Below are 72,089 nucleotides of genomic sequence, written 5' to 3' on the forward strand. Positions count from 1 at the left end.
TTTAAAATTGTATTCTGTACAGGCGTTGTAAAAAGGAAAACTGGACTTTAAAACAACTATTGCAATGTGCAAAAATAGCTTTAAAAAAGTCAGGTTTTGGTTAATTTCGCGAAACTTAACGGCTTATGTGCGAACTTAATGGTGCAAAGACTGTAAATAATTGTGAAGATAAATGAAAAGAGTGTTCAAAGGAAGCATTTTAACCGTATTATAACAAAAATTTTGAACCTTATTATTTTCATAAAAATTTTGGAAAATTGACATTTTTTCCTATTTTTGGAGAAGTTCAAGCCTTGGTAGGACCCTCAAGGAGTTCTTCAAACTTGATAATATTTTACATGTGTATTGTTCTTACACATGCACAGCTTTTGGTGGGTATTCTAAATTAAGATTCGAAATTTCATTTTTTTCGATCCACCCTATTGTACAGGTCCCATTTTTCATCGCCCGTCACTAATCGATCCAAAAACGACTCGTTTTTGAGCCGCCCGAGTAAAGATACGGCAGCAAAAATTCGCTGGACTTTGTTGCTCTCGGTCAACAAATGAGGCACCCATCTATCGAGCTTTAAATCAAATCCGATTTTTTTTAAACGCCGAAAAGCGGTTGATCGGTCAACGTTAAATGCTGTAGCAACTTCCTCTGTTGAAATTCGCGGAGTACTCTGAACTAAAGACCGCAAAACGTCGTTATCAATGTCGGAAGGAAGACCTGAGCGTGGCTCGTCTTCCAGCTCAAAATCTCCGCAACGAAATGTTGCAAACCATTTTTCCACGGGGCCGTGGTAGCCTGATCGGTAAGGCATTGGACTCGGGGCCGGAGGGCCTCGGGTTCGATCCTTGCTGGTCGAAGACCCACCGTCGTCATTAAAGGGGACTGGGCGACGCTAAATATGCTCGTGGTCTCAATGTCCTCCAAGTGAAACGATACCTCTGGGGGTGCTAGTACCAGGTAGCTATTAGCTCTTGGACTAGTTCTAAATTCTCATTAACTGCTCGATCCGGTGATGGTGCTGCCATCTATCGGTATATAAAAACAATGGAGGCAAGGCACTTAGTATGCAGTCCTCGACATAAATGCAGTTGAAGTCAGTTGTGACTCTTGAATAGAATAGAATTTTTCCACAGTTCGTTTAGCTGGTGCTTGATCTTGATAAACGTCTTGAATGTTTTTTACGGCTGCTGCAACGTTTATTCCCTTCCGAAACTCGTAAAGCATAACATACCGTAAATGCACTTTATCAACACTCATTTTAAAAGTAATCTTTCTCGAAGCAGTTTGTATCTGCACAAATTATTTTGGTTGGAATGAAAGCTGCACACGTCACCTTTCCAATGATCTGTCTTACGTAGAAAGTGGTATTAATGACAACACGTTACGCCCGTTCTAACGCCATCTATTGCAACTCCGCACGAACTTTTGCACTGACCCAATACTTTTCCGGCATAATTTTAATCTAAATAACGATAAGTGGACCTTCCGATTTTCCGATTACCGAATATTTATCATCCTGTGGAGACGTTGGACTCGTTAACAGCACAATGCGCATTAAGGTAGCTTTGAACAGCAGTGCTTTTATTACACTGTAAAAACAATTCAGAAACGTTCCTGGAAAATAATAGGCAGCTGATGTGCCCAATTTCTTCCAGTGACATATCTTGAAAAAATGAGGAACGCTTTCCGCTAAAAACCAGTAACCTTTCTGAAATTAACCTTGAAACTTTATGAAGAAATATGTGATCTGCCCTGTTAAAGCCAGTCATGTCTCTATAACCTTCTAGAAAATTTAAGTAGGTTTAGTGTATTTGATTAGAACCTTCCTAATTTACCAAGAAGGCTCCATAAAAATCAGAGCGCCCACGGCCAAAGCTATGCAAGAAGGAACCAAGCATATCTCTTGCCTGCAATTCCTGCCTTGCAAGGACTTCAGCTATCCATTGACATTTTCGCTCGCATTGGGAGCTTAGTCAATCTGGACAGGCCGTAAGCAACCTTACGCCGATACACTTAATAAACATGCTCATTCATTCTTTAAACTGGTTGCTAAAAATATTTTCCACAACAATGAAAAGTCTGCACGCGTGCAACTTGTAGCGATTCAGGAAACTTTTTTGTGATGATACTTGTTTTTACGGGGAAATAGGCGAAAACGTGTGAAATCCCGAGACGTTCCACGGAAATAACCAGTAACGTTTCGGAATTTTTTTACAGTGTACATAAATTAGTAGCAAAAATAGTAAGCGTAAGGAAAGAAAGAATCTCCGTCTAGCATGTAAAAAGAAATGATTTAAGTTTCAAATTCAGAGAGCGCAAGTTTAGTGATCTATGAAAATTTAGATTGACGTGTTACAAAATAATTTTATAAGAAATCAACTGCATTGAAGTAAATAAAAATTCTGACTTTACAAGATGCGTTATTTCAAATTTCGCTTTGCATTTGCTTTCTTCCATTGTAAATTATCTCTCTGGCGTACACTGCTAAAAAGGAAGTCCAATGTTTCACCAAGAAATAGGTTGAATATAGTAATATTTAGCTGTGACCATCATATTGATTACAGGATTTAACTATGTAATAGTATTTTATAAACTGGTTGTTTTTAGCATTAGGGTAAGGTGGGTTACAAAAAACACAAAACAAACTAGAAAGTAGCTTCGAAAATTAGTGTTTTAATTAGCTTATTTTTGGCATGGATACAGACTTTAACAATCTCTGATTAAAATAAAAACCAGCTCTGTACTATGTAAGGTCCTATGGGTAAGGATTACAACACACAATGTTAAAACAAAAAATAACAAACAAAATTACGATTAGTAAAAAGTAAACATTGTTAATAAACATTAAATTTCTGTAAAATATTTTTTTGGGAACGTATCAAACACTGCCTGACTTTTAGTCTTTCTTGCTGTTACATTTACAAGAGCACTAGTTATATCTCCCACTTTTCGATTTTGTCACTATTATTCTTTTTAGTTGCCTTACATATCTATTGGATTGAGAGATTTTTTGGTTGGTTAAATATGGTAAAACGATTTCTCCTCTCGTTAGAGAGTCATTTGCAGACCTCGAAAAGTGCCATTCTAGCGTAAGTAATAGTTTTCTAATGTTTCCAAGTAACTAGCGTCTTTCTGGTTTCTTTTAATAAAAGCTGGGTCTAAAAGAAGGAAAAGACTAATTAATGTTTCTTCCATCAGTCTTCTACATAGATTTCTTGCTGAATTTGTATGCAGTCGCGGCATTATTAAACCATTTAATAAAGTTTGGGAAACATATATATATTTTTTTAAATCTTCACTAATAATGTTTTTGATCCCTATTGTGTGACGTTTGTACATTTGTCACTGCCGTATATTTTTCTTTTTCATTTTAAGTAACTTAGTATTGTTTCACTGTTTTTTTTTTTTTTCTTGCAGGCAATGCCAAGACATGGCCAATTGTTAATATTTGCAGACACAAACAAATGAGCGAATATCGAATCATGTGAGGGCTCGTGACTACCATGACTACCTCCTTTGAGCTACGCCCTTTTGAACCTGGTAAGGAGTAGGTCCACATTTCTACCTGTATTGATAATCTTGCTTTCACTTTTACAGGGAATTTTTTTTTATTGCGGTCTCAAAGTACCTACAATAAGCCATCTTTTTGGTTAATGACAGAGGGCTCTGAATGTGACAAAGCATTTAAATTTGGGATCTCCTTCCATTACTTTCATAGCCCAATCTCTAAATCTCTAACGAAAAATAATTGTTTTGACGACTGAGTAGTTTTCATTTTTTTTTTTTTTTTGGAGATGGCGCTAAAAAACTAGCTATTTCTCTCCTAGTCAGTTATAATTTTAGTTACGTTAATTTGATTCGGTTACAATTTTTTTTATTAACCCGGGAGAACTCGCATCGGGCCTCTCAAGCCCGGTCATTACAAAACTACGCTGCCAAAAATCACCCCTTCAACGAAAATTAATAAGGTTCACAGTAGCTGCGTTCAAGGTGACCTACATACTGACCACATGCTTTTCAAGAATGTACATTCCCCCTTTTCCCCAGAAAATTCCGGTTTGGGCCACAGAGGCCCGGAGCGAGTGCTCACGCTTTTCATTTCAAATTGTGAATGTAAAGGAAGAGTTTGGGAAATGAATTGCTATTTAAGCTACAAAAATGAAATGAAGAGGTTGCAGACCTTGTTATTTGATGTTTCAACTGATGAGAACTCCCTTAATGAACATGATGAAGAAGAAGTTGACACAGAATAGTATAGCGATCATCAGTCATGCTTAGAAGAAGTTCTAGATTCATGTATCATAAAACTTTCTGAAACCCTACTTTTTAAAACATTTTAGAGGCTGTTTATCTATTTATTATTCAGTGTTGAGAACACAATTTTTTTTTTTCTATTTTGCAATCTCAATTTACACTGTAAAAAAATTCCGAAACGTTACTGGTTATCTCCGTGCAACGTTTCGGGATTTCAGAGGTTTTCACCTATTTCCCCGCAAAATCAAGTATCTTAGCAAAAAAGTTTCCTGAGTTGCTAAAAGATGCACGAATGCAGACATTTCACTGGTGTGAAAGATATTTTGTGCTACCAGTTTAAAGAATGACTGAGCATGTTTATAAGGTGTATCGGCTTCAATTTGATCAGGGCCCGTGCAGATTGACTGAACTCCCAATGGAAGCAAATAAGTCACTGGATAGCTGCAGCCCTGCGAGGCAGGAATTGCAGGCAAGAAATATGGTTGATTTTTGCTTGCAATTATTCGCGCAGCTTTGGCCATGGTTGCGGTAATGCTTCTGGAGCTTTCTTGGTAAACCAGGAAGGCTCTAGTCAAATACATTAAACCTATTTATTTTTTGCAGAAGGTTCAGGACCGGCTTTAACAGGGGATATTTCCCAGCATTTCAGGAAGATTACTCACTTGTATCGGAAAACGTTCCTGGTTTTTGTAAGAAATGTTACTGGTTGAAATTGGGCACATCAGCTGCCAATTATTTTCCAGGAACGTTTCTGAATCGTTTTTACAGTGTACTGAAATAACCACTCCAGGCCTACGGAGCAACCCCGCGAGGATTCGTGTGACAAAAAGTACCGCGAGTTCTCCCGGATTAATTTATTTTTTATTTATTTCTATTTATTTATTTATTTTTGTACCTTAAATATTCAAACCTAAACTAATAGCATGAAGCGGTATGCATTTACCATTATTTATTAGCTTTCATTTCGTTTTTATTTTTAATTTTGTAAGCTGCAATCCATTAAAATATATTTTTAGGAAATTTGATTATTAAATTTTTTTACGAGAAGGAAGCATCTTATAAATTGATGGAACTTAAAACAACTGAATAACACCTTTATCTTTATTACTAGCATTTTAACTCAGCGTTATTTCAAGCTCAGTGTCTTCCATGCATCGTCTTTTTAAAAGTATTTGCTACCTAATAAGTTTCAAAACGGGATCTACTGTTTATTCGATGAAAAATCATACAAACGTACATCTTTCTTACATTTCCTAGAAAGTGTGGGCAGTTAAGAAAAAGCCTAACACCTTAAAAGTTTAAAATTGTATGAATTCTTCTTCCGTTTATTTGGAACATGTACATTTGCGGATTCTTCCTTTGTTTTTAGATCTTCCTCAGGTTTAAAAATTATTTGAATTTTGACGTCTTGAATTCAAATTATGTTTTTCGCAATCATGAGTGATGGGGTGTGTATGTAGACGAGTGTGTTTGTGTCAGGCATGAGTGTGTGGGTATGTGTGTGTATGTATGCGTGTGTTGTGTGTGTAGGTGTGTGTATGTATGCGTGTGTTTTTGTCTGTGTGCAGGCATGAGTGTGTGTGTATTTGTGTGCGTGTGTGTATGTATGTGTGATTGTGTGTGTGTAGGATATGGAAGCAACCTGGAGACATTTTTCGCTAGAGCAGCAGCATTGGGAGGGGCCGGTCGACGGTGGTGCTGCAAAGGGAGGCGAAGGGGGGGGGGGAATAAAATCATAGCACATAAAAACAGTCAAATGAGAACAATAAGCAATGTGATTGCTCAAAAAAAGATCTTTGCGCTTAAAACATACTGTAGGGCACTCTTTTTAAGGTTATATAATGGTTTTTATGCCTATTTTAGTGAATGTATTTACTATTTATTATTTCGCAGTAATTACGAAAAATTCTAATTTTTTACATATTCAAAAACGAGCGTTTAAAATATGGCTTTTTTCCAGAGGTTATTGACCTCCAGAGGTTTAAGATAAAACTTAAAAATCATGTATCTTATTTTTGCTTACAAATATCCATCCTATTACTGCTAAAATGTAACAGCACTATGTTCCTTTTTCAAAAAGAAAAAAGAAAAAAGAATTTTGATTATCCTAAAACTACTGAATAAGCAGTAAGTTACTCTTTGCAAATTATCTGTTCATTGATAGACAAAGATAAACTCCTATCAATGTGCTAACAGATTCAATAGCTCCCTGGAGCCTAATGATAAAACATATTTAAACTATTTGAAGCCTGATAATGTGAGATAAGCATTAAAGATCTATTTATTTAATATATTTGTTTAGTTTTTATAATCATTATTTTCTTTTTTGAATGTTGGATGGTAAACGATCACGTTCTCCTTGAGCATTAAGTTTGTTTTTTGTCTTCGTTGTCTAAAACTTTTGGGGAAAGAAAATGAATTTTGTAAACTCTTGAATCAGTTTTGATTTTTATTATCTAGTGAGGAGAATGGAATAATTACTAAGTATAAAAATTAAGAAAAACGTGACTTTTTGTTATTAAATTTAATCGAAAAAAGGTTTTAGTATGACGATGCTGTACTAAAAGAAGGAAATATATATAAATGTTTTTATATGACTTTTGTCATAAAACAATTTATTTATTTTTGATGATTGACAAGATTTTGACTTAAACTGAAGAATTTATGAAACATGAATTGTAATTAACTGTATTTTACCAAAACGAAAATTACACTCATTGCTATTAAAATGTATAAACAAAAATAATTGTCAAAATGAAATAAATAAAGAAAATAAACACAAATAGATTTTTAAGAAACTGATTATAAAATCAAAGGAAAATGTTGTTTTGTTTCAATTAAATTAAAAAAAAAAAATCACTAAGTTCAACATCAAGCAATTAGTAGTTTCAACTAAATGAAATTTAACTTCAAGCGATACGATTAAACATTTCATGTCATAACACCCTCACTGGAAGTAAAAAATGCTTTCTTGAATGGCTTTGAAAGTCCGACTTAACCTCCAATTAAAACTTAACTTAAACCTATGAATTATGACAGACAAACGCATGGGATGCTAAGGGAATTTCTTCTAGCAATCAGATATAGAGCATATACTTTCTTAGTCGTGTTTCTTACACTTCTGTGCTCAATTGATCAACTACTGATGGTTTACCTTACTGTAAATTGTAAATATATAATTTTATAACAAAGACATTCATATTTTACCAAACTGTTTTTGGTCCTCAAAGGATTAAAAGTGTTCTTTAACTATCAGCCATTAGAGTCCCGCAATATCATACTGCGAGCAATCTTATATCAATGTTTACAAAGTGGTGCCCCCCCCCCCCCGTGATTCTTTACACAGGATGACCTCAGACTTTCCTGGTCGAACGCCATCCATTGTCTGGCGGCTGGCCATGTCACCGAGGCTTTTGCAATGCAAGTATAAAAGTATATTAGTGCATAATATTTGTACATTACAGTTGGCCTGAACAAGGTATCTTAAAAAAATATTAAAAAATTAATTCATGAAAACTTGATTATAAAACATTTTATGGGTGGGGGGGGGGGTATGGTGATATTCTATTGCTCGGGACCCCACCAAAAAAAATTTCTATATTCCCACCTTTTAACAATTAATAAAATGTCAAAATAAAATGCGTACTTTCATCAGAAAATTTGGATGCCGTGCTGGGAATTTGTACTTCCTTTGCTTAGCCTAAGTTTATTGCTCCATTGTCAAGAAAGTCTGAAGTTTTAATATAGCTTGTTTACTCCATTGTTGCACCCAACAGTTGTTTGGTATCTTGTTACACTGCTGCGGGAAAGATCGGCAGGATGCCATTGCTTCACAAGTGAGGGGGGGGGGACTTCTAACAAAACAACACACAGTTACTTTTTTTTATTTACATACACGGCAACACAAGAAGGATTTAAAATAAAAAAAGAAGGAACTTAGAAAATCTCTCTTTCTCTTTCTTTTTCTAAGCTTATTGCTCCTATTGAGGAAGCTTTTAAATTTAGTGCCTTATCATCCAATCAAAAAGATTGCGTTAGGCATCTTATTGCTTCTAATGTGGACTTTAATTCTAGAATTTCCAATCCTGTCTTTAATAATACTGTTAGTCGTACTGTGAAGAATTTAATTTCTAATTCAGATATTGTTGTTACCAAAGCTGACAAGGGTGGTCAAGTTGTTGTTCTTGATAAATCATCTTATGTTGACAAAACTAATGATTTGATTTCTTGTGGTCCATACTTAGAGATTTCTAAAGATCCTAGTGAAAATGAGTTAAAGGCTATTTCTTCTGCTGTCAAGTCTGTTCAGTCTATTCCATAAAATGTTAAACGCTCTGTTATTCCTTCTATAGCTAATTGCGCTAGATTTTATGCTTTACCTAAGGTACATAAAGCTGGCATTCCTTTTAGGCCGATTGTTTCCAATATTGGTACGGCTTCTTATAAACTTGCAAAATATTTAGTCTCTGTGTTTTCTCCTCTAATGAGTCATAATGTATTCAATGTAAAAAACTCTACCGATTTTGTCAAAAAAATTCAGAATTGCGTTCCAAATAATTCTTTTATGGCTTCTTTTGATGTGAACTCATTATTTACGAACGTCCCGGTCGAGGGCTCATTGTTATGCCTTCAGAGTAGACTGTCTGAATTTCATTTTACCTCTAAGGAAATTGAGGATTTAGTTTTCCTTACTCATACTTGTCTAAAGCAATGTTCCTTTGTTTTTAATGGTAAATTTTATACAATGTCGGATGGCTTGGCAATGGGAAACCCACTTAGCCCCTTCCTTAGTGATATTTACATGCATTACTTTGAGCTCAAGTTGTTTCAGAAACTACAGTTTCATTTCTATGTTCGCTATGTTGATGACTGTTTTGTTCTTATGAATCGCGATCAACTAAGCATTGATGTTGCTTTATCTATTTTAAATTCCATTGATCCTCATATTCAATTCTCTTGTGAAAAAGAACAGAATAATTGCCTTCCATTTCTGGATGCTCTCGTTTCTCGAACTGAGTCCGGTTTTGAAACTACAGTTTATCGCAAACCTTTTGCTGTTTCATTACCCCCACATAGATTATCATCTCACCCTCCTAATCAAAAATATTCAGCTTTCAACACATATGTTTATCGTGCAATGAATATTTGTTCTTCACCTGAGCTTCTTAATGCGGAACTTAACTATTTAAGAGCTGTAGCTGTTGATAGAGGGTCATTCCATAGTGACTAACGTAACCTTCGCAGCTGATTTCCAAACTCTTTTTACTTACACCGGGAGTAAAAATAAATGTGTTTTGGTTTAATATGCAGATTTAAAATGTACAAGGTGATTATTTTTCATTTCTACTAAGAATTTGAAGCAAAATAAGCGCTGGCAGGTGTTTTTTCACCAAAAAAGGCATCGTGACTAACGCAACATTTTTGCAACCCTGAGAAACAATGGTTATGTTACGAGGCAAATTTTTCTGAAGCTTACGCAAGCATTTAAAATTGGCTGATATATTTGTAAGAGGTAAACAATCTATTTTTAAAACTGTACTACAGATTTGTTACAGATGAATCTTTTTTGGCCCTTAACGGTACTTTTACGAAAAACTGTGTGTGGACTAACGTAACGTGACTAACGTAACCATCGAATAACAAGCAATGAATGCACATAAAAAAAACTTTTTCTAATTAATTTCTTGCTCTTATATTACTTTTACACTTTTTAGGAACCTTCTTTGTGTTGCATTATGGTTCTTTCTTTACTTTTTTTCGATATTAGTGTAAGAAATTGAATAGAAGGATTCAGTTCACTTAACTCAATTTGAATATGCGAAAAAAAAAATAAGCAAATAAAAAAACTGCTTTTACGAACTGAATAACATCATTCTTGGACTAATTAAATCCTAAATATCTCTCTTTTAAAAAATTAACTTTATGCAAAATGACAGTTTCACCGAATTCTAGTATTCTGCCGATATACTAGTTATCGTCATAAGAAACTCCGTAGTACTTTTCGATGGCATATTATTTTTTAAAGTTTTTAACTGATTCATCGAACGAATAGTTTTGTGCATGCTTTTGAATTGAAATGTAATATTTAAAAAAATATTCGAATATTTTTGCAGAATGCATTTTAATTCCAGATATCACAGCAAATGTTTGAATTTCTAAATGATCATTCTTGCATTTTCTGAAATATATGGCAGCAGCACTTATTGTCGCTGTATCATGTAACATCTTCAAATGTTTTCCAACGAGCAGCCATTACTTCATTTTAATAATAGGTGGAGATGTATTTTCTAAAAAATAAAGACGTTCTCCTTTGTTAGGACTGTATTTCTATTATCTTAATTCTTAAGCTTGGATTCTTGCGTTGAATGCATATTCAGCAGAGTACTCATTTTGCTTTACTCACCTTTTCTTTTTCAATAATTCTTTAAATTGGAAGTATCTTTATAAAGACCTTTAAAAAAGTATTTTTCTAAGTAAACAGAAGGTCTATACAATGAAATTTTACTTGCATTTTTCACCCTTTATATTTTTAATCAATATAGAATGCCTACATATTCAAAATTGTTCACGAAAATGCACATTAAATTAAATAAGTTTTATATATTAACAGTCATTTTTAAAATGTTACGTTAGTCACAGCTCAAATGTTACGTTAGTCACACTAATTATTTTATATCTACTGATACTGAAATAAAAATTTTGCACTTTTTAAGTAGATATGACACAGTTGTAAGAAAATAAAAAGTGCTGTTTGGTTCAATCATCTGGTTTAGTTTTTAAGCAGAAAATAGTACATTTTCGTGACTAACGCAACCTAAATATTTTCAGTGAAATAATCAAAATAATTAAAATACCTAACTTATAATGTATGCAAAAAGAACAGTCAATATTGAACAGTCAACAGTATTGGGCCAACATCTAATCATTTAGAACAAACATAGTTCTTTTAAAGATTTTCAAAAAAAATTATATTACACAAGAAAACTTAGACGCATGTTTTTTGCGTATGCTAAGCCTTTTCTACCCCCTTGCACATTTAGAGCCAGAAGAAGGACACCGAAAGAAATGTTTGAAAACTGTTACTGGATTTATGTACTATGACCCGCCGTTCTTTGAAATTTCGGTTAAAAGAACATCAAAGCTATGTGAGAAAACAAAAGTTGAATAGACCTTCTGTTTACTTAGAAAAATACTTTTTTAAAGGTCTTTATAAAGATACTTCCAATTTAAAGAATTATTGAAAAAGAAAAGGTGAGTAAAGCAAAATGAGTACTCTGCTGAATATGCATTCAACGCAAGAATCCAAGCTTAAGAATTAAGATAATAGAAATACAGTCCTAACAAAGGAGAACGTCTTTATTTTTTAGAAAATACATCTCCACCTAATATTAAAATGAAGTAATGGCTGCTCGTTGGAAAACATTTGAAGATGTTACATGATACAGCGACAATAAGTGCTGCTGCCATATATTTCAGAAAATGCAAGAATGATCATTTAGAAATTCAAACATTTGCTGTGATATCTGGAATTAAAATGCATTCTGCAAAAATATTCGAAAATGTTTTTTAATATTACATTTCAATTCAAAAGCATGCACAAAACTATTCGTTCGACGAATCAGTTAAAAACCTTAAAAAATAATATTCCATCGAAAAGTACTACGGAGTTTCTTATGACGATAACTAGTATATCGGCAGAATACTAGAATTCGGTGAAACTGTCATTTTGCATAAAGTTAATTTTTTAAAAGAGAGATATTTAGGATTTAATTAGTCCAAGAATGATGTTATTCAGTTCGTAAAAGCAGTTTTTTTTATTTGTTTATTTTTTTTCGCATATTCAAATTGAGTTAATTGAACTGAATCCTTCTATTCAATTTCTTACACTAATATCGAAAAAAAGTAAAGAAAGAACCATAATGCAACACAAAGAAGGTTCCTAAAAAGTGTAAAAGTAATATAAGAGGAAGAAATTAATTAGAATTTTTTTTTTTATGTGCATTCATTGCTTGTTATTCGATGGTTACGTTAGTCACGTTACGTTAGTCACACACAGTTTTTCGTAAAAGTACCGTTAAGGGCCAAAAGAGATTCATCTGTAACAAATCTGTAGTACAGTTTTAAAAATAGATTGTTTACCTCTTACAAATACATCAGCCAATTTTAAATGCTTGCGTAAGCTTCAGAAAAATTTGCCTCGTAACATAACCATTGTTTCTCAGGGTTGCAAAAATGTTACGTTAGTCACGATGCCTTTTTTGGTGAAAAAACACCTGCCAGCGCTTATTTTGCTTCAAATTCTTAGTAGAAATGAAAAATAATCACCTTGTACATTTTAAATCTGCATATTAAACCAAAACATATTTATTTTTACTCCCGGTGTAAGTAAAAAGAGTTTGGAAATCAGCTGCGAAGGTTACGTTAGTCACTATGGAATGATACCATATATTTCAGAAAATGCAAGAATGATCATTTAGAAATTCAAACATTTGCTGTGATATCTGGAATTAAAATGCATTCTGCAAAAATATTCGAATATTTTTTTTTTAATATTACACTGTAAAAACGATTCAGAAACGTTCATGGAAAATAATGGGCAGCTGATGTGCACAATTTCTGCCAGTAACATATCTTGCAAAAACCAGGAACGTTTTCCGATAAAAATCAGTAATTTTTCTGAAATATTGGAAAATCTCTCCTGTTAAAGCCAGGCGTTACCTCCTAAAAAATTAAATTATTTGATTAGAACTTCCTTTATTTACTAAGGAAGCATTGGAGAATCCATGGCCAAAGCTACACGAAAATTGCGAGCAAGAACCAAGCATATTCCTTGCCTCGCAAGACTGCAGCTATCCAGTGATATATTTGCCCCCATAGGGAACGGAGTCAATCTGGACGGGCCGTAATCAAGTTAAAGCCTATACACTAAATAAACACACTCAGTCAATCTTTAAACTGGTAGCAAAAAATATCTTTCACACCAGTGAGAAGTCTGCATCCGTGCATCTTTTAGCAATTCAGGAAACTTTTTTGCGAAAATACTTGATTTTACGGGGAAATAGGTGAAAACCTCTGGAATCCCGAAAGGTTCCACGGTAATAACCAGTATCGTTTCGGAAATTTTTTACAGTGTACATTTCAATTCAAAAGCATGCACAAAACTATTCGTTCGATGAATCAGTTAAAAACCTTAAAAAATAACATGCCACCGAAAAGTACTACGGAGTTTCTTATGACGATAACTAGTATATCGGCAGAATACTAGAATTCGGTGAAACTGTCATTTTGCATAACGTTAATTTTTTAAAAGAGAGATATTTAGGACTTAATTAGTCCAAGAATGATGTTATTCAGTTCGTAAAAGCCGTTTTTTTATTTGTTTATTTTTTTTTTCGCATATTCAAATTGAGTTAATTGAACTGAATCCTTCTATTCAATTTCTTACACTAATATCGAAAAAAAGTAAAGAAAGAACCATAATGCAACGCAAAGAAGGTTCCTAAAAAGTGTAAAAGTAATATAAGAGCAAGAAATTAATTAGAAAAAGTTTTTTTTATGTGCATTCATTGCTTGTTATTCGATGGTTACGTTAGTCACGTTACGTTAGTCCACACACAGTTTTTCGTAAAAGTACCGTTAAGGGCCAAAAAAGATTCATCTGTAACAAATCTGTAGTACAGTTTTAAAAATAGATTGTTTACCTCTTACAAATATATCAGCCAATTTTAAATGCTTGCGTAAGCTTCAGAAAAATTTGCCTCGTAACATAACCATTGTTTCTCAGGGTTGCAAAAATGTTGCGTTAGTCACGATGCCTTTTTTGGTGAAAAAACACCTGCCAGCGCTTATTTTGCTTCAAATTCTTAGTAGAAATGAAAAATAATCACCTTGTACATTTTAAATCTGCATATTAAACCAAAACACATTTATTTTTACTCCCGGTGTAAGTAAAAAGAGTTTGGAAATCAGCTGCGAAGGTTACGTTAGTCACTATGGAATGACCCTTTATCCTTCACTTTGTTTTTTCCTGCATTTCTTACATTGCTTCTATACATAGTTTTTCCCGCTGGTAAATTTATTGCTAATTTATTCAGAGTGGTTTCATTTTTGGAATTTTCGCATTGTTTATGGGTTTTATTGGAAAACTTATTACTTAAAGGTTTTTTCCTGATGTAATTATATAATAAATTTTGCCTCCAAGTGTCATTTTATCTTTTTTGTTTCGTTTAATTTCGATTTTTTGATATTTATACTATCTCCTGTTCCACCGTGTTGCTTTTCTCGGATGACTTTTCATCCAAAAGCTCACACCTCTTTGCATTGAAAAAGGTGTTCCTTGTAACACCGAAACACGTGTCTGCAATTTTTTGCAATTTTTGTGCTTAATGACGTTGGATTGCTGATTTTTTGAATCTTCAGCACAAAAGTATTTATTCGTTATTCGTTATTATCTTCAGATGGTTTACATTTAGTTCTCGCCGAAATGTTGACTGGGCTTTTGACTAATTTAAGGCATTAACACTGTCGCTTATTCTCCAGAACGTCAAAGGTCTGCCAAGCATTGGAAAAATAATAAAAAGAAACGATCTTATTTTCAAGTTTGACTCCAATGTCCTAGCAGATATTCGGAACAAAATCCTCGACATTTCAAACTCTGATTGGAAACTGCCTAGGTATGGCTGCAGCCTGTATTTTTTACGATTTTATTTTAGGTACGTAATACTTCATTAGAGCGTAGTCTTTAGTATAATACTGCCATGAGAAGGTATAAAGTAGTATCTGCAAAAATCAGTTTTTGAGATAGTTGACAAAAATTGAATTGGAATCCATACTACAACAGGAAAATGTTGAAACTTGATGCTTTTTTCGTGGTTTTTCTCAGTGGAAACCAAATAAGCAAGCTTGTACAATAATGCGTGCAATAGATGACAACAAAGCAAAAATTAACTGATTTAATAATGAAAAATTTGCGAATACTGCTTTTTACCATCCCAAGGAAGAATACAGAGCAATCATGGCTTTTTTTTTTTTTTGTTTTCATTAATTATTAAAATTCACGAAAATATAAATTGAATAATCCATGCTTTCGCTATGCAAAAAAAAAAGAGACTATGTGAGTAAAACAGACTAGCTTTGCAATATTAATAATCTGTTAACTAAACCGGCAATGAATCGGAACTACTAAGTTATTAGATTATTATTATAGACGGAAGACAAAAAGCAAAGAACAGCCCTCAGTTACAAAGGAAATATATTACTGCAGCTTAATAGGAAAGAAATTTTCCGAAATAATAAACCATTGTCCATTGTCTATTTCTTTGTGCACCAGTAACCCATAACTTTAAAAAAAGGGGAAAAAATGAACACAAAAAGAATATTACTAAGACTACTTATTGTGCAGAAATGCTAACAAAATTATGCTAAATAATTAATATTTCCAACGATGAATTTGTTGAAGGTAAAAAACAAAATAAGAAAATAATCCCGAAAAGATACGCAGAAATTAAGTTCTTTTTGTTCAAAAGAAAACTATAAAAAAAATTTATAAGAAACATCATACCTCGTAAAACTTAAAGGGTTTTTATTTACACTTACTCAAAAATACTCTAAAAAATGTATTCCCGAGATTGTTTCTTCATTATTTTTATTTATTTATTATTTTTTTAGCTTTTAGTGTTACTGTTAGAAAACCGCTTTCGGCAACAAAGTCATAAAAAAATATTGCCATAGCAAAATTAAAGCAAAAAGTCGTGAAAAAGGAAAACTTGAAAATATTTGTCGTGAGAAACTTTTTTCTTTGCAAATTTATTGGATAGATAATTAAGCAGATAGCGTAAGAACATCAAAAAGACATGACCGAATTTATTATTTTTTTGGTGATAAAAGAAAAGCTATCTGTTGTTTCGATTGGTTGTCCATGTTTGCAATAGCTAATGATATTTTCCGCTAAATTTAAGGCGACGGCAAGCATTAAAATATGTAAGAGGAAAAAAACATTAAAAAAAATCAATTTGACATTAATTTTGTTTGAATTATTTTCATTTTACCCTTACTTTTTTTTTAAAGATAATGAGCCTGTCTCACGAGAAAAACATTTTCGCATAAATTAATGTTGTGTACAACAGAGATACTCGAAATTAATTCTTCGGCAGAAAACTTCTAATAAAATTCTGCAGATTTTTTTTTTTTAAATCTGAAAATTACTACTCATTTCTTAAAGCTCGTTATAAATGAATAGTTAAAAAATAGTTTTCAGCACATATATTTATGATACAATTTTTTTTTCAAACTCTATACTTGTTTTAAATCTCTATATATTAAAAAAAAAGGATGTGTCCGACGGACGAGTATTTTAAGGGTTAAACCCCTCCCATGATGGCGATCTTTTAATTGCATAAAATGTAGCAAACTGCATTGTAACTTTATGACTTGTTTACAATATTATGCAAAGGATAAAATTAATCACGAAGAATAAATTGAACTAAATACATTTGTTTTAAAGTTTCACTTTTATTGTAAAGCGCATTTGCAGAAAAAAAAAAAAAAAAAAAAAAACGAATTTTTACCAAGAGCTCTGGCCTAAGGGAATTAAAATGTGTCAAAATGATTTGTTTAATTATATTTTATTATGTAATATGACATATTATGGAAAAATGCTCTTCCAGTAAAAAGCTATTTTTTGAATTATTTCTTTGAGAATATTCATACAGTATTCATTCATTTTGCGTAGATTTGACTCAAAATTTTTAATTTCTCTCTTTCTCTTTTTTTTTTTTTTTTTTTGCATTTTTGTCATGTGTTGTACGTTAGCTTCATTGTTCAATCTTGCTTATTTGGTTTGAAAAAAAAGGCACGAAAAAAAACGTCTAATTCCAACATTTACCTATTGTTAGTATTGAATACAACACACATTTTTTCACATATCTTGATAACTCATTTCTGCAGATACTCCCTTTTAACTGCAAACGGCAGTAGACACGGCTGAGGATTTAACTCTTCTTTTTGGTTTTAGGCGAAAAAAATTTGATTTTATGCGGAAGCGACATTGCAAACAGAAAATCTTCCTCTAAATTCAAAATCCAAACTCCTGATGTAACAGAAAATATACAATGAACTGCATTTTGGTGAATTGCTAAGCAAGCTTGGGTCACTGTATATGTTTTTCGAAAGATATTAAGTTATTAAACTCGCACAATTTAGACCTCATCTCTGAAAAAAGCATTGAAAGATATGTGAGAGATGATGAAGAGCTTTTCGGAGTTCAACAAGAGGAAGAAACCGACAAGTGCACTGTCATCGATGACACGCAACCAAAACTTTCACATTAAAAATTTGAGTCATTTCTTGACATTGGCAAATAATCTTTCTGATTTGCTTGTGAAGGAAGATCCCCCATGGAAGTGGCGCGAGTAACCCCAAATGCGTTAATGCTCTACAAAGAATTCGACAGAGAAATGATTAATCACTGCCAACAGAGTATCATAACGAGTTGTTTTTATAAACAGTAACTTTATTCATGTTTTCTATATATACTTGTTTTGAATAAATTGCACATTAAACTATTATATATTTATCTAGCACTCAAATGATTCTTTTTTCAATATGTGAAACCTAACCCCAACTTTAATACTAATAAGTCATAATTTACACTGTTTTGATTCATACTGTCATGTTCAAAAAGAGAGGGAATTTCCTCAGAGCATGGATTGTCCCGCCTGGCAGGACAGACTGGAACGTTTAGTTTCTGAGGTTAGTATAAAAAGGAAAAGTTCAACATCTGCAAGATTCCTTTAAACCCCATTTTCTTAAATCCTAATATTGTCTCCTTTCCATAACAGCTTTAAGGTAGGCCCTCATTATAAGCTTTATCTCTACGATCGGTTAGTTCCACCGCTACGGCAGAAACTAATTTCCTCTTTACTATGTGTCTTTAATATTTTGCATATCGTCTTCAGACAGTTCACAGAAAGAAATGCAGGCAGATTTATATCTGTGCCCAATATGGTACATGTGATCTAGTGCATTTTGAATAACATGCAGTAGTGTATTCATGCAGCAGTGTATTCGTGCAGTAGTGTATTCGTGCAGTAGTGTATTCGTGCAAGTGTATTCGTGCAGTAGTGTATTCGTGTAGTAGTGTATTCGCGCAGTAGTGTATTAATGCAGCAGTGTATATTTATGTTAAACCCTATTTCCTTTCAAGGAACCACTGTGCAAGAACGAGGTACGGTCCATATCATATTTTAAGGTGTGTCAGGTTCACAACTTGGCATCAAACCACAAAACGAAAGATGGCGAAAATTAGCAAAAAACAAACCAAATACATTTTGAAAGCAGATGCAGATCGTTATAGTTCCAATGGTTCTCAACCAATGATATTAAATTAATTCCAGCGATTGTTTTAGTGTTTTTCATTTCTTCATTAATATAACCATCTCTTTCACCCGCTAATTTAGCTTATTCGATTTTCCGCCATCCGTTTATGATGTATAACCAGGACTCTACTGATGTATATGTATGCAGATTGAGTATTTTGTACTTTCCAAGGAGGAAGTTCTATTTCATTTGAAAAATTAAAGGAACTAAAGCTCCGGGACCAGATTATATTTATCCAAAAATTTTAGTGGAATGTGCAGATGAATTAGTGGATGTTATTTTAAATATTTTTAATGCTTCTAGTAAGTCAGGGACAGTGCCAGAGAACTGGAAACTGGCTAACATAATCCCGCTCTCTTCAAGAAAGGGTCTAAAGGTAATGCTGGGAATTATAGACCTGTAAGTCTGATTTCTGTGGTTTGTAAGATTTTCATAACTTTTATCAAAATTAATATTAAGAATTTCTTAGAGGCTAATAGTCTGTTGACTAGTTTGCAGTATGGTTCAACAAAGGTAAATCGTGTGGTACTAATCTATTGAATTTCTACGACAAGGTTACCTTGGCTTTAGAAAACAAAAAGTGTGGGGATGTTGTTTATATTGATTTTCAAAAAGCTTTTGATAAGGTACCACATGTTGCTCTTCTCAGCAAATTAGCTGATATAGGAATATGAGGAAAAACTTTACGTTGGGTTAGAAATTGGCTGACTGGAAGGAAACAAAGAGTAGTTGTGAGGGGAAATCATTCTAAATGGAGTGATGTTTTAAGCGGGGTTGGTTCCTCTGGGTTCAGTTTTAGGGCCTCTCTTGTTTATTATTTTTATGAATGACATCAATGAGAATATTTATGGAAGCATGAATTGTTTGCTGATGATGTAAAAGTTATGGGGGTTGTAGAAAATGAAGAACAGGTGAAACAGCATTAAGAGGATTTAGATTGTATTACTAAGTGGGCCGATAAGTGGGGTACGGCAGTTAATGTAGGGAAATGTCAAGTGCTACACTTAGGTCATAGAAATAAGCGTACGAGTGATCGTTTACAGGGTTCAATCATTCGACAGGCAGAAAATGTTATTGATCTGGGTATCTTAATAAATCAGGACTTCAAGTTTAGTCAATAGTGCAGCATTGCAAGTAACAAAGCCATCAGAATGCTTGGGTTTATCAATAGATCTATTTCAAATAAATATAAGAAGGTTCTTCTGCCTTTATATAGGAGTTTATTAAGACCTCATTTAGAGTATGCTGTGCAGTTTTGGTCGCCTTATCTGAGGAAAGATATTTGTGTATTTGGAAAGGGTTCAAAGAAGGGTAACTAGACTAGTAAGGATACTTTCAGATTTAGATTGTGATAACAGATTTAATAGGCTTAATATGTATAGCCTGGAGCAAAGGAGGATCAGAGGGGACATGATCCAGTTGTTTAAATTTATCAAAATGAATGATGTTAATGAATTAAATTTTTGCACCGAAAGCAGGACAAGGGGTCATTGTTTTAAGCTATTCAAATCTCAGGCTTACCTGGAAATAAGTAAGAACTACTACTACAGTAGGGTTGTCGGCACTTGGAACAGCTTACCGGAACAGGTGGTAACGAGCAAGGTGGTGGATAGCTTTAAGAGGGCCATTGATTTTCATTGATTACTAATAAATTAACTAGGACCAGCCTAGTTTGGCCAAGACCCTGTTGCTGGTCGTTACATTTGTATTTGTATATTGTTGGAATTATATACATCCCGCCTTACCACCAGCGTTACAAAATAATCGCCCCACTAGATAAAGTTTAAAAGCAGTGATAGAGAAATAACAACTTAAAATCATCTCAGAGGGCGTAGAACCGAGACTTCTTATATTCTTTTGCGTTGAGAGATTTTCGTCTCGAGTTATTTATGAATTTAAGAACTAAAGCATGTATAACTGCCGCGGTTTCCATCATCCGTCATTCTCCCATTCTTTCAACTTTTTTGCTCTTCTGAGCTAAAAATAAAAATCCTGTTGTTAATGTGAGGTAGAGTAGAGAACATTATTATTTTTTTTTTAAATTAAAGTATACTTTAGCTTTTGAAACAGCATCTTTTAAATGTTTAGGCTGGGAATAAGTTTCACAGTTCAAAGCTCAGAGCGTTTTAAGTATTTAATTATAGATATACGCTTAGAAATCATAAATATTAAGGATATGATGTATTTTTGTTACAATTACAATCCATACTTTAAAATCTGTTCGCGTTCGTCTGTCTGTCTGTCTTTCTGTCTGTCCATTTGAAGGTTGAACTTCTCAAGAATCACTGCGAGTCGAGAGTCAAATCAGGAACCAATCGATTAGAAATTTTCCAAAGAAAACAATAGGACCAATTTCGTAATTGTACGACTTTAATTAGCGGAGCTATTAATTAAAACGTTGATTAACATAACGTCATTCAGTAATTTTGAGTTCTTTCCTGTTGCCATTTTGCATATGGATGAGCAAATAAAATTGTAATAATTGTTTCAAAAGCGAATTTTTTGGCTGCTGTCCAAATCTTAAAACAACATTCGCATCTAGAATTTTATTTTAAATTAGTTTAATTTATATTTTATTCTGATGTATAAATCCTCAAACTAATTTTTAAAACACTTTTTTTTGTTTAGAAGTTCATTGTAAAAAAATAACTTCGTTTCTCTTTTATTCTAAGCAATGATTGTTATTTCTTTCTGTTGCCATTTTACATTTGTGTTAATAAATAACACTTTAACAATTTGGGACTATTATCAAAACAACCAACGGGGTTAATAGGTTTCTTATTTGTACATAACCTTTATTTATCGTCTGCCCTTCTTTATTTTCTACAGTCTAAGTTTTTAACTCTTTTCAGCAAAGGAAAGTTATTTCTTCAGTTATGTTTATTTATTGTAGTATAAGATTATCATTACCAGTCTCATATTTTGGTAAATTTAGGATGTGCGACTAATTATGTTTATTTTCTTGGACTTTTCCCCTTAATCCTGGGTGAGTTTTCGAGAATTTTAATAACCCTCTTTTTCCTTCCTGTTTTGACTTTTGAAATACATTTTGTACAGTGAAAAGAACGCGTTAAATTAAGATTGTTTGGATTTCTTTAAATGAACAGTATTGAACAAAAAAATCTGCTTTTAATGATTTTACTAAAGCTTAGCTGGAATCTGATAACTTGGTATTAAATTAATGCATATTGGTATTTTTTTAAGTCTTGATGCATTGCTTTCACGTAATCAAATACGCAATATGTGTCATTTTTTGTAAAAAGCTGGTTTTTATTGTACAAAAATATTTTAGATATAGTCTATCAGATGTAATTCAGTTTATCGTGAGCACAGTTTATAGTTGATAATGCATATATTTTCATCTTTTGTGCTAATTGAAAATACGCATAATTTGTATATTTCATAAATATTATTAGCGTTAATGAGATTGTTGCCAAAAATATGTTTTACTGGTGTTTTGCAAAATTTGCATTACGCGCTTTTATTTATTCCTTAACGCATTAGCATTATCAGAGTGCTAAAAAAACATCAACTGGACATCTCTTTCATTTTTGGGGAGCCCGTGCAACGCCGAGCATGCAGCTACTAAACAATATAAAATCTGCTTTCATAACAAATGCTTTCATAACTTTTCATAACGAAAAATAACGAAAACGAAAGTTAAAAATGCACGATTTGCAGTTGATTACTCCCAAACCTGTTTTTGTGCAGTCTTTTTTTATTTATTTATTTATTTATTTTTATTTTTATTTATTTATTTTTTTTTTTGAGGGATATTTGATTAGAACTAAAATTGCGAAATTATTTATAAAACGGACAGCGGGAGTTATCTTTAAAACGAACGATTTTTTTTAATGCGGTCCCTATTCACCGCACAAAAACAGGTTTGAGTTTATTTGTAGTTAATGACTCCCATTATTTCAAGTTTGTTGCTTTTCGTAGCTGACTCTTGTTAAGGAGAGATAGAAAGTAAGACATTATTTTTTCGAATAAATAAATAAATAAATAAATAAATAATAATAATACGCGAAGTAGACTTAGCCTTTAACGAAACACTTTCTAAATGACTGGAATAGGAATAAGCAGCATAATTCTGAACCCAGTTGCTATCCCCTGAACTAAATGTTTCTTAAAGCATTTAGTAGCAGATAAGTGTTTGCATCTGAAAGCTAAAGGTTTGTAAATGAATAGTTTTATATAATTTCAATCAGCTCAGAGCACGATTAGGAAATTTACAAATTTATTTAAACTAATTGCAAGTTCCCTATACAATAATGGTATAGATTGACAAATTTACAATCAACAAGCTACTGATTTTTTGATGATATTCATTTGTACAACTCAGAGGAATCAATTTTTAATGATGATTCTCTAACCATGCGTATTTTAAATAATGTTTTTAATTGTGATGCGTATACTGGAACTTGAAATTTATTTTAACTGATTATTTACTCTGCATACTTCATATTACGCTGCTTAATTTTTACTGCATACTTGTGTAGGTAGCAAATATTTTAAAAATACTTAAAATTTCAGATGATACTTACTTCCTCTTTTGAAGCACCTTTTTTTTTTTTTTTTTTTTTGTATTTTTTTTCAATTTCAAAAAATTATTAGGAAGTAGAGGCTCATAAAAATGCTACAATGTCTCCTGTTATTTTAATTAATGATATCAAAGTAATAAATGCAAAATTACAACGTTTAAATTAACTTTACAATATGAAACTAATTCGAAAAAATTAAATTCGGTTTTTAAAAAATCTAAAGAAATAAAAAGTTCTGCAAACATTTCAGTACCTTTATTTCAGTCATTAAGTCGTCTTAAATTTGCATTAAGTACGATCGTAATGGTATACACATACAAAATGCTGTTTACTGTCTTTGTAAACCCCAATTTCATTTCTTCATTTCCAAGTTTTATTTAATCTTCTGCGTAATACTAAGAACAATTTTTTTTTTACTTAAGTTTTCTCTTTTGGAGCAATTATCTTACGTTTTGAAGCTTTCTGAAAATATACTTTCTCAAAAGCCATCAATTTAATTTGCTTCCCTTTCTCATCAAGTAAGGTAGCTAAGGATGTGATTACCCAAGCTAGTTTCTCTTTGGACTAGCCGGAGGCTTATTTTTGTTGCTAAATGAGGTAGAATTTAATGAAGCTTATAAATAAAGTTTTCCTACCCACCTCATACAAGCACACAGAATTAGCTTTCAGTAAATACTGGCTTGAAAGAACAATTGTGAAGTTTCACTTTAGAGGTTAATTATGCGAAAAACATATAAATATCCAATCTTCTCCGTTTGGATCAATACTAAGGAGCTCATTTAAAGAAAAACTTAAAATCAGTGCATATCTATGTTTATTCCAATCCAATTGCAAAAATGTTCCGTCGTATCAATAATTTTCTAAAAACGAATATTAAACCAGCTGTATATGTTTCCAGGAATATATTTCGCTCTAAGGAAATTACTCGGGTTTTTATCTCTTTATGGAAAGTCAGAATCATTCTGTTAACATGCAACAACCAGTTATAGCACCGCCATTTGCGGCTTCGTTAAATGCGCAGATTTTTTTTTTGTAATACCTTATAAATGTGTCGTTCTGAGCGTCTTAGTTTGGTGATAAAAGAAGATTGGTAAGAGTAAAAACTTTTTTGCTAATCTCTGAATATATTTTTTCTTATAATTGCTTATTTCCCTTCCAAGACTTTCCTGAGAAAGACTCATTTCCCAGAAGCGATTGCGGTTAATTGTTATTGTTGTGATATTTCAGCAGTATATTATCCTGAAGAGATAATGAACTACCGTCATTCCCGGGAAATTTCAGAAAAGATTTGTTTGTTTTCCTCCAACGGGGTTTAGCAATTTAATTTTATTTACCAATCTGCTTAAGTGACTATGACATTAAAATTATGTGTTTTCTTCTTAGTGCAGCCATTATTATTTTCTTCCTTTCATTTGAAATGCTGAGCATGGTTTCTAGTACTAGTTACCTGTTTTACTATTATTTTTTATTTAACATAAATAATTCGAAAGACTATATATTCAGTGTTTACTACTTGTTTGTTATTTTTAAAGATGTATTTTATGCAATGTTCTACAAATGTCGTGGTTCGAATGGGAGAAGAGTAAATTTTCCTAACCTAGTTTCGAGTAATTGAAGGTTCATAACAATATCTGAAAAAAGAAAAATCAGGACTCTGTAAATTTCAATTTTAGGTGAAAGATTTTTGAGAAGAAGGACCTTCTGCACATTGGTACTTTTTCATTATTTTACATCAACTTTTAAATTTTTCACATCTGCCGGTCATTATACATGGTCCGATCCAAAAGTAATGAGCCTTCGTTTAAAAAGACAGATTTATTGAATTGATCCATACAACTGACTAATAGTTTTAAAAATAGGCACCTCCGGCAACTATATACTGCTGTAGGCGGCTTTTCTATGACTCAGAGGCATCCTTGAAGTCCTGTTCCGGGATATCAGCAAGGGCTGCCTTGACATGGGCTTGGATGTCCTCGAGGGAGTCGAATCATTTCCTTTTCAGCGCTTAATTTTAATAGTGGAAACAAGAAGAAATCAAAAGGCCACAAGCCCGGACTATGGAAGGGCTAGGGTACCACGGGAGCATTTACACGGACCTTCTGCAGTCGGTATTCTCGGCACAAGTTTCGCTCAGACTTTCCGCATGTGCAACTTCTCCGTAACAATGCGTTACACCGCTGTCTCCGATAAGTCCAGGGCTTTTGCTACTTGGTAGAGACTTAAACACCAGTCCGTGTTAATAAATGTACACATTCGTTGCAAATTCACATCAGTACGGGCCGAGGACGGGCGTCTAGACTGAGGTTCGTCAGTCACCACTACCTGTCTTTACGAATGCCACTTTTCTACTTGCGAATGGGACACACACTCAGTCCCAAACCCCTGTTGAAGCATTGCGAACGTTTGTGAAGGAAACCGGAAGTAAAATTTGATCTCTTTGCGCTGCTCTGACGAACTTTCCATATCATCGTGTCACGCACCACCGTATAGGGGTTATTGTTAAAGCTGATGGTACCGCTCCTAAAGCTGGGAGGCAACTGACTTGCGTTGCGCTGTAAAGCCAACAACCCCCACCACCGTCGCTGTCAGCAGCGTTTTATGAATTAAACCACTTTATACTCGCCGACAATAGCACCTTTTAGAGGAAAATATAGCAGTTAACAAGTGTTTAAAGTTATAAGTGTGCAGAGTGCGATTTTTCAAATTGTTAGAGGTTTTTCAGGGTGTTTTTGCGTATCACGGCATAACATTTTCATTTGTTATTGAATAGCAAGAAAAAACATAAATACATTGTTTTTCCTACTTTGACGACTTGTCATAACTGTGAAAGGGCGATAAATTCCATTCTCATCTTCTGTTTGGTTCCTTAAAACTTTGAAATGGAATATCTTCTTGAATTTTGATCGCACAAATGTCAATTTTTTTTGTGTAAATAATAGTTTTCAATAGAGATTATTTCCTTTAACATAAGTTAGTGGACCTGAGGCCCGTATAAAAAGTTAAATTTTGTATTTTTTGCCTTATTTTTATTTTTACTTCAAGCTTTTAATGTCTAAACTCTGCATCTGATTTTGAACATTTTTGCAATTGGAAGTATACATCTAAGACTAACGGTTGTGAAAATAAAGGTCTTGTAGGAAACGGAACACCCTGTATCTGTCTATCAGTATATATAAATTTTGTCGAATGACTTTACATCTAAAAGCTTACGATTTTCAGCATCGAAAAAGAGTTTCCTTGAAACTCCAATATACTTGCTGTTGTTTCCTGCAGTATTTTTGGTTTAATTGCACTATTGTTTTGTGATTGATTTGAAGTTATATCGAACATTTATAAAATGAAAAAAAAGTACATTGATTTATTTTTTAAGTTTAGACTTTTTTTCACAAAAAAATCTCTTAGAAACTATAAATAGATAATTTTCGTTCATCAAAATTATAGGTAGCAATATTTCTAATATTTTAAATCGTAGTTGAAAATTCTCAACATATACTATTTAACGGAACCGAGAAAACCATCGTTTTGTGACACGATTAAAGGAACCACACATTAAATTTCCGAATCAGACACAAAGTTCGGGTTATGTTAGTGAAGTTTGCAGCTAATGGACTGTCTGATTTCGTGCCTATTAGGGAAAATCTTATATAAAACTCTTAAGCTTCCAGTCACGAAATCACGAAGAGAACTTGATTATAGATCAGAAAGAAGTAAATTGCATTTCACTGTGTTTCTGGTCTCGTCGCAATGATACGAACAATGCAGTAAGTTGAAGAAATAGATATTCAATATCCCAAGCAGAATGCACTCCTTATAGATTGTGTTTGAATACGAATATAAATATTCCATTAGTTACTGTAGGATTGCAGGAATGTAAGTTAAAAGTACATGAAAATTGGCCTCAAATAAACGTAAATCTGTGGCATATTCTTTCATTTCTATGCAAACCCATTACACACACATTTTGTGTACAGGATGCGGAGAAAGTTCCCACAATTTTATTACATATTTCAATAGGCTGTAACTAACACATAATACAACAAATCAACAAGTTAAAGCAATAAAAGCTCTTTATTGAAACAATACTAATAACATTAAACAAAAAAAAATATAACAATTGTTCAAAATTGGCTCCTTGGGCTTCAATACATTTACGGAGCCACAGTCTGAAATTGCCGACGATGCTCGCGCACGCATCCACCGTTATCTCATTCCAGGCACGCCTCAGAACCGTTTTGAACATGTCGATCGTGGCGTATCGTTTTCCCGATATTTTTTCCTCCGATTGACCACACCGAATAATATATCTGATTGAGGTCCGATGAGTTAGGGGGCCAAACATCCGTGCCCCAAAAACCAGGAAACAGATTTTCGCAGATGGCAATTGTCGATCGGGCCCAATTCGCAGGAGCCCAGTCTTGTTGGAGTGTGAATCCATCTTGGTCAAAGTGTTCTGTTGCCTTTAGCCTCAGTACATGGTATAGAACCCAAAACTGATAGCTCACAGCATTAATTTTGACGTTTCTGTCAATGAAAACAAGCGGTGTCTTCCCAGTGGCACAAATGCCAGCCAAGACCATTACGGAGCCTGGAAAGTGACTGTGTCCGATGATTTTTGCATCAGCGGTCTTCTTCTGACCCTTCTAAAGCAGTTGGCGATGATTTTGACGGTTATGTGTGGGCTCGATGGTGAAGATCTTCTCATCGGTAAAGAGAACCTTCGAAAGGCGAGCACCAGCGGTCAAGCCAAGCATCCGTCTAGCTTTTATCAAGCTTTTCTACTTCATTGTGTCATTGAGGAAGTAGAGGCGATTGATCTTGTAAGAACGAAGTCCCAACTTGTTTTTCAGTGGTTCAGACGCTTTTTTCGCTGATCTCCAGTTCTTTGGCCATCTTTCGCATTGAGCGCTCTGGATTGCGACGGATGCGACAGCGGATCTTCTGCACATTCACTGGAGTCGTTGCAGTGGTTGGACGACGGTCCCTCCAGTCTCCTTGTAGCGTTTCACAGCGTCATAGAGTGTTTTACTCTTGAATCCAGTCGTTCGAATATTATCGGTTGTTTTCATTCCCTTCTTGTGTAATCCAACGAGAGTAACACGCACATTTCCACGATTCATAGCTCACTAACTCAATGAACTAACAAATAACAAATGATTAAACCTCAAATACTTTTAATGCCAATAAACAATATGTGCCAAATAAATCTCCAACATACGATTTTAACGCTAAAAAAAACGTTTTGAACAAAATTGTGGGAACTTTCTCCGCACCCTGTATGTGTAAACTCATTGCCAAAAGCTAGGCATGGAATGAAAAATATAAGTTTCCGGAACTCAATCTGAAATAGCATTGCATCGCACCCCGAAGATCCCCGCGCCTACCGCGATTGCAGTTTACCAGTTTTAGATGCCCTAAATAACTCGGGCAAATGGGGCTACAGGGAAAGTTCAAGCCCGACTCGACCCCATAGGAAAAGGCGCGCTTTTGCAGAATCGAGAACATACCAGTGTTTATGCCAGGTGTGAATACAAAGTTTTGTTACAGTATTTACTTGATTTTGAGCCAGAGGGATGTTTTACGTTCATAATGCAACATGTTACGTGGAGGAGATAGAGGGCTTCCGAAAAGGACCTGTTTCTCAAACTCTTTTTTTTCTCTAAAAGTAATAGACAAATCACACGCAACAGATCATACACACACGGCCCCCACACATCTTATAGATCACATTTTTTCCAGGTCATACTGCGGCCTCTTTGAAGTTTTGTGAATTTTGCATACAAAAATAAGTGTTAGCTCTCTTGTCTCATACAGGGCCTCTTTTCCGTCCAGTCCCTCAGTGGTGCACCCAGGGGGATGGCGTAAATGGTGCACTCCCCAAGATTTGTTTTCGAATTTTAAAAAATCCAGGAAAATTTCTACTTCTACTTGCAGCCCGGAGTATATAGCTTAAAAATAAATAAAATACTGATGCAAATATGCTCTAAAAGCACCTAAAACATATGCTGAAGACTAAAAAGATATGTTATCCTAATATTTTTTTATACTGATAGTAGATATAGGCTTTTACATCCAACAATAAAATTATTAGTTTCTTTATTCTTGTACTGCATTATGAAGGCGATAAATTCATTATATAAATTGTTCACGCAGAAAATGATATTCACGTAAGTTACTATTATTACAATGAATCACTTGCCTTTTTAATTTACCCGTAATATCATAAAAAATTAAATTATCCTTTCAACTTCTGCAGATGTTATTGGAAAGTAGGGGAATGTGGGGCAAAGTAAAATAGTTAAGATAATTTACTTTTTTAAAAATGAACAAACTGGAAATTTGTTCTCAAAATTGCGGTACATAAGGAAAGAGCAATCTATTTTTTATGATCATTTTTTCATTGGAACAATAGTTTTAAATTTTGACAGTAATTTTGGACCTCCGAAAAAAGGTGGAAATTTTAAATTTCATTTTTTATGGGACAAAGTGAAAAATAATATATTTTTCTAGTGAAACAATTTCTATTCGACTATTAAGTATAGCTTTGGTCAAATAAATGAGCTAATAAAATAATGAATGATTTCATAAAATTTAAATGAAACAATAAAAGAATAAAGAAATAAGTTATTATATGAACAAAATAAATAACTGAATTATTTATCAAAATTAATAAGAAAAAAAAACGAATGAATGCACGAATGAGAGAATTATTAAATGAAGGAACAAAAGAAATATGCAGATTTTTTTTTTCTTATTTTGATCCTTATCTAATAGACTTTTTTCCCCAGTACATTATTGGGAAACGAAATGCTGGTGGCACTAACTTTGAAGTCTGAAAATGGCATCTATGAAAGAAAAAAAAAACTCCTAGGGGCGCAATTAAGTTAGTTTTGAGTGTTAACCTCCCAGAACGTTTGGTTTCGGCACAAATCACTAATATAAATTTACACTTTAATTACAGTTTATATCCTTATATGAACTGGCTGAACTAGTGTGATAAATTCAGGCTGAACTAGAGCCCGGCGAGAAGTTGAAAATCGTCTATATACTTTTACTAGAACTGCCAAAAGTGCACATGTAGGAGTGTATGAACGATTGAGAAAGAAAAATACCTTTTAAGGTAAGGATCATAATTAAAAATTTAAAAAAAACTACATTTGAAGTAGTTATTTTTTTTTCTTTTCTGGAAACCAAATGCTGAAGACAACAAGGGGGGGGGGGGAATAGAATATCGAAATGACACTCTTCTAGTTAATATGGATGTGCATGTTAAAACTAACTGCCGTGGGATCTGTTATAATAGATTTTTAAAAAATGCACTAGTGCAACTGTAGTAATAATAAAATCTAGACCATTAATGACCGCCGGATTAGCAACACCGATTTGGAGATAGTTTTCAAGTATCTGTAAAGTCGCCTGTATTGCTTAAAATTGATACCCTGAAAAAAGTAAATTGTCCCCAGATTAATCATACATAAAGTAATTTCACATTTTCCTCTCCAGAATATCTGTAAAATTGAAGAAAACAATTTCACTTAATTTTATCTGTCATGATAAATGTTTTTAAAACAATAGCTTCAAAGTTAGCTCCCTTCTTGTTTTTGGCTTGAATATGTCAGCTGTGATGGATTTTCAATTTTGAGAGTTCATTTTTGTCCATCACAGAACTATATGAACAGATCATCTAAATTTTGTTTTCCCTTTGCGACCGCTAAGGTTGTGAGGGTCATCGCAAAAGAGACAAAAATATGTAAGACGTACATAGTAGTTAACCGAAAGTAGACAAATTTACATAAATAAGTTTAGTTGTGACAAAAGCTTGAGTAATATCATGTGATACCTTGGAGCAAAAGTATTGCAATACTTTGTTAGCTTTAAAATGAAAGTTAAGAAGTAGCAGGGATATGCTCTTAATTTCCGTCTAGAGTTTACGACAACTTACTTCAATAAAAAAAAACGGATTAAACTGAAGAACAAGTATAGAAAAAAAACGCGTTATTGATGATTTGTATCTGTATTTGAACAAATCGGACTCTAATATTGCTAAACTTTTATATTAAGTAATAAATCCAAGGATGCCCATTTACTATTTGTTTTAAATTCAAATATCAATAAACTTTAACTAATATAGCATAATTTAAATAAAACTAACGTTTTTGTTTCCCCAGGAATACGCTTAAATGAACTCATTTGTCCACAAATAGTCATAAACTAGAATTTTTCATGAAGGTTACTTACGGAGTTTATAAAGTCTTGACCACACACTGTAAAAACGATTCAGAAACGTTCCTGGACAATAATAGGCAGCTGATGTGCCCAATTTCTTCCTGTAACATATCTTGGAAAAACCAGGAACCTTTTCCGCTAAAAGTCAGTAACCTTTTTGAAATTAACCTAGAAACTTTCTGATAGAAGTGCGAAATCTCCCCTGTTAAAGTCAGTCACGTCTATAGAACCTTCTAGAATAATTGAGCAGGTTTAGTGTAATTAATTATAACCTTTCTGATTTATCAAGCAAGCTCCATAAAAATTAAAGCGACCACGGCCAAAGCTATGCAAGAAGGAACCAAGCATATCTCTCGACCTGCAATTCCCGCCTTGCAAAGCTGTAGCTATCCATTGACTTTATCGCTATTACTGGGAGCTTAGTCAATCTGGACAGGCCGGAGGCGAACTTAAGACAATACACTTAATAAACACGCTCATTGAATCTTTAAACTGGTTGCTAAAAATATTTTCCACAACAGTGAAAAGTCTGCACGCGTGCAACATGTAGCGATTCAGGAAACTTTTTTGTGATAATACCTGTTTTTACGATGAAATATGTGGAAACGTGTGAAATCCCGAGACGTTCCACGGAAATGACCAGTAACGTTTCGGAATTTTTTTACAGTGCAGCATACAAAACACTTATCTTCATTCATCCAAGATGTAAGAAAAAATCTCAAGTTAAATCATTGAAATCATGGTTTCAATTACCCAAATTGAACCTAGACAGTTTTACAAAAATTCTTCATTGGTTTTTTTTATTATATCTAAACAAGTGTATGCCTAGTTATTATTGTTATGCTAATTTTTTGAAATGATGTTCAAGACTTCATCGTCACACAAACCGTGCCTCCTGACCGTTTTGTAAAGCTAAGTATTCCATGCTTTATAAGTATGCGAAACTTACATGACGATTAACTAAGCGAAAGAAAGAAAATAGTAGACATCTTTAATTGGGTTTTGAAAAAAAAATAGATCTAACTTATACATTATATAAGGGGCATTCCACGGTATTTTTGACATTTATGTAAAGTCCGTAACATGACCTTTTTTGCCATAACTTTTTAATTTACTGTTTGATTAGCATATTATTTTATTTTTATCTTTTCCTACCAACACATAAGCTCAAATTAAAATAATTTGCAAATCAAACGGTAAACTAAAAAGTTATGGCAAAAAAAGGTCACGTTACGGACTCTACATAATGTCAAAAATACCGTGGAATGCCCCATAAGCTTTCATTTGCGCCGTTACGTATTCTACAAATAGTTAAAATATTTTTTATAACGCAATTTTCAACAAGGGATTTTAAAATTGCTGCTATTTACTTCCTAGAAAAGACAAGATAATAACCAGTGAACGTCTACAGATCCTATAAAAAATAATCCGTAAAAGTCAACTTAAAGTATTTTATAACTAAAATAGAATATGTTGGGGTCGTATAATCCACATTCACATAAGTAGGGAGAAAAAAAAAAAAAAAAAAACAGCTGTTTTGCCCAGAGGTTGAATTCCAACTATTTTCCCTAAAACCTTCTCTTTCTCCAACGTCTGGTTTTCAAGAGTTTCCCTAGGTTTACGTAATGATGTTATCCATTTTAAGAATAAACTCAAAGTATGGAAGCTGACCAAGCTACATGAATCTCAAGAATAGCAATGTAATAGAAAAAAAGAACAATGAGGAGGAAATATATAGAAGCAATTCAAAGACGTGCATGAATTAGGCATATAATTATTATTTATTAAGACTTTGGTTAAGATATCCTACGCAAACAGCTGTGGTTCCACTTTGATAATAAATATAATAATCAAAAATGGTCTTTCTTTGAATCTATAAATCTAAACACAATTGTTTGTAGCGGGAAAGTAAAGATAATGAAACAATAATAGTGTTTATTTTTGTGCATATAAATACAAATCTTTATAGGCAATATAAATTGTTTTCACTGCTGATTTTTTTTTTTTTTTTTTTTTTTTTTTTTTTTTTAAGAACACAAACTTAAAAATCCAGGAATAATGAAAATACCGTTTTTTTTTCATGTGACAGTCATGGCAAATTTCTTTTATATGACTTTCACAATTTATTGTAATAAAAAGGAATTCTTATGATTTAAATTTAACAAAGCATTAGAGACATAAAAATAGGAGTAACAGTATTAGATAGTGAGGAATGTCATGAATTTCATTAGAAAATAACGAAGTCTAAAAAAAAAATGAGCTGTGTTTGAAATAAAATGAAATCTTTTTATTTTTCAATACAAAGGATAAACTTAAAGCATAGAATCTGACCACGCTACATAAATCTTAAATAGAGCAATATAAAAAAAAAAAAAAAAACGCATTGTGAACTCGAAATATCAAAAAAGAATCTCAGGATGACCTAAAGGTGTGCGCATATGGGAAATACAATTAGGGGGGTACTAATTGTATTTCCCATACTAATTATGGGAAATAGTAGTTTTTAAGATTCAAGTTTTTTTCGTTGAGTTATCTCATGTGAAAAATTCTCTATTATTTTTGAAATTAGATGTAATAAACTAAACTAATTCTATAAATCTTAAACAATAGCATGTTGCATGAAAACTAAGAAATTGAAAATAATAATGCAGAGTTTATTGTTATAGCATACAATGAAGATCCTTGTAGAAAATATGTATTTTTCTAAGTTGAAATTTAGTTTAATTTTTTTAAGCACATAGACTAGAAAACCCTATTAAAGTGTAGTTTGTTTCACGTCAGTCATGGCAAATTCAGCGTATGCTGCTTTCGCAATTTATTCTTACAGAAGATAATGTTTTGTATTTGAAATTAATAAGACAGTAGGGGAGACTGGGGATACTTGATCCCCATTTAGCCCCTGTATTGCTTAAAATTGATACCCTGAAAAAAGTAAATTGTCCCCAGATTAATCATACATAAAGTAATTTCACATTTTCCTCTCCAGAATATCTGTAAAATTGAAGAAAACAATTTCACTTAATTTTATCTGTCATGATAAATGTTTTTAAAACAATAGCTTCAAAGTTAGCTCCCTTCTTGTTTTTGGCTTGAATATGTCAGCTGTGATGGATTTTCAATTTTGAGAGTTCATTTTTGTCCATCACAGAACTATATGAACAGATCATCTAAATTTTGTTTTCCCTTTGCGACCGCTAAGGTTGTGAGGGTCATGTAATAAACTAAACTAATTCTATAAATCTTAAACAATAGCATGTTGCATGAAAACTAAGAAATTGAAAATAATAATGCAGAGTTTATTGTTATAGCATACAATGAAGATCCTTGTAGAAAATATGTATTTTTCTAAGTTGAAATTTAGTTTAATTTTTTTAAGCACATAGACTAGAAAACCCTATTAAAGTGTAGTTTGTTTCACATCAGTCATGGCAAATTCAGCGTATGCTGCTTTCGCAATTTATTCTTACAGAAGATAATGTTTTGTATTTGAAATTAATAAGACAGTAGGGGAGACTGGGGATACTTGATCCCCATTTAGTCTTCAATTTTTTTCTCTGCTGCAAATTATCAGTTTTTTTTTTTTTTTTTTAAGAGTACGTGAACAAAGGTAATATTTTCCTACATCTGTTGGCATTTGTTTTAGTTGAAATGAAGCACATACGTAGTTTTGGTGAAATATTTTTTTTTCAATTATTCCATAAAAGGATTATGTATCCCCACATCAAGGGATACGTGATCCCTTCATGGGGGATGCTTTATCCCACTTAGAAAATATATAGACTTTTCATAAGATCAGCAATTTAATTATAGATTTTAGTTTTCTACATGATGTTGCTGAAAAATAACACTATTTCTGATTTTCTTTATTAGATTATAGTAATGTGAAAACAAAATAACAATGTTTTAAATTCCACTAGGACATTTGTGAATGAATGTACACAACTTTAATGATCTTATGATGCTTTTGATCAATTACTTATTCTCCAATACAATTGTGAACAATATATTTTATAAATAAAACTAAAAATCTTTTTAACGTAGCGTAATGAAGCTAAAATTACAATAAATAAAAAAATATAGAATGACAAGCACAAAAAGCAACTTATTTGCTTCTTGTCTTGCAATAGAAAAATTAACAGTTTTATCAATTGAATTAATTTTTAAAAAGAGGGATGAAAAATGTCATTTTCATTGTACTTAAGAAAAAAAAAGGAAAGGAAGCCCAGCATATGTTTTCCTGAAAAGTCAACTGCAAACAATTCGTTTGTTGTAGCTCTTAAAATTCCGCTCAACCCAAATGGATGTATGCAGCTTAACACATTTTGTCATTTTTTCAGGAAAAATAGATTGATTAAGTATATTATTACCTTTTTGCTTTAGAAAACTTATTTCAAAATCTAGAAATCCAACTTTTCATTCTTTCTGCTAATGGCTCTATATAATGGGCAACCCATTTCTTTGTTGTAAAAATTGAACTATAGCAAAATCATTTTTTTTCATTCAAACTAAGATTTGACATCTATTTCAACTTGTTCAAACTCATTTGACTGATCAGAACGTAATTCATCAGTAGATTTAGTTTATGTTTAGGTGTTTGAGGTGTTATGCCTTACAAGTGCGAACTGATATTTTAATTGTTTAGCATATTTACTTCGACTTATCACGTACACTGTAAAAAAATTCCGAAACGTTACTGGTTATTTCGTGGAACGTCTCGGGATTTCACACGTTTTCACCTATTTCCCCGTAAAAACAAGTATTTTCACAAAAAAGTTTCCTGAATCGCTACAAGTTCCACGCGTGCAGACTTTTCACTCTTGTGGAAAATAGTTTTAGCAACCAGTTTAAAGATTGAATGAGCGTGTTTATTAAGTGTATCGGCCTGACGTTGCTTACGGCCTGTCCCGTTTGACTAAGCTCTCAATGAGAGCAAAAAAAGTCAGTGGGTAGCTACAGCTTCGCAAGCAAGGAATTGTAGGCAAGAGATATGCTTAGTTCCTTCTTGAATAGCTTTGGCAGTGGTCGCTCTGATTTTTATGGAGCCTTCATGGTAAATCAGGAAGGTTCTAATCAATTGCACTAAACCTATGATAATTTTTCTTGAAGATTTTAGAGATATGACTGGCTGTAACAGGGAATATTTCGCATTTCTTCAGAAAGTTTTAAGGTTAATTTCAGAAAGGTTACTGACTTTTAGCAGAGAACGTTCCTGGTTTTTCCAAGATATGTTACTCGAAGAGATTGGGCATATCAGCTGCCTATTATTTTCCAGGAAGGTTTCTGAATCGTTTTTACAGTGTATCCTTATAAACAAAGGGATCAAGTATCCCTAATATGCGATTTTTACAAACACACTAGTTCTATTATTAACAATCAGTGGCAATCAGTACTAAAAGTATGTCTCAATTGTTAAAGGCTGTCTATACTTTAACATTACACTTCCGTAGTTTTTTTAAGTTGTGTATAACGGATAATGTAAACTTCATAATGCTTTCCTAAAAAAAAAGTTTCTCTTGACACATTCAGACAATCATTTCTTGAGCTAAAACAAAAAAGCTAAAAAAAAACAAAGTGTTGCTTGATTTTATGTACAAGTATAACTTTAACATAATTGTCAAGTTTCAAATCTCTATTTATTGGTTTTGGGACATTTTTGGCTGTGGAATCATGTATCCCCAGGGATCAAGTATCCCCAGTCTCCCCTATCAGTATCGTCATTAGAGATATGGAAATAAAAGTAATACTAAAGGAGTGAAGAATATCATGAATTTCATAAGAAAATAACGAAGTTTGAATAAAATCGAAAAATCTATGAGCTATCATATAAAGTGGGACAAATAAACCTACATAAATTTTATGAAAGATTTGAAACAATATGACTCTTTGTGTCCTGAAAAAATAAAATTTCATTTTCAAAAAATGAAGAGCTTTTTATAAATGATCCTCAAAGAATAGATTCTGGATTGTAATTTGCTCTTGCGTTTTGTAACGTCTGTAGAGCAGTGAAAATTCTTAAGCAGCAACTCTCTAAAATGCAACTTTAAAGCGTGGTTTCGCTCTCTTTATTTCTTTCAATTCGAAATTTTGGCGAAAGTAATAAACGTTTCTTCGAAACAATCTGATGATAAAATGGGTTCGATTAAAATGCGAATTCCGTTGAAGATTTTAACTAAAAACAACCACACACATAAACGCAGAAATTTTTCTCCAAAATGTGCATCAAAAACACCTTCAACTTTTCTATATCTATTCATGTGAGATACTTTCTGTTTATTCTTGAATATTTCCAGTTTTAAACTTTTAATGATATTTTACAGATAAGTATGTACTTCTCAATTTTGTTTTAATCAATGTACTAAGAGCGAGAGCAAACTTCAAGAATCATTACATTGTACTTCCTTACATAGTGGTTCAGTTCACGTTCATTAACCTGAAAAAACATACACATTTTTTTTTTCTTTCGTTTGGTTTTGTGGTACTTCATCATTGTTACCAAAACAACAGACAGAATATACTCCTGTTACTGACAACGTTTACGAATTAAGCCAATTGGGGAAGCTTTTTTGGAGCAATATATCTCAATCAGTTGCAGATAGTGTCCACGCTTTAACGAGCTTATTGTTGAAGAGATTAATCCATATTTATATTGCGTTTCAAATTAGTTTCGCGAAGTGCAAATGGACATTGATGTTCAAATGTATGATGATTTGGTAACCAAATCGTTTCTAAAGGGGGGGGGGGTTACTACGAGGCGTAAGTTCGTTTAAGAAGGAGCAAAGGAGGCGCGCTCATGTCACGGTTTGAGAGATTTTGTACATTACTGCTGCATACATTAATGTGCATCTTACAGCAGAGAGGGTTTTTTGTGATTGATTATTGCATCATAATATAACTTAAAATAGTGAATTATAAACGAAGTTTAATAGATAAAATTCTAAAATTATACACTGACATTTATGAAATATAAAAGCGTTTAAAAACACGGCAACTATAGAAATTCATACGCTCGTAGAAAATTCGAAAATAAAAATTAAAGCTTAAAACATTACAATTTCAAAACCTGGCTGAAATTCTTGATTGCTAAAATTTGGAATTTGTCGGAAACAAATTCATTTCATAAAAATATCAGTGTAAAAAAAAATATCTTTTGCTTACTTGAAGATTTGCAGCTATTTGTACTGAGGTAAAGCTTTTTGTTATTTTAATTTCAAGATCGGTCATGTTTTTAGATCAATACACGCCTCAGAATTTTTCTATTTCGTTCAGTATAACGTTAGATGAGATTTACGCTTTGATAAATTCTTGTCAGTTTTTTTTTAACCGTATGTTTGCGACGCTTTAAAGTCCCTCTCCAGTGATAAGTTCTGTAAGTGCTTTAGTCAGTACCCAAAACCAGTCTTAAATCTCACACTAAGCGTCTTAAAGAACAAAAGATCAAAAGATACTTCTAAAAAAGCAACAAAAATGAGAGAGTTTAATGTTTTTATTTTGGGTAGCGTATTAACAAAAACCTAATGCTGACTTTATATTTTTAAATGATACGCATTGGGAAAGAGATAAAAAAAAATGCTAAAAAATAGATTCACTGGGGGGAAAATCAACTTAAAACTCTATCATGTTCTGAAAAAGAAACTAGGGGCTAAGCTTCAGAGATAAATATAGATTTCGCTAATGGATTTTAAGTAAGAGCCTATGATCTGCAGTGGTAACTGGAAATTAGCTTTCGTGACTGGTAGTGTTTTCTGGTTTGATTCCAGAAGTTAATGTGTCTTTTGTTCAGCAGTAAAGTCAATACTTAATGTCTTTTATTCAGTTAAGAACAAACTCGCGAATTATTTATGCTTCTAAATATTGACTTTTTTAATACTGTTAGGTAGGATGAAGGGTTTAGTTTTTTTTCTTCTGGCAAAAATAAAGCTTTTTTTTTTAAATTTTTTGCGCCGAAATTATTTTTAAACTAAGTTTATAATTTAGCTTTTGTAGAAATCCTACTAAAGTAAAACACAAAAATAATATAATTTTACATTTACGGAAAGAAGAGCATGGATCTAGAAAACATATTTAATTTTTTTAGCAACACATTTATGAGTAGTGAAACTCCGGTAACTCAACACGCGTATAACTCGACTATTCCGCTAAGTTAACATTTATTTTTTCAATGGTTTGCCCAATGCTAATTTCAACAGACGAAACACTTTCTAACTTGACACACATTTACAGAAACCAGTGTTAATCGACCTGCACTTGCTATTGTTGACCAATTTTTGCTTCCGATGATCTTTCTCACTGACCATTTCTGGAGTTTCGCATTTAGATTTGGTCAGAGAAACAATTCTTTTCCGAAGGAGCTTTAGAAAGAAGGCGCCACGACACTTTTTGTTTTATATATCTTTTTTAACAATGTACTAAGCTGGGCGTTTTCTCTTTAACAGATCTGACTGACAAGGAACTTCTGTCTCTTTAAAAGTTATAAACTATTCTTCATAAAGAATTCATACTATTTATCTTGGTATGCAACTTTTCAAAAAAAAAAAACAGAGTGGAAATGATTTTTTCATACAGGGTGATACAAAAAGAATGGCAGAGTTTTTTAACACGTACATTTCTAAGAACAAAAATGATTAAAAACAGATTTTTTCCCTTATTTAAATGATTCTCAAAGTTATCTATCTATCCTTTTCCTGACGCCCAAACGATATCACACTTGTACTCAAATTCCTGCCTATATAACATATAGGCAGGCTTTGTATATGTAGTTATAACATATACAAATCACAAAAGCAAGTGCTACAGTGATCCACTTCGTCAAGATTAACAACGGTAAGAAGGAAAGGAGTGATAAACACAAAATCCTTTACTTAAACGGTCTAAGGACCTTTAACCTTTAAAATTTTCGATTTTCTCGAAAAAATATATGCTATGCATACTATAATTCTGAACAATTTGATACCTTATTTATTACAATACGCCAAAAAATTTTAAGTTATCGTAAAAATGCATAAACCTTCCCCATAGAGATTTATGTTAACTGCAGCTGTTTAAGCCTCTTTTTCTCAGGTGCCGGTTTCTTCGGTTTTCTGGTGTTGCGTGCATGATATTTCAGTAACTTTCTTATATATTTCCATAAAACTTTTCATGCATGTTTGTCTGATATATTTTTATGACCTGATTCAAATTGTAACTAAAAATGAAAGTTAATATTTAAAAAAAAAATTTTTGCCCAAAATTTTGGAAATTTTCGATATTAGAAAAAAAAAATAAATAATTAAAAAAAATAAATTTAGGTTCAGGTCATAAATATAAACCAAATAAACATGCATTAAAAGTTTTATGGATATATATAAGAAACTTTCTGAGATATCATGCGCGCAAAATGAGAAAACGTAAGAAACCGGCACCTGAGAAAAAGAGGCTTAAACAACTGCTGCTAACATAAATCTCTATGGGGAAAGTTTACGCATTTTTACGATAACTTGAAAAGTTTTTGGCGTATGATAATAAATAAGGTATCAAACTGTTCAGATTTAAACTATGCATAACATATATTTTTTCCCGAAAATCGAAAATTTTGAAGGTAAAAGGTCCTTAGACTTCTTAAGAAAACTATCACATAATATTTGGTATTACGTATGACTTAGGAGAGTCAGTAATTAAGTGCTAAATCACCTCTCCTGTGGTCAACATTTTGACTATTGCAGTCCTCCGCAGACGGAGCTCATATAGGGAATAAAGATCAGGCCCGATAAATCCAAAACCTACGCAAGATTCAGGAACTGTAGGGAGACACAGCTGGATCCGAGCAATCTCTTCCATTGCATTTTTGTTGCCTCGACACACATACAAATCGACTCTAACTGCTACAAGGACACACTTCTATATTTATTTTTTCCTCGTACTTCTTGCACTTGTCACACAACAACAACTGACCCGTCCGAAGCATTTGTGTTGTTTTTTTTTTCTTACGAATAACGGCAAAAGTGTCACACGTTTGTTTATTTCCGCTGATAGCGACAGGTGCAACAACTTTAAAATTATGTCTTTACTTTTGAAATTTCATTATGTATTAAGGACGTTATAGCGCACCAACAAAGAATAAAATATTATGATGCTGCGATTTACTATGTTAAAATAACTGATGATTTTTTTTTAGATTTCATTGCAACAGCATAATTGTGGTTTGCCCCCAAATGGTAGATATTATTTTAGCGGTACCCGCCCGCCTTGCCTGTGGTAAAAAATTTAAAAGCCATTTCGTTCGTCTGTATATTTAAAGGCAAAATCTCTAATGCGTAAAGTAAATTTGGCATACATATTTTTGATAGATTGAAAGTTAGCCACCAATGACTACCAGATGATTAGCCTCAAGTAATAAGCCACAGTGGTATTTTTTACGAGAAAGAGGCAAAAGAAAACGAAAACACGTCCGCATGTAAAGTGCGGCTCAATACTGTTGGCGCTCAGTGAAAAATTCGTCGGAAGTGTGGAGGGCAGTACGCCTATAAGCAAATCAAGAATTCGATGCGTGCCTCATCTGGGAGCTAGGCACTAGTTTTCAATTGAGAAATTTTTCTTATCGCACCAAAAAACGAGCCGATGTGTGCATCACATGACTTCCTTTTGCTCCAATTTTAATGTCATTTTCCCATTACTGGCAAATTTAATGTGATTCAACAGTTTACTCTCTAAATATCACCACCACTGGCCGAATTGAAACCAGATTTAAAAAAAAACGCCAAATGTGTTGCCAAGTTGGCGACAAAACTTGGCGACCAAAAGACTGGTGATATGTTTCCAAGTGTCGCCAAATTATAACACCACTTGAGTATACATCGAAATTAACAATGATTTCCCCCCAAAAAGGGGCAAAAGATTCCTTTAGATACACCCGAATGCAACCAAAACGGGAAATGCACAACTAGACCCCACTAGCAGTCTACGTACCAAATTTCTACTTTCTATGACATACTGTTCTTGAGTTATGCGACATACATACGCACATACGCACAACCGCATATACTCACATACGTACATACGTACATACGGACGTCACGAGAAAAGTTGTTGTAATTAACTCGGGGAATGTCAAAATGGATATTTCGAGTGTTTATACGTTCTTAGGCACTTATCCGCGTGTGGTCGGGTTGTAAAACGAGCTGATGTGTGCATCACATGACTTCATTTTACTCCAATTTAATGTTATTTCCCCATTACTGGCAGTTTTAATGTGATTCAATTGTTTACTCTCTAAATATCACCAACAGTGGCCAAATTGAAACCAAATTTAAAATTAAAAAACATCGCCTAATTTGTCGCCAAGTTGAAGACAAAACTTGGCGACCAAAAGACTGGCGATATATTGCCAAGTGTCCGACAAATCATAACATCACTTGAGTTTACACTGAAATTCACAATGATTTCCCCCAAAAAGGGGCGAAAGACCCCCTTAGAAGCATCCGCATGCAAACAAAAGAGAAGGTGCACAACTAGGCCCCACTAGGAGTCTACGTACCAAATTTCAACTTTCTCTGACATTCCGTTTTTGAGTTATGCGAGATACATACACACATACGCACATACATACGTACATACGGACGTCACGAGAAAATTCGTGGTAATTAACTCGGGGGTCGTCAAAATGGATATTTCGGGTGTCTGTAGGTTCTTAGGTATATATCCACGTGTGGTCGGGTCGAAAAAAAACTCAACATTCATTCGGAGGTGAGAAAAATAGAAATTAAGGCCGATTTTTGAATGAAAATTTTTTCGCAAATACAATTTTTCCTTTTTTGTAAAAGGAATTCAAAAATGCTTCACAGGAAAAAACTTGATATGAGGTATTTTTACGAGATTTCCAGTGACGCCTTTTTACTTTCTTTTACAAAAAAGGAAGCATTGTATTCGCGAAAAAAATTTCGCTCAAAAATTGGCCTTATTTTCCATTTTGCACATTCCCGAATGATTGTTGAGTTTATTTTTCAACTCGACCACACATGGATATATGCCTAGGAACGTACAGATATCCGAAATATCCATTTTGATGGTCCTCGAGTTAATTACAACGAGTTTTCTCAAGACGTCTGTATATACGTATGTATGCGCGTATGTGCGTATGTGTGTATGTGTGTATGTATGTCGCATCACTCAAGAACGGAATGTCCTAGAAAGTTGAAATTTGGTATTTAGACTCCTAGTGGGGTCTAGTTGTGCACCTCCCTTTTGGTTGCATTCGGATGCTCTAAAGGGGATCGTTTCCACCTTTTTGGGGGGAAATCATTGTTAATTTCGATGTAAACTCAAGTGGTGTTATAATTTGGTTGACACTCGGCGATATATCGCCAGTCTTTTGGTCGCCAAGTTTTATCGTCAACTTGGCGACACATTTGGCGATTTAAAAAAAAAATTTAAATCTGATTTTAATTTGGCCGGTTTAATTTAACGGTTTGGTACATGAATTTAATTCCCCCCTCCCTCCCCTTCAACGCTTAGATTCCTCAACATAAAAGTACATCTGTACGAAATATAATGACTTTCGGACAAACAGTGTATTTGTCCGCGAAACATACACATAAACGCACACACGAATTAACTGAATTACTTTACGCATATAAATGTGCCGTGCTACATAACCTAATGTTTATCGGTAGCGTACATTTTCTTTCTTTATAGTGGTTGGACATTTAATCGGAACTTGCAGCCGTTATAAGAATATCCGACTCGCCAGAAAAAAAGAAGGGGTCATAATTCTGCATCACAGAGTTAGACTTACGCAAGTCCAAAAATTCAAATTTTTGGTTTATTAGTGCAATGTTTGCATAATTTTATTCCGCATCGAACCATGTGAATGTAACTCTGGAAAAAAAATCCTTTATAATTTCTTACCAGTGTTAAACGCGTGTCTCATCCTTTGTATACGTCAGACGAACGTTCTGCAAAAATTTCGCTTAAAAAGGAAACGAAAAGTGCAAACATCGATTTTATTGGTATTTTTATTTTGGAGTGTTATAGTGAAGGTTAAATATCCATCATAACTTTGAAAAGCGTTCTGACTGGCTATAAAATGTGAACTTGTTTGCTTAAAAAACATAATTAAATAGTTTAATATAGATTAATACGACAAACGTTTTCCCCTTCTCCTGTGAAGTAGCAGTTCTGTGACTTACGCTAGCCTGGCTCTAAGGTACAGAATTTTCCGATTATTTTACAGAGTACATATCCATTTCCCTTAATTCAAACATCACTTTCGAACAACATATAGCAGACTATTCTGCGGAGCTTAAAACACTACAAAATGAAGAAAAATATTGTCAAAATTTATGGCCGAGTCTGTTAAACGTAAAGTTAGCGCTATGTACTCAGACTCCTAAAGCCTATATTTTATCAGCACCCATATGTGACCACATCCATTCACTAAATTGATTAGTCGCTTTGCTGTACTTGGGAATGAAATATTTAGCTGCCGAAAAGCTTAAGATAGGATTTATTGACCATTATATCATCTCCAAGCTGAGGCGATATTGATACTTTCTCAAGAAGAAAGTTACAAGAGGTTCTCAAAAACGTTACCTTAACAACGAGAGAGGGACTATAAAGTTAAGCCTCTTCAGTGTTGTTTTTCAATTAATCATAAAACTGGAAAAATACTTGGAAATAAGTAATGCAGCAATTTAAATTAACATAGGCTAATTTTTATGCAGAAAATAGGTTAGGCGTGGTCCATAAATTATGTCCTGCTTATTTTCAAACATTTTGGACCTCCCTTTGTCACAACTTTTTCACTTTACATGACCCTTCCTCTTGTCACATATCTTGGATTAGCAATTTTTTCTTAAAAAAATGCGTGATACCACACTTCTTGTTACTCCCTCGCTTGTCACAGACTATCACTCTATCATAAACCCATCTCCCCCTTCAACGACAGATATCATTTGTGGACATTCCCTAAGTTATCTTATGATCTTCTCTATCAATCATGCTATATAGTAGGGAAAAGGGTTAAAAATAAGGTTTTTTTTCAACGCTTATCCATACATATTATAAATATCTTGATTAAAATTTGTATATGCATAAGTGATAGGTGTGTGTGTGTGTGTGCTTGTCTTAGAGCATTGGGAACTACGTCGACAGACAAATGACGCATTATTCAACGCGGTCAGACCATGCGGAAGAACATGCTTTAATGTAACAATCCACCCCCCCCCCCCCCCAAAGTACACAAACATTTTAAATCGGTTCTTGGAGTCGTGAGAACGGTTTGAAAATGTCTGTGAAGCGTTTAAACAGTACGTGTACTACCTGGGCCTTAACTGGTGAGATAGGAGGTCTTAACACCCCAGAAAACGGAACATGCATTCGTTTTGTAATGTGTACATGCATGGCGTTTTATGTGTATGTGTCAAGTACGGTACTGTTTCTGTTGTTAATAAGTAATTAATACAAACATGAATGCAAATTTTACTATTTTACTTTGAATTTAAAATTGTGTTTTTCAAATGAACTAAAAAAAGTCATACAAGACAATTATTTACTTGAGTAACAAGTATATATTAAAAATTAACGAATTGTATTTTAACATACGCAATAGAATCGATTTTTAACTTGACATACATATTTTTTTCATGTCAATTCTTGCATGCATCTATTTTGCAGTTTTTCAAAAATTGCATATGAAAAATGTAACGAACATCAGTGAACATTTGACTGGAAGAATAAAAGAATGCTGAAAAAGTCTTGTAAAACAAGTGAAAAAAAAAAAAACTAATGATTTTACTTCCCCTTTACTCTGACACAACTTTAAAGTTGATGTTTTATATTTCACAACATGTAGTATACCGCCCTTCTGCTTTCAAACATCATAGTGAAATCTCGTTTATATTTGAATGAAAACGGAACTCGAATCAAACGAAACAGCACCTTAAAATCCTGTAGCAATAAAAAGCAAATGCATTTCATTTTATCTCTCTGAAGGATTTTATCGTAAAAAAAAATCGCACTTATATGCAACTACCTTTTTTATATTCACCCGGTCGTTTCAATTCCTTCGTCGAGAGAGAGAGAGAGTTCGATTCTTTTCATTCCTCTTCCCTAACCTTTTTGACATAAAATGGGTAAAGTGTTTTGTTTGACACAGCAGAGTACGCTGATAATTGTTGAAGTGCCACTTTAAAAAGAGGGGATTTAGGATGAGTAACCTATGCCCTCAGATCCTGCGTCTTAGGAACAGTTCAAATTCTCATAGGAAGCAGAATCATTACCTATATTTACACTTTAATGGGTGTTTGATAGGATGGGTCGAAAAACTTTTTTTTTCCTAATCGATTTCTAATAGTGCGAAAACTTGCGCATTGGCATCCTAATAACGGTAAAATAATAAAAAAAAAATATATAAACAATTTTTGAAATCGCGCAAGAGTCCTCAAGTTGAGAAAAAATAGTAAAAATCGGCAATTTTTAAAGATGTATATTTTTTTCAAAAAATTATTTACTTCATTTCGAATATTATAAAAAATACATTTTGTAGTTACCGAAATGTACGTAAAAAAACTTGGGGGAACACTGTCGATTATTTGAATCCGCGCAGAAAGCCTTAAAATACCATTTTTAATGTAAAAGTCATACTACGTATTTAAAAAACTTCTTAAGCTGACAAAAAGCTATAAAAATATACTATTAAACATCCATTTCAATGTTTTACATACATTTATCTTATGCTGAAATGACTCAGGACTCACCACAGGGCAGGCCCAACGTTTCAAATTTTCCAGGGGAGGGGGGGGGAGGATGCAAATTAAGTGGAAGTTTCAACGGAAAACAGCAAAACTCATGCCCACCCAAGGTCAGCAAGTAGCGGTGTAATCAGGTAGCGGTGGCAGCAATTCCAATCCACCTCACCACCCTACCCAATCAACCAACCAATATGGATGTGATTCAGTATGCTGAAGTTCTTTAAATTCTGACTTCGTTTCAAATGTCCTTGATCTGATTGCCATTTAATATGGATACCTTCTGGGTTTTCATGCTTGCAACAGTTTCTTGCAGCCTTTATCACAAGTTTTGTACATATCTTTTCCGTTTGAGTGTGGTATCAAATATTCAAGCTATGGCAAGACTTTTACTTTCAATGAAGGTCAAAATCTTTTGTTGCCATATTTGACAACAATTGTTAGTGGTACCAGTTTACACCTGAGCGATCAATAAGTTCAGGATAATCCGCGGGTCGAAAATTAATTAATGAAAGCTTGAAGAATCATGACGGCTCATTTCATGTGCTTTCAGTATTCTCCTGCAGCCTATTTCTTGAATGTACTGTGTGTAGTCCCCGCTACATCACATTCTCTGGATGACAAAAGAACGAGTATCTATGAATTACGGGATTAAGAATGTCTTTAATGTTTTTCGGTAAATATCTTGTTGTTTGAGTGACCTTTAGTATATGTTTTGACCGTCTTTCATGGTGTAATGCATCTTAATATAAACTAAACAGGAGCGTAGGTGTTTATTATAATTTTTGCAGTATCAACATTACGCTTGTTGGACTAATTTTGGAAACATTAAAGTCCTTACACCCAGTTAGCACAGTTAACCGTTGGGACTAACTGAGGAGTCTGGTATTGTTAAAAGAGCTAATTCTGGACCACTTGTTGAAATTTCTGTGCTCGGGGTATGGAAATTTAAACGAAAATGGGAAATTTCCGTGCCATGCTTACTCAGTAGAGAGATGTATAAAACTTGTGACAGAGAGTGGCGGAGAAGTTTGCGGGAGTAAAATCACGTATGGTTTTATTAAGTGGACACCATTTAGATGAAGATCTTTGATGAAAAATTTTATACTAAGTCAAATTTTTCTTAACTTAAACAGAAAAACCACTCACAAATTAGATGGTTTGTTGGGCGGGGTGTTTGTGGGTGGAGGGGGGGGACTCTATTTGCTGCTTAATCCACGTAGTGATTCCTGAGCCAATTTAACAAATTGGAGAAATAAGTAAAGCATTAAAACGGAAGTTTAGTATTTATTGAAAGCCAAAGCCTTGCCATAGATTGAATATTTGATACCACACTCAATCGGTAGAGAGGTGAGCAAAACGTGTGACAGAGGATGAAGGAAAGTGTGGCAAACGTGAAAACCGAGAAGGTTTTCACAGTAAATAACAATCAGATCAAGAAAATTTGATTCGATATCAGAATTTTAAGAACTTCAGCATAATGAATAACATCCAAATTGGTTGGTTGATTGGGTAGGGTGATGAGTAAGAGTCGACTTGCTGCCACCGTCACGTGGTTGCGACCGTTACTTAGGGGATAAGGGAGTGGTTCAATTCCCCCCCCCCCCCCCCCGCACACCACGGTTTTGAGAAGTAAATGTACTTACATCTAAGTGGGAATGAGTTTTACTGTTTTACGGATGTTTAATATTATATTTTTATAGCTTTATGTCAGCTTAAGTATTTTTGAAATAATATGACTTTTACTTTAAAAATGGTATTTTAAGCCTCTCTGCGCTAATTAAAATAATCGACAATGTGCCCCAAGTTTTTTCTATACATTTCAGTAACTACAAAGTGTATTTTTTATACTATTAGAAATCAAGTAACTTATTTTTTTTTAAAAAAAGTATACGTGTTTAAAATTGCCGATTTTTTTGTATATTTTTTCTCAACTTGAGGGCTCTTGCGCGATTTCAATTTTTTTAAATAATTTTTTCAATTATTTTACCTGTTATTAGGATGCCAATGCGCAAATTTTCCGCGCTATTAGAAGTTGATTAGGAAAAAAAATGGTTTTTCCACCCTAGTGTTTTCCCTTATCTAGTGTTTGACGATCAGGGCGAAGTTTTCCTCCCAATTTTAAAAGTTTAACTTTAAGAAGAAATTATGATAACTGCTTCCTTTCTAATGACAATTGAAAAGATTGTCTCAATTTAATGTTCTCTACGATGCTTGAACTTCTAAAGAACTAAAGAAATAAGATTATGATATATATATATATATATACTCATGAGACAGAAAATGCTTTTGTTTCCCGTTTGATTTAGGAGGAAAACAAGTCCATTTCTTTAAGTCCCGCATCAAAAATATCAAATACAGAATGTTTCGACCTTGTCGTAAATTTTTATTTAGTGCATTGGTATTTCTAAAGATTCAGTTTTGTTTTGAGATGAATTGAAACGGAGTTCGGAAAGAATGTCCTCCCTTTGTTGGAACATTAAGGAAAATGAATGTGATGCACGCATTCTGGCCACAATATGCAATAAAAAAGAGCCATTGCAAGACACCGTATGAGAATGCTCCAAAGATCCTACCAGACTACAAATATCAAACTTACTGAAATTTATACCTCCAACAGATTTACGAAAACGACACAAGAGGAATGCAAAGTCAAAAGATATCATGCCCTTCTGCGTGATACTAGTCAAAAATATATTCAAGGACAATAATTTTCTTTTCATTCACGTAGTAGAACTATTTTTAATGTGATGTTTTTCTCTAAAAAAAGATACCACCATTTATAGTCCCTCACAGTTTTGGTAAAGGGATAGATATTTATGTCAGACAGCACCCATAGAGATGAATTTATTATCTAAGTTTAAGATTTCCTGAATTTTAGGCACTCAAAAATAACTACCAACCACGTGGAAATGCTTATTTTTAAGGTATTTTCATGTCTTTGTTGCGATAAAATTCTACGATCTCGATAGTTATTTCTTGTAGAGGTAAAAGAAATGGCAGATGTTGAACTTGTTCATGTTGACAGAAACCCATAAGAATTCTGCTCATAAAGTTCATATAGGTCTTTTCGGTTTTGGAAAGGATTCACGAAACGCCATCGTTTTTCAGATTTATCGTCGAAAAAGCATATTACAGGTTTAAATATATAGTCCTCATACCGTTCTGTTCAATTTATTCTCAGATATTGTCTACCGTATAAATCATTGGGTCATTTGTGAAGTATTTCTTCTTTTTAAGTGAGTTTTGAAAATTGGATTTTATTTTAGTAAACATTTAAAGTAAAGTATTGAGAGCATGATACAATAATGTTCAACTTTCCCCTTTAAGAAAACACAATTAAATATTTTTTCGTGTTTTAAGAGGTCACTGATCGGTAAATATTGGCTAAAATTGATGAAATAATAAGTTTGAAATAATTCATTTCAAAAGATACATGTCGCAAAAAAAAAATTATATATTTTTTTTTCATTAATTATATTATTCTTTGAATGTTTAATAAAGATTAAGTATTTTAAATTTTCGCCATGCTCTTTAAATAGAATATGTGAATGAACTGTGTTTCGCTTTGAACTATGCTCATCACAAGGTTACTTTTATGCTTTGCTTGATGTTGAGCAGGTATTTATTGTTTGGGTTATATTTTCTTGGTAAATTTGGAACTATAAAATTTGTTAAATTTAAACTGCAGTTATCACACGAGATAAAGATACCCAAATTGTGAGATATAAATCCGTTTCGAAGAATATTTTTCGTTTTGTCCTAGAGCGACCATAGCAATGCACCGTCTATGAGCAGTCATTGTTGGAAATGAGTAGGTTAAGTACTGCAACAAAAAAGGAGAATTTTTTATCCATGTTTTTTATTTTTCGGCCAAACGATCAATTATACTTGTGATATGTCTAGTCTCACAACGTACATTAATTTTTCGAAAAAAAACTAAATGTTTCATAATTCCCCCTTATAACTTAAGGTTCTCTGTTTTGCAGTTGTTATACATTATTTAGAAAGGATAACTAGTTTTCTCGCTGTCAAAAGTCGTTGTAAAACTCGTTGCAAATAAGTGCAGCAAGTTAAAAAGTTAGCCTCAAAGTTAAGTAAAAATTGCCTTTTAAAGGGTAATTTCCACTTAATACTTTGCATTGGAAAATGAGTTCTAATTAGCCTCAGCTTATGTACATGCTATTCTCACAGTTGTATAATTTAGATGTTTCACAAAATTTTTATTTGATTTTTGTTTTGTTTTTTCTTAAGTTTTTAAATTTTTTTCTTTGAACACTGTAAACACAATTTCCTAATCATCCTAAAAAATTATGGGCAGCTTATGTACAAATTTCTGCATGTAACACGGCTGGCAAAAAAGAAAAAAAAAAGAACAGGAAAGTTTCTCGTTAAAAGAGAGTAACTTTCCTAAAATTAACCTGGAATCCTCCTGAAGATATCAGAAACGTTTACAATAAAAGTCTGTCATGTTTTTGGCATAAATAGAAAAGCTGGGTACCTTTTTGGTTTACCAGGAAAACTTCGGAAGCAAATACAGCCGAAGCTAAGGCAGAATGGCAAGCAGTTACCGAATAAAATATTTGCCAGCAATTTTTTGAAAGCTACAACATCCAGTAACGTCATCCCGCTTTTTTATTTATTTTTTTTTTGGGGGGGGGGCTCAATCAATCTGAAAGAACCATAACTGAGCTGAAAGCGAAAAAACTAATTATAAAAATTCCTGAATATATTTTTATACTGATGCTAAAATACCATCACAGCAGTAAGACATCTGCATTCAAGAGCTTGTAGTGAGCCAGGAAACTTTTTTGTAAATCGTAATTTTCACAAGAAACTGATGTTAACCCCTGAAATCTCGAATAGTTGCCAATATACGTATAATATGTGACCGACGTTTAAGAAATTTCTTACAGTGAAAGTATTTTGTAAATCATAGCTTTCTGCTTTTTTCCCTTGCTCTTTTGATCTTTCATGATTTTTATTAAATTGTTTATTTTATTTTAAGATTTCCTAAATTTTCATTTGCAATTATGAATTTTCCCAAATTTCTCATTTAAAAGTTTTTTTGTGATTAAAGCTTACTAACTTTTTGAAGTTATGAGCTACCGCAAACTAATGATTTAATGTTGATTGTAAGCTTTTGCATTTGTTTAATGTCACATTGCTTATTAATTGTAAGCTTTCAAACTTTTCAATTGAATTTGTTCCTTCAATTTTAAGATCTCACGAGCTTTTTAAAATGTTGATAAAAAAGACGATATATCAAAAAGTTTGAGAAAATATGTTAAAAATGGTTTGATTGTATTATAATTACTTGAAATTATTAATTAAACAACTAAACAATTTCTACCTTGATGACCAGCAGAGCGATTCTATTGATTGAAAAACCCCTCCGGGACCCAGATAGCGATAACAAACTGCTATAAAAAGAAGCATCAAAATCAAGATCTTGTCAGAAAATCGAAACAAGAAGTAAAATATTTTTGAAGCGTAAAACCTAAAGAGCTCTGAAACCAACACATTAAACTTGGATGTAAGTCGCTTCTGGTCACACCAGGGAAAAGGGACCTACTTCAAACGTCCTTCAAATTTCATAATGCACCAATGGTGAGATGGCTCAGTCTCCAGAATGCCATTATGAGACTTAAAGCGTCTCTTTTTCTTCTTTTGTTGCATAAACGAGAAGAAACGTAAGTCTTTTCTTTTTTTTTTTTTTTACATTTTGAAGTTAAGCGAAAATGAAAACAGCTTGTGAAGTGCTTTTTACGAGGAGTTGTTTCTTTAAAGAAAAACTTTTTTACTTAAACTAAGATTTGCTTCTTCGTACTCTTGATAGTCCACCAATCAATGAAGATGTTTAAAGTTAACCGCATTTTTTTTTTTCGTTTTTCGGTCTTTTTCGGAAACAAGTGTGGTTTTTACGAATGTGAAGAGCAATAAGAAGCTTTCGCTGTCGTGATTTTTTAATAAAAGTTTTCCACTTTTGAATAAATTTTTCAGTGTCGAGTTAATTCTTTGCCTTGATGTAAAATAAAAAGTAAAAAGTAAAATAAGAACTCTCATTCCAAAAATAAACCATTCATTCATCATTTCTTTGAATTGAAATATGTTTTTAAAATAATACTTGCTAATGTAGGACAATTATTTACACAGAGACGTACATACGGGCCATTCTGAAATCAAGGAATTGTTTGACCCCTAGGATATACCAGCTCATTGTTTATTATTTTTACGTGAGACAATTAGAATTAAGTAGATAAGAAGTGCGCTTTTGATGGTTGATCTCTTAACTTTACATATTGTATTTTATTTTGCATACTTTTTCAAAAAAAAAGAAAACTCAGAAGGTTAACCTCCTTTGACTGTCCCCAACCTTGGTCTTTTAGTGTTCACTGAAGAAGTATAATTGTTTTTTTTCCCCGGCAGAAAACTGGCTTAAGTATTCCTCAATTCATTTGGTCATTCATTGAAAATTGAAATGACGTTTTTGCGCATATATTTATATTTTATTCCGGGATTGAGAAAACTTTGGGCTTTTATTTTCATTTGTTGAACATAATGACCGTTATGTATCGTTTAATAAAGTATCAACTTTCCAAAGAGTGCATGAAATACAGATTTGCACGTGTTGCGAACGTGAGTGCGGAGTCACATACACAACATGTATAAACAATTATTTTTTAACTTTAAAAAAAAATATTCTAGAAAGGTTCCTTTTTTTGAAATAGATTAAAATCGTGCCCAAGTTTTAAAATTCCGGAAATAAAGTGCAAATGAATACGCCAAAATGCCTCATTCGTGCAAACAGATTGCGGAACAGATACCTATGCATGTATAACAAATAATGTAAAATAATTGAGATAAGTGAGCTAAAGTTGGCCACAGCTATAGACTTTGATGATTTTCATTGTTTTCTGGTTATGTGTATTTGGTTCTTTATGTTGAATTTTACTCATGTGTAACGCAGATCTAGTGAAATTTCTTTTGATCAGTACAATTATAATGCAGTAGCTTTTTTGGCCACCTTTGGAGCATAGTGTCTCAAAATTCGCCTATGTGTTGGAAGCCCGTTTTAAATGACAAAACAATTATCTACAACGTATAAAAGAGTAATGTAATGTTTACTTAAAAGAAAAAAAAAATAAGATAAATAACTAGAAATAAAACAATCAACATTTTTTCCATCCAGTTTCATGGCTTCACCTGATCTGACATTTAAAAGCTTAAGCTAAGCAAAGGCTTATAGTGAGCATTTGTAAGTTTACTCTGTTAAATTTATTAGAGTTAAAGTGAGTTTACCTTAGGAACCACTGGTCTATCTTCGGCTCACCTACCTTATTTTAATTTGATTTGCTGCTGTTTTTTAAAAACAAAATTTTACACGGGGTACTGAGGAAAACGTCCATAGTTTATCTTGAACTTGATGAAAAATCCACTGTAGTATCACCAGAGAGAATGTCTGATAACATTGTCTCTCTCACCACAACAGAAGCTAAAGTCAGCCATTTTATTTTTCAATATGTTTGAATCCACTACAGTTTTATTTTGTTTTTGAAAAAGGTCTTTAACCCTCTAAAATCAGATGGATTTTTCTTGTTTTTGTAACCTCTATGCACTTCGTTACGTCATTAATTTTAGCATTGTTGATCTTTTTTCAGTTAAGTGTTATTGAAATATCATTTTTTTCTGCAAAATCTAACTATCTCCAGTCCTTGAAGTTAGCTTTTAAGCACTGCTTTCTACTTAATTGACACCTCCATGGATTGTAATGACAACAGAGGTGACAGTCAACTATGAAGCGAATGGGACTGTTCGGCGTTGCCGTTTCGGTGCCGTATTTTCAGCGCGAAACCAATTTTGGCGCATCCGTTTTAAAGCAGCCGTACGGCGCGAAAGTGATTATTATTAGTATATATTGCTTTTAAGTTTTACAAAGAACAATCTCTTACACATTTTAAGATAATGTATTATAGATGATTTTAATCGTAAATTTTTCATTAAACTCATATATTTTGTGATTTTTTATTTCCTGTAATTCTTCGATAGCACTAAATTGTTTACTAACACTATTTAGAAACAAAAATTAATAATAATAAAATTAAAAAGTAATAATTATAATTAATGCACAGTGTAAATTAATAAACCATTTTTTAAAAGAGGAATTAGCAATAATTTTATAAATTGATTATAGAAGAATACCAGCTACAAGTGTTTAGAACTAACTTTCAATAATAAATAATTATTTACGCAATTAAAAAAAATCAAATATTGTCCTTAATTTGCCTGATTGTACACACAATGGCTTGCAATAATTAAGTTAAGCTGTTTAGTCAGTTTAAAAAGTGTTTTCTTCTCATGGCCAATCCTAGCCGGTGGGCAGAGCGTGCATCGCACGCGAATGGCCAAAATATCAGGTGGCCGTACGTTGCATCTAGTTTTATTAATCAAATAGTTGTTTTGGGCAATTCCAGCGTTACGTGTGCGACTTTTTGACACCATTTCTTTGCAAACAACAGTAGAAACCAATATGATATGTAAGAGTTTTGGTGGCAGTTTTTTTTTTTTTTTTTTTCAGAGGATAACTCTAAATCTTTTTTATAAAATTTTAATTACAGCCTTATGTCTGACTCAGACAATTTTAAATTAAGATATACCTCATTATATTTTGTAATTTCCTGTGAAGTTTTAGAAGTTAAATAAACAAATTAGACACAAAATGAATTTTTGTGTCTAAGTACACAAAGTAAGTATTCTACATTTTTTTCAAAAGCTCGTTTAATAGCAATAAAAAATATTTTATTATCGTTACGTGTGTGACCGCGTGCAGCAGTTACGATGGATACACTAGTAAAAATTCACAGTTTACTTCGGATCTTTGCCAAATTGCGCACAGGGGTTCTTTGGTGTTTGAGAACCTACATTGGGATTTTGTCCCCGGAGGGGGGGGGGGGACTCTGGCCCCACATGGGGTCTTCCTTATTCAAATTCAGCTTACAATACATCTTTGCCAGAACATACATGAAACGAGATAGTTGGGTCTATTAGTAACAATGATCACGATTTTTGAGTTAAAAAAAAGGCCAAAGACGCCTAAAATCCGTTGAATTTCTTAATATTCTGCCGGTATGAAAGATTTTATAAGATAAGCCCAAATACTGAAATGTATGAATAAAAAAAGAAACGAGCTGATGTGTGCATCACATGACTTCCTTTTATTCCACTTTAATGATAAAAGTGCCTCTTAGTTAGCAAACAAACATTTTACATATTTTCATCCCAAGTTTGTTGCGAACAAAGCAAAGAAAACGTTTTATACAGATAAATTTCCCCAATATTCGCAGTTTTAATGTGATTCAATAGTTAACTCTCTAAATATGACCAAATTGAAACCAGATTTATATTTCAAAAAAAAAAAAAAAACGCCAAATTTGTCGCCAAGTTGGTGACAAATTATGGCGACCCAAAGCCTAATATATTGCTAAGTGTTTGCCAAATTATAACACCACTTGAGTATGCACTGAAAAAAACAATGATTTTACCCCGAAAAGGTGTAAAAGACCCCCTTTGAAACATCCGAATGCAACCAAAAGAGGAGGTGCTCATTTAGATCTGACTAGGAGTCTACGTACCAAATTTCAACTTTCAAGGACATATTATTTTTGAGTTATGCGAGATACATACGCACATACATACATAGACACATTCGCATATACATACGGACGTCACGAGAAAACGCGTTGCAATTAACTCGAGAATCGTCAAAAGGGATACTTCGGGTGTCTATATGTTCTTAGGCATATATCCACGAGTGGTCGGGTTGAAAAAAAAATCTTAATATTCATTCGGGGACGAGCAAAATGGAAATTAATGCCGATTTTTGAGTTAATTTTTTTTTTTGCGAATACAATACGTCCTTTTTTGTAAAAGGAAGTAAAAAGAAAAACAGAAAAAGAAGCTATTGTTCTGAGAAAGAACTTTTTGTATCATTAGGTAAAATACGCAGTTTTACTACATTTACATCAGTTCGTTTCAAGGTTATACTCTTCGATCAATGACTTTAACGTTTCATCATTTTTCTCATCCTCCCACACTCGAAGCCGTCGGTAAAAATATAAACAACATTTGGTTTCAACAAAAACTCATTAAAATTTTTATTATTTTCAATTCGAAACGATTCTAAAACCAACCATCCAAGTCTGATAACCCTTCAGGGAGATCTCAGACGTTATCGTTTTTTCTCTACTGATATCAGGGCGTAGCTCAGTTGTGTTTTTTCAGTTTCCTTCGTTTGATTGCTAAATTCGTGTCAAAAACAGCAATGTTAAAACAGAAAAGCGCGTTTCAAACAAAGGCGTCTCAAAAGTGCTTTTTGTGAAAGTTCCTTTTTTGAAAATATCTTTTGGTTAATATTTTCGAAGCATTGATCGGTTTACCGTGTCTCAGATGTTGCAACTGTAAGGACCCCACAACATGGAGGCCCAAAAAAAAAACAAATGAAGTGCTATGCAGCACTGTAAAAAGATTCCGAAACGTTACTGGTATTTTCCGTGGAACGTCTCGGGATTTCACACGTTTTCACCTATTTCCCCGTAAAAACAAGTATCTTCACAAAAAAGTTTCTTGAATCGCTACAGGTTACACGCGTGCAGACTTTTCAATGTTTTGGAAAATATTTTCAGCAACCAGTTTAAAAATTAAATGAAGTGTATCGGCCTAAGTTTGCTTACGACCTGTCCAGATTGACTAAACTCCCAATGAGAGCGAAAATGTCAATGGATAGCTACAGCTTTGCAATGAAGAAATTGCAGGCAAGAGATACGCTTGGTTCCTTCTTGCATAGCTTTGGCCGTGGTCGCTCTGATTTTTATGGAGCCTTCTTGGTATCTTAGGAATGTTCTAATCATTTACACTAAACCTACTTATTTTTTCTACAAAGTTCTAGAGACATGACTGTCTTTGACAGTGCAGATTTCGCACGTCTTCATAAAGTTTCAAGGTTTATTTCAGAAAGGTTACTGACTTTTAGAAGAAAGCGTTCCTGATTTTTTCAAGATATGTTACTGGAAAAAATTGGGCACATCAGCTGCCCATTATTTTCCAGGAACGTTTCTGAATCGTTTTTACAGTGAGACATGATGAGAAATTAAATGCTCCAAAGACAAATGAAATGCTCCAAAAATGCTATGCATCTGGGGCAATGGTAGGAGAATTTACGTTTTCTTCGTAGCGAACTACAACTACAACTCCTTTGTTACAAATGTAGTTAGCTATAACAACAACTACTTCTTTTTTAATGTAGTGACTACAAACTACTTTTAAAATATAACTGTTTCTTCGCTACATTAAAAAATATATAAATTACTGAAAAGCAACATCCTAGGAACGGCCCTGGTTTTCACAGCTATTGGAACACTAAAGTTATCGTCACAGAAATACAAATTGCCTCAGCACAGCTCTAAAAGATTGACAAAGAGATAGGCCTGGTACTGCCATTCCTTCACTGTAAAAACGATTCAGAAACGTTCCTGGAAAATAATGGGCAGCTTATCTGCCCAATTTCTACCAGTAACATATCTTGAAAAAGCCAGGAATTTTTTCCGCTAAAATTTAGTAACTTTCCTGAAATTATCTTGGAAAGTTCCTGAAAAAACCAGAAATCTTCCGGTTTAAAGCCAATCGTGCCAATGAAGCTTTAGAGTAAACCTAGGTAGGTATAGTGCAATAGCTTTGAATCTTCCTGATATATCAAGAAAGTTCCATAATCAGTATCGGAAACATGGCCAAAGCAGAATTGCAAGAAAGTAACAAGAATTTTACTCTTCTGCAATTCTAAGCAGTCCATGGACTGATTCTCTCCCTTTGACAGATTAATCAGTCTGGACGGGCCACAGACGCAATGAAGCCGATATACTTTATAAATACGCTCAATTAATCTTTAAACTGGGAGCTAACGATATTTTTCACTACAGTGAGAAGTCGAACTTGTAGCAATTCAGAAACCTTTTTGACGAAAATACTTGATTTTTCCAGGAAGTGGATAAAAACCATGGAAATAACGATACGTTACACGGAAATAACCACTGACGTTTCGGAATTTTTTTACAGTGTTGAGAATCTCTCAAGATTTTATTCTGTAAGTTTTTTTAAATAAAGCATACCATGCTCATATGCATCACCTTTCCACTATAGTATTTTTTTTAAAAGCTCTGTTACAGCTTCAAATCCGCAATTATTTCTCTCAAACTTTTTTCTTTTAGAAATTAAGACTTTAGGATTTGTAACATTCAAAAAGTTCAGAGTGTAAACATTTGGCACCAAAACATTTGCGCCGTATGAAATAGAACCAAAACAGCCGCGCCGAATCGTAACAAACCGACCATGTAAGAAGGCTTATGATTCATAAAATTACAATCAGTTGCCCCAATTAGACTTTTACAAAACAGTTGCAGTTAAATTTTCTTTGATGATCCGAAAATTTAGCAAAATACGAAACTACGTAAGTGAAGCTTATAAAATTTAATTTTTGGGTATTAAAGGACACTTATTCTCATATAATCTCTCATAACGTAACTTAAATATGTCTTCAATATAATATTAAATTACCTATTTTATTGTTTTTATTTCACATTATGCTATTGTTTAACGTCACTTCTATCCTCCTTGCTCAGCAAAATTAGGAAACCTGTAATTTTCTTGGACTTATTTTATGAAATGGTAATTGTATTAGTTTCATTATTAGTATCCTTAAGTTTATATTTCAATTTTGTTATTTTTTTTTCTTTCTAATTTTTATCCCCTTAAATTAATCTTAATTTCAGAATTGCCGCAAGATGAAATGTTGTTTTTAATCGCCTTAGATATAATCGATTGCATTATTAAATTCAACTCTAATCTTCAATTTATGTTGAACGTAATAATTCGCGTCAGTTTTACATCGAATTCTTTTCAGAAATGAAATTGATTTTATTTTTATAATGCACGCGAAATATACAGTGCTTTAAATCATCTGCGGATTCTAAACCAGTGATATCCCCCCCTTTAATTGGTAATTGATTGAATCAATCAAATTTAATCAGCGCCTCCAGAACCATCTAGTGCATTGTATTTGAACGTAACAAAGTAAGCAATTAAGATGCATTCACGTATAGTTTTTAGGTCAAAATTTTAGAATAATCTGCTATTCCAACTTTTTTCCTTAATCAATAATGATTTTCTGTTTTGCTTAAATGTATAAATTATTTAGTTATAATGTTTGTTTTGATATATATATATATATATATATATATATATATATATACTGTAAAAACGATTCAGTAATGTTCCTGGAAAATAATAGGCGGCTGATGTGCCCAATTTTTTCCCGTAATATACCTTGGACAAACCAGGAAAGTTTTCCAGTAAAAATCAGTAACCTATCTGAAATTAACCTTGAAACTTTCTGAAGAAGTGCAAAATCTCCTCTGTTAAAGCCAGTCATGTCTCTAGAACAGTCTAGAAAAATTAAGTAGGTTTAGCGTAATTGATAAGAACCTTGCTGATTTACTAAGGAGGCTCCATAAAAATCAGAGCGACCACGGCCAAAGCTATGCAAGAAGGAACAAAGCATATCTCTTGCCTGCAATTTCTTCATTGCAAAGTTGTAGCTATCCATTGACTTTTTCGCTCACATTGGAGCTTAGTCAATCTGAACAGGCCGTAAGCAACGTTAGGCCGTTACACTAAATAAACACGTTCATTCAATCTTTAAACTGGTTGCTAACAATATTTTCCACACCAGTGAAAAGTCTCCACGCGCGCAACTTTTAGCGATTCAGGAAACTTTTTTGTGATGATACTTGTTTTTACGGGGAAATAGGTAAAACGTGTGAAATCCCGAGACGTTCCACGGAAATAACCAGTAACGTTTCGGAATTTTTTTACAGTTTATATATATATATATATATATATATATATATATATATAAATTGTCTGAAAAAGTGTTCGTACACTTTGGAATTTTTAGTAAAACCAAAATAACGCGAAACTAAATTCGAATATGAAGTCTAATATTTTTTCACATCATTCCTTTGTCATTCTAAATACAACCCAGTAGTTTTTTCAAAATATTGACGGATTTTCTTTTTGAAATGGGTCAAAAAACGAGGAGACAGAGAAATAACACGCCACAAAAGTCATCCCTTTTATTTTTTGTTTATTTATTCCTTAATATTGTGCTTATTACTTTAAAATGGATGGCATTCGTGAAAAATAGCGAACACCATTCGAAATTTGAATTTTTCCCTCACATTAGCGATAAATTGGTTTGAAATGTCTCTCAATCAGTTAATTTATTCCACTCTATAGTAAAGTGCTTGATAAAATGTTTTGAAGAAAAGAATTGGACCGAAAACAAAGGAAGAAAAGGTCAACCGGCAAAATTAACAAAGCGTGATCGGAGATTTAAAGTTAAAAAAAAATATGAAAAATTACACATTTGAGTGCTGTAAAAGTTTTCCCCGAATTAAATGAAAATTTTTACATTTAATTTTCAGCTAAAATTGTTCGCCAAGTTCTCTGGTTAGCTTTATTAAATTGGACCTCTTCCCGCAGAAATGTTCTTGGTCGTGCGAAAAAAGAAAGCTTACACTTTTCGTAGCAAAATCAATGATAAATAAGCTCAAAACATTTTGGAATTACGACTTACTTACAGATTAAAATGAATTCAACATTTTTGGTTAAATTGTTGTACAATTGTAAATAGAAGAAAAAAAATATTAACTTAATCTTAAGAACTTAGTTGGACCAGTTAATCAGGACGTTGAAAGTGTTTTTGTGTGAGGGTGAATATCAGCATTAGGACATGGTAGTTTGGAATTTTTTGATGAAATGATGAAACATGCTGTTCATTTAAATATTTTTAAAAACAATTTTAAACTCTTAGCCAAAAATGTGGTTATCGGAAACCATTTTTTTTTAAAATCAAGATAACGATAAGAAGCACACGGTTTTCAACGTTTGCATCTAGTGATTCAAAAATTGTCCTAATTTTAGAAAATACCAATTCAATCTCCAGATTTGAACTCAATGTAACATATTTAGAGATGTCTGGAGGCTAGATTACGTAAATACAGCTTTGAAACGATAAGAGAGTTAGAAACAGTAAGACTCAAAGTGTGATTGAACACTTACTCAGAAGTTACGCAAAAAAAGATAGAAAAAACAATGAAATATATTCCCAGAGGTTTAAAAGGTGTTGTTCATACCGCATGATATTCTACTAAACAATAACTTAATAAAAAGTTAGTTTACTCAATAATATATAGACATTTTTTAAAGTGTGCGAAAACTTTTGTGACATATAATTTCCAGTTTTTTATGGTTTTTGATGGTAAAAAATCAAATTTTTAATATTTTTTTTTTAAAAACATTTCATGTAGTTTTGTTGAAAATTGATCTTATAATTAAATACCTATTCAGAAATATTAATTCTAACCAATGGATAGGAGCCTATTTCATTGAAAGTCGTAGGTGTACGAAGACTTTTGGGAGCCACTGTATATATACAGATATAGAAAGAGAGAGAGAAAGAGAGAGAGAGAGAGAGAAAGAGAGAGAGAGAGAGGGGGAGAGAGAGGTAAATCATTTTATTTACACAGTGGAAGACAACACCTTTATCCAGTACTGAACAATTCCGATCAAACACATAAATAAAATAAATAAATAATGTATAATAAATAAATATCTATTCTAAATAAATATAACACATTATATGGTTATGTAAAACATTTAAACACACTTAACGTACAATTTTAGCGGCAGGAAATGAATTTATTGTTTTATTCTGTTTCCCTTTTCGAAATAAGTGAAAACAAATGCGATCAAGGAGCGAAAATAAACTTTGATAACCATATTATCGAAAAAAATATATATCTTTGAAGCCAGCAACAGTTTCCCCTAAAAGGATTTCATCAGAAGATCGAATAACACCTGAACAGAAAACGAGGGATAAACACGCTCGAAAGAAATGAAAGCCAAGTGGCGAGCATAACATCGTTTCAGAAGGAATAAAGAGAAAGAATTTTTCCTGAAGCTTTCCGCACGTTCGGAAAACCCTTCAGAATCTCGGCTTCCTTTTATGCTACACCTCGGGACGGCTGAAAATTGAGACAGCGGCTGGCCAATAAAGGTTCGAAAAGATTTCATATACGCCTTTGCAATAACTCACGGCTCTAGTGGGCACTCTGACGCCAGCCTCCCTACCATCCCGCGCTTTTATGAATGCCCTGTTTCCTTAAGCCCCACGCCAACGCTAATATTTTATTGCAAAGGGGGAAACTCAATATTCCTCCGAGATTGATGTACTCGGAGGTAGGCCCGCTTGCATTGTGGTCTCTTACATGTGTACCTTACGCGGAGATTCTGGATTTAGTGAAGCCAGCGGGGAGTGCAGAGAATGCAAAATGATCTACTAGATCAAATCCCGTAACCGACCGCCTTCGCTTTTCTGACATCTGGATAATCATTTTTTGCCACCCTTCTCTAGCTATCGGACTGTCCAGACGACAGCAGGAAGCAATCGATTTTCTATACATATTCGCTGGATACAATGAATTTAGAGGAACGGAACGTATTTACTGAAAATAAGAAAAAAAAAAAGGTTTTTTTCGCAGTAAAAAAAAATGTATTTTTTTAACTGTCTCCTTTTTTAGAACTCAAGCAGGAAAACATTCTGTAATATTTTTCTCTTAATGTTTATTTTCTTCAAATATATGATCTTTTAGTGCAGCTGTTTTGATATAAAAATGGAAAATATTATAGTAATAATAATATGCGCTCAAAAATGAGAAAACTGCGCATTTACTTGCGTTAGATGTTAAAATTAATATTTTTTTTCTTTTGCTCGTGTTAAATGATATGCTGTAAAAATGAAAAATTTTCTTATGATTTTATTTTTTACTTGATGCATTTTTAGTTAAAACGAGAGAATAATATTAACACAAAACTAAAGTTGTGCACACAATGTACCGCATCATAAACTTAGTTTTTAATCATATCTTTAAAAAAATAAGCATTGAAATGTAGGCCTTTAGTGTGCCGTACTATTTAATCTTTATTCTTAAATGCGTTGGCTACTATATTGTGACGACTATAAAACAACTTTTGAGTGTTTAACAAACTCCCACTCATCAAGTTATATATCTTGCAAAGATCGTCAACAAATCAAGATCAAAACCAGATATCCAGTTCTGTTTAGAAGTGAAAGCATATTGGGAGAAAAATGATTTCTAAAGAAAGAGGGAAGTTTGAAACGTTTACAAGCATAATACCTAAAACAGCAGAATGCGAGGCAAAGTGAAATAGTCAAGATAACTTACCTTTTTCGAAATAAACAAATTGAAAATTTGATTTCTAATTTTATTACATTAAGAATAAACAGAATATTTTACATAATAAAACTTGCATTAAAACATTTTTTAAAATTTTTGGCAGTAAATTTATTTCTTCGAAATAAAGAGGAGATTCTTCATGGGAGAAAGTGAAAAACAAAATCATTTTCAATTGAGATATTTTCTATTTCGCTATTAAAAATATTCCTCATCAAATATGTAAATGTATAAATGAATAAATGAAAAAATAATGAAACAAGAAGCGAATAAATAAATTAATTAAGAAAAAAATAAATGAATGAATAAAATAGCAAATGATAGATGAACAGTAGATGCACGTTTAGAGACAATATTTCCTTCGTTTGTACATGAGTTTTGACACATTAGACAATACATTTCTGCAAATATTTTACAGTGTAAAATATAAATACAATTTTCGAAATAAAAATTCACTTACGAACAACAGCAAGCTTAAACCAAGGGAAGAAAAAAAAGAAAAGGCGTTTTTTTAAAGGGAAAGAAAATTGATGTATGCAAAATATGTTGTAAAGTCGAAATTCCACTCTTTAGAAAATGAAAAATCAAATATTTAGACCTATCATTTGGTTAGTCTGCACATGAGTTTTGACATTGCAAACAATGCAATTTTGTAAAATCATCAATGTAAAAATATATAACAAAAATTTATGAACTCAGAGGGGTGTTATTTAGACAGAGAGAAAATGGGTATATGCGACATGTGTTGTATAGTCACATACACTATATTGAGAAAATAAAGTATCAGATATTTAGAAATAGTATTTCGTTAGTCTGTTTCACATTGCAATCATTGTAATTCTGACAAATCTTTTCATTAAAAAAAAAAAAAAAAGATGATTTATAAACTCAAAATGCATTCACAGAATCTTAAAACATGAAAAAAAAAAAGAAAAAAAAAGGTGTTTATTTAAACAGAAAGAAAATTGATATGGAAAATACGTTGTTTACCCAATTACACTTTCTCTTTCGAGAATAAAACTCTAGATACCTAGAGATAATATATTTCCATACTCTCTACGTGAATTTTGGCATTGCAAGCGACACTTTTGACTAATCTTTTGCGTTTGAAAAAAAAAAACCCGCAATTTTCTAAGTTAAAATGCACTCCCAAGTCATAAAACACAAAAGTAAAAGATACGCAGTTTATTTAGAAAAAAGATATTGGATATATGCAAAATATGCTGTGTACTCAACGACACGTTCTCTTCAGAGCAAGTTACTAGATAATTAGAGCCTGTATATAAATTTTGGCATTTACAAATAATGCATTTGACAAGTCTTTTAAAGTAAAAATTAATAGTTAACGAAATCAAAAAGCATTCACGAACAACAATCTTACAATAAGAAAACAATAAAAAAAGTCTCACTTACTTAAAAAAATTATGTATGCAAAATATGCTGCATTCCCAACTATGCACTCTTCAGGGAATGAAACACTAGACATTTAGGGACAATTGAACATGAGTTTGTTTTATTTCCTTTCCCCTTTCCGAAGAAACAACTGATTCTCTTTTTGTTGCTAGGTATTAATGTAAGGGGAGGATAGGGAAGGTAAAAGCTGTCGGTATCCTCGTTAGTAAGCTTTGAGAGGAGTTGGAACGTGGCTTGGATTGGATACAACAGTTCAGAGCCCCAGGTCACGCGCCCAGTGAGACCAGTTCACTTAGCCTCTCAATACGATCCTAGTGATGACAGCTTTGGGATAACGAAAAGCTGCTTCCAACGATGCCTACGGCTGGGGATTACTTGCAAGTATTAGTGAGACATTGCGAGATGGAAGAAAATAAGTGAAAAAAATAACAAAGAGTAAAACAAAATTTTGCCATAACAAAAGATTGCGAACCGAGCTATTTTCTGAGCTCGCATACTTACGCATGAAAATAAATCAAACAGGTTAAAAGCTTTTTCGTCTTTCGTTTTTTTTTTCTCGCCGCATTTCTTCGTTGCTCATTAAAGTTACGCACTGGTCATTAATATTTCATTATAAAATGGGCTTTGTTCGAGGATTAAATAACTGCTTGTTGGGAAATTGCAGTTTTAAGCAAGAAACACTTTAAAGTGAGCTTTTTAAACAAAAACGAGCCGGGATAATGTTGGTTGATGTTTTAACGACCAAAAATGCTCCCAAACAAAAGTCTTGTTTTTTTTTTCTTTCATTTTTCCGGAACGCCAAAAAGCTTCTGCTATAGGTCATTAATTTTATTTAACAATGAAGAAATTTAGGTGAGATGAGAAATAATATTTCTGCTAAAAAACTACGAACATAGTAATAAAAAAATAACGCCTTTAAAGATGGTATTTACGCAAACTGCATTTTTTTTTTCAACATTACACATAATGACTAATACAAACCTTCTAACACGAATGTTAATGTAAAAAGCAGTGATAATAAAGTTATAGTATCAAGTTCAAATGGGAGTATTTCAATACCACAAAGTTAACTCTTAACATCCAAACTGTATTATCGATTGAAAAATAATTAATTAGAGTTTTTAGCCTGAGCTATATATATATACAGGGGCGGACTGGCTGATTTTGGCCCAGTCGGCAAAAGAATATTTTGGCACACTTCTGTAAATTAGTCGAGCAAAGACATTAAACTACCACTATTTCCTATTCTTCTTTAAGTTCCTAAATCAAGCTTTAAAGTTCTGAAATAGAAAATTGTGAAACGTAAAATATAGCTAATTTTTATGAAAATTTATTCAAACTATTTTTAATACACGCAAAAAGTAATGTAGGATGGGAAAGTCAATATTTTTTTGGGTATTTATCCGAGGGCAGGGTAAATCCCCTAGTAATTTCGCATTTTGAAAACAAAATTAAGGTGGTATCAAAAGGTGATGATTTTCTTTTTAAAAAACATAAACAGTAAAACATATCCAAACACATTTTACTGAAAAAGGAATGATCAAGTATTTTTATGCTAACATTTTTGTTGTACCGCATTTATTTTTAGTATTAAATTATTTTGTTCTTTAAATTAAAACATTGTAAAACAGCTGTAACATCCCTATTTTTTCTCACACTCAATACATATGCTTGAAATACAATAAAAAGAGAAAGTCAAAATATCAAAATGAAATAAACGAACTAATGACTGATACGTTATCTGCAGAATACACCTGAACACTTGAACTAGGTTTGGAGGAAATGTCTGCGAAAGATATAAGTAAATATTAATAAAAAATTGAGCGACATTTCGTTACATTTTGATGTCATGCAGGGACATATTACTGGGTTATAAAAGACTAGGACCTTAAAAATTCGATGTTTGCTTTTTTTGTAACCAGTTAAGCTTTTTACTTTTTGTAGAATGGCTTTTTATATCTGAAATTTGACTATTAACATTGATTAGGTATATTTAACACATTTAAAGTGAATATCATATTAGATTGCTAAGTTGTTTCATACAATTATTCTTTAAATATGTGATCAAAATACCATTTTTGGGCAAAAATTTATTGTTTTGTATATGCTTGGTTATATATATATACATAGTGGAAAAACATACAGAAAAGTATTGAGTAAGTTACCTCCCATTAGCCAGGGCTAAGGCAGAAATACATGAAATACACCGCCAGCTCAGTCATTCCAGCCAAGGACTGCAGTTTCATGCTTATTAGCACTCATCAGTCCGACATAGAAAAGTGACTGAGCTGGAGATGGAAAACCGCTTAAGGAAGCCGAGAGTGCCATCTCCAGCTCAATCACTTTCCTATGCCGGGCTGATGAGTGCTAATAAGCACGAAACTGCAAACCTCGGCTGGAATGACTGAGCTGGCGGTGTATTTCATGTATACAGAAAAGTATTTTAGTTGAATAGGTATAAATTTTTGAAATAAATACCCGGGTAAATACCCAATTTGGGTATTTACCCCTAAAAATAAATACCCGGGAATTTTACATCACTAGTCATGTTTGAGAGAGTAGAAAACTCAGTGATCTCATATGGAAGTATTTAAAAACTGAAGTATACTTGATCCAATTTTTAACTACAATTCAGTTACCACAGGGAATCTAGTGACTTTGCCGGCATTGAAAATTTAAAAACATAATCTTATAATATGTTTGGGAATATTAAAAGGAAAAAGGAGTTTTCCCGAGTATTTCCCCTAAGATTTTTTTGGGGGGTGCCGTGCCTTACCTCTTTTAAGCTAACCTTTGACCCTAAACTCTATTTACCCTCTTTGCCCCTTAAAAGTTTAAACAACTTCACAAAAGCGAATTTTTTTCCAAAAGGTAAAGATTCACACAATCCTGTCCTTGAAACATTCCTTCCTCGTTTCTATCACTTATTCATAAGAATATGATTCGAATATATCTGAACGTTTTTTGCATTACCTTTAAAACTAAACATAAAAAAGCTTTTTAATATTTTAAAAATAATTGCTATCGAAAACACTTGAACTTTCTATGTACCTAGTATACCAAAAAGTAAAAGAAGCACCTTTTTTATTCAACAAAACTTCTCTACCCTTTTATCTGAAAGCGCACTGCCCCTTTTTTGGTCGGGAGGAAACACTAGTTCTCTATGAGCATTTTTTTCTGAAACTGAAATCAATTTTTGGCTATAGTGAAAATAAAAAGTTTACGAAGCTCTCCCATGAAAATTTCTATAAGTGAAATTCTAAGCTATCTTTAGTGACTTTAAGGGAATGCATAAGGTTCGAAGACTTTGTCTGAGAATTTTTCGATATTTAAAGGATCCGGGAACCAAAATGTGTCAAATTTTGCATTATTATTATTATTATTTTTATGGTTTAAAAAACTTTTCCGTCTTTTTCTGCTTAAAAGGACGTCTGAATCTTGTTTCTATCTTAATTAGAACGAAGGATTTAATTATTTTTGTTCATTCTTTTAACTAATATTCTATTTAACGTTTCTCTCCATGATGCAATTTTTCCCGATATTTCGTATTCAAACTCTTATAAGTGACGAACTGATAAAGATAAAGTAATGAAATTTGGAGCATATTTTTTTCAAATAGTTTACTTTGATTTTTATACGGTGAATTTGAAAAAACCATTGCTTCAAAAAATACGATTTTTTTTAAGTATCTCTGAATTTTTCGAATTTCAAATATTTTCTATTTTATTGAATTAATATTTTTTAAATCGTCGAATAAAAATTAAAACTTAGATATTTGTGCATAGTTTTTTGAAAAAAATTTGAAAATTGACCTAGAATATTTTGAGTTTTAGCAATTTAAAGCAACCCCATTTTTTTTAGAAAACAATAACAAAATTTATTTATTTTAATATTAATGTTATGATTTTGCGAATCAAACTGATGGTGAATCAGTGTAAAAAATGTCAAAACTCTAAATTTTTTAATACCATTTTTTTTCAAAATGTGTCCCGGGCCACCTTAAATCTATAATACACAATTTCCTTCTTCGGCCTTGATGCAAAAGCCAAGAACTAGGTAAGTCCAGACTCACTCATTTTTGGTAAGACTAATAAATAACATTAATGTCCCATCGAAAGGGGGGGGGGGGTCCCATATCTTTCCCACATTATTTACCACAAAGCAGAGGTCTAATCTTTCATTTGTGACCCGTTGTTGCACCAATCGGAACAACCAATTCTCCACACGCAAAAATGAATTTTTAAAAAGGAAAAGTTTGGACTTAACTCGTTCCTGCATCAAAGTCCTCAATTGTAAACTTAATACTATCGTGACTTTAGGACTACAAAGGGATCTCATACCTGAAATACCGTAGGGACCCTGGGTTGCCAACTGCTCCGTACGCATTTTGCGGAGTTGCAGCGCAAAAATGGTGGTTTCGCGGTCCGCACCACTTCGCGGTCCGCATTTCCCTGCCGAAGTTTTCCAGCTTAAATTTTGCTATTTCATCATAACAAACATGTAAATATGGGAAATTAAAGATGCTTATACTCAAAGATTGAAATTGTGTATAAAGCTATTTATTAATTTAGAAATAATTATTTTCATACTAGTGCTTAAAATAATTATTAAAGCTCTAAAAAAATCTGATAAGTGGTTTTAGGTAATTTCATTGATTTTTATACGAAATTCCGAACTGCTCAGCAAAATTTTAAATTGCTCCTCAAAATCAGCACAGATGCTCCTCAAATTGTTTCTCCAAGGTAGGCAACCCTGGGACCCCGTTAAGTCTAAGTCTGGCCCTAATTACAACTAATGTTGCTCAAAAAAAAAAAAAAAAGAAAAAAAATCTCTCCCCCGTTGCCTCTCCTGGAACTCAGGCCTAAATCCACCTATATTCAGGAACTCGCTCTTCTAAGCTGAAATTTTGTCCTGTTTCAGATTTAGTTTATTGTAGTCTAGACTTGCTTTCCCGATGCGATTCTGAGATGAAAATACTCGTATAGCGATAAATTACATTAGACTAATGAAATCGATTGCCAACTGACAGCATTTAGTTGCATCTGCCGCAACTAGTGAATACCAAGCCAGGGGCGTGTGCAGAAATTTTTGAGGATTGTCACAAATGACTTTTACGGGCGCCCCTCCATTTTGTTTACCACTACGTCCCTATTGTATATTTTACCCCTCATTTGAAAAATCTCGGGCCCCCTTCAGGCTCGGAACCGGGCCAACAGATGTTCCTTCGCTCCCCCAACCCCCAAACCTTGTGCATGCCGCTGCTCATGTATCAACACCCCCAAAGCATTGCCCACACATTTATAGCAGGGCCAGGGCCGCTTTGTCTAGTGGTGCAGGCCAATTGTTGTTAATAGACGTACTAATATAAGATTTTGAAAATTTTTTTTTCGTTCCCGGCCCTTTTTCAGGCCGCGTCGGACCCTAATTTCTCTGGCACCCTTCCGTTTCCTCAATGTGGGAGCCATGGACCCCAGAGCTCTAAAAACTAGAGACAAAGTTGACAAAGAGAGGAAAGCAATCGCACCCGTGAACTTCGGCTATTTATTTTGGCCCCTGGGGGGGGGGGGGGGGTCTAAGGATGGAAGCAAAATAAACCTGCTTCCAAACACTTTTTTCCCATAGAGTGAACAAATTTCATTTTTTCTTCTATTATTACCTTTTAAAAAATGTTAGATGTAAATTAAATGTATTAAGTTCAATAAAAAATTGCTTAAAGTGGCCCACTCGGCGGTTGGCCCAGTCGGGGATCTCCGACTAGCCGGCCTGGCCAGTCCGCCCCTGTATATCTATATATATATATATATATATATATATATATATATATATATATATATATATATAATATACAACAAGTGACAAAAAAAAAACAATTCCAATTTTTAAATCTAATGTACTTAAAAATATAAAAATTAAATTATAACCAAATCTCAAAAATGCAAAACAGGTATATCAAGCTAACACACAAGTATATTTCTACACTGATAGAGTTTTTTTTCCCATTAAAAGCATATTTCACGCATTGAAAAGCATAAATTCTTCAGGGAAATTTAACCAAGTGTATTCTCGCGTTTTGTTTTTCTTGACATCAACGGAGCACTAGTTGCCGGACCCGATCAATTACATTAAGTTTATTTTATTATAGACGTCTTTTAATGATAACTCCTAGCAGCTATAGTAACGTTATGAACTATGTTCAACGA

The sequence above is a fragment of the Uloborus diversus genome, chromosome 3 (assembly GCF_026930045.1).
Source record: "Uloborus diversus isolate 005 chromosome 3, Udiv.v.3.1, whole genome shotgun sequence".
In the NCBI taxonomy this organism is placed as follows: Eukaryota; Metazoa; Arthropoda; class Arachnida; order Araneae; family Uloboridae; genus Uloborus; species Uloborus diversus.